At 38.0% G+C, this 60,948-nt stretch overlaps 1 protein-coding gene across 1 annotated transcript; it reads left to right on the top strand.

Moving 5' to 3' along the window:
• The first annotated feature begins 9,902 nt into the window (after positions 1-9,902).
• Positions 9,903-28,306, top strand: Anxa1 (annexin A1). Its single transcript, XM_075973662.1, has 13 exons — positions 9,903-10,066; positions 15,847-15,926; positions 16,229-16,337; positions 16,952-17,046; positions 17,740-17,853; positions 19,014-19,104; positions 20,743-20,822; positions 21,608-21,664; positions 22,852-22,945; positions 23,722-23,817; positions 24,692-24,750; positions 26,985-27,107; positions 27,970-28,306. The coding sequence occupies exons 2-13, from the start codon at positions 15,861-15,863 to the stop codon at positions 28,024-28,026; spliced, it is 1,041 nt and encodes a 346-aa protein (XP_075829777.1). The 5' UTR covers positions 9,903-10,066; positions 15,847-15,860; the 3' UTR covers positions 28,027-28,306.
• The last annotated feature ends 32,642 nt before the right edge of the window (positions 28,307-60,948 follow it).

Here is a 60,948-nt window from a genome sequence, read left to right as displayed (position 1 = left end):
AGGAACTTGTCAAATCGAAGATAGCCATATGCCAGAAAGGCATTCAATAAAAAGCAACTTTTTTTAAGATACCGAAAAGAAGAGAGCAATTAAAAGGTTCCTTCTATTCCTTTGCTCTTTATGAAAACAAGGCAACAACCTCTTTCTTCTAAATGTGTATAAAATCTTCTTTCAGTAGTACACAGCTCCAGGCCTGCACGTTTCTGGGGGTGCACAATATAAATATCCCAAAGCAGTAACTGAGCATTTAGCAACAACTGGACCCAGCCCACAACCTGAAACAACTGGACACAGCCCACAACCTGAAACAAGTGGACACAGTCTACAACCTGAAACAACTGGACACTACAACCTGCAACAACTGGACACTACAACCTGCAACAACTGGACATAGTCTACAACCTGCAACAATTGGACACAGCCCACAACCTGCAACAATTAGACACAGCCCACAACCTGCAACAACTGGACACAGTCTACAACCTGCAACAATTGGACACAGCCCACAACCTGCAACAATTAGACACAGCCCACAACCTGCAACAACTGGACACTACAACCTGCAACAACTGGACACAGTCTACAACCTGCAACAATTGGACACAGCCCACAACCTGCAACAATTAGACACAGCCCACAACCTGCAACAACTGGACCCAGCCCACAACCTGAAACAACTGGACCCAGCCCACAACCTGAAACAACTGGACCCAGCCCACAACCTGAAACAACTGGACACAGCCCACAACCTGCAACAATTGGACACAGCCCACAACCTGCAACAATTAGACACAGCCCACAACCTGCAACAACTGGACACTACAACCTGCAACAACTGGACATAGTCTACAACCTGCAACAATTGGACACAGCCCACAACCTGCAACAATTAGACACAGCCCACAACCTGCAACAACTGGACACAGTCTACAACCTGCAACAATTGGACACAGCCCACAACCTGAAACAATTAGACACAGCCCACAACCTGCAACAACTGGACACTACAACCTGCAACAACTGGACACAGTCTACAACCTGCAACAATTGGACACAGCCCACAACCTGCAACAATTAGACACAGCCCACAACCTGCAACAATTGGACACAGCCCACAACCTGCAACAATTAGACACAGCCCACAACCTGCAACAACTGGACACTACAACCTGCAACAACTGGACACAGTCTACAACCTGCAACAATTGGACACAGCCCACAACCTGCAACAATTAGACACAGCCCACAACCTGCAACAACTGGACCCAGCCCACAACCTGAAACAACTGGACCCAGCCCACAACCTGCAACAACTGGACCCAGCCCACAACCTGCAACAATTAGACACAGCCCACAACCTGCAACAACTGGACACAGCCCACAACCTGCAACAATTAGACACAGCCCACAACCTGCAACAACTGGACCCAGCCCACAACCTGCAACAACTGGACCCAGCCCACAACCTGCAACAACTGGACCCAGCCCACAACCTGCAACAACTGGACACAGCCCACAACCTGCAACAACTGGACACAGTCCACAACTTGCAGGGATCATTCATTCCCAGAGCTGTAAGGAAAGATCTTCTCAGGGCCATAGTTCTTAGCCTGGAGGAAACTCTCTTCTCCCTGGTTCTTCCCATCATCCCCTCTTTGAGCCATCTTTCCAGTGTCCTCTGCTGACTGTTGTCAACTGGACACAACTTAGAATCTGGGGAGGTGAGTATTCACAAGGAACTAATAGATCAGATTGACTTTTAGGTATTTACATGGCAAATTTTGAAGGTTAATTGATGTAGGAAGACCAAAGTCACTGCTTGTGAGTTCCTTTCCTTTGCCAAGTGGTAATAAACAGTATAAGAAATAAGAAAGGTGGCTGAGAGCAAGCTAGCAAGCTAGCATGCTTGCATCACTCAATCTCCTTGACTCCAGATGCACTGTGATTAGCAGTTTTAAGTTGCTCCCAGCTTGACTTCACCACCATCAAGGCCTGCAATCTGGAACTGAAAAATAAAAATGAGCCATTTCTTCCCTAATTTGCTCTTGGTCAGGATATTTTAACAGAACCATGGGAAGAAAATTATAATCAATACTCTATATGTTCAGTTCCTTTGTACTTCTCAAAAACCTTTTCTTCAATGTGTTTTCCAAACTCTTGTTTCTCGGGCCTAGCCTCCACTATCGAAATTCACAGCCCATTTTGTACTCGTTTAAAATATAACCATAATGTTGCCTTTTGTTGATGCAAAACACCCAACTTGCACTTCAAATTGGAGAAGAGACTTTACTCTGAAATAAAGTACCAGTGACCATGGCTTGGAGAACACAGATTTAGCTCACCCCAAATCCATGGTGCAATGTATAAACAGTCTGATGTTTGGTTGGCTGGAAACTACTGCTCTGCCTGTACATTCCAAATGGTTTATCTAATAATCACAAAGTCATTAGGTCAGGCACAGAAATGGGCAAAAAAAGGCTCAAAAGATGGCCTATGATAATTTAGCTCTGGAGTTGCAAGATTCCAAACTGTCTCCAATCATTGATATTCTAACCATTTAATTAACCTTGCGGAAGGCACAGCTGAAGATGGGTTTACACTCTCAAAACACTGTTTGTGTCTTTCTGACACTTGGGTTTCTTTACCAGGATTGTTTTCTTTTGCAGCCCATGCCTCTCAATTACTTTCTTCTGTCTGTTTTATTTTATTGATGTTGCCAAAAGTAAATACACAGGCCATGAATAGGACTCTTTTCTTCAATGCTAGAGAATGAACCCATCTATGGCTTTATGTGTATATATATATTAGACAAGCTCTGCTGTTTCAGATACATCCCTAGTTTTAAGAGAACCCTTAACTAAGTCTTGCCAGTAAAGGTAGAATAGGAGGTCTTGCATTATCACCAGTCTGGTGTGTTTGTTAGTTCTTTTCCTTTTTTATACATATTTATTTTTATGTGTACATTCATGTGCCTGAGTATTTGCATGTACCTTCAGGTACCAGGGGAGGCCAGAGACATGAGATTCCCTGGAGGGACATACTCATGACATGGGTGCTGCAAACTGAACCAGGAACCTCTGCAAGACCAGCAAGGACTCTTCACTCCTGAGCCAGCTCTCCAGACTCCAGGCTGCCACCATTTCTTTGAACAGTCTTTCCTTCACTACTATTAATTTTAATAATTTTGTTTACTTTGGCATTTGAATTTGCATTTCTGAATATTTATATGTTGCTTTTTTTGTTCTTTGATTTGCTATTTTTGTCAGAATCAACGATTCCTAAAAGATTTGAGATATTGTCTCTGTTTTCCTTTTGTAAGTGTGTGAAAAATTGTTGGCAGTTTGGAGAGAATCTATTCATTTTGTTCATTTGCTTATTCTCATAAGAGATTTTTGCTTTTCTATTTTCTATTTTTTCCCACCCAAAAATTATGCTTCTTGATAATATATAATGTCTATATTATATACTTTTATTTTAATCTTAGATCTACTTAGATCCATTGGTCTTGAGTGGAGTTGTAGGTCGACATGTATTTGCAGACTCAATTAAGAAATACAAGCTCACAATTGCTAGGTTTTAGAGTTTGTAAAGAATGCCAGCCTGCTATCCAAAGCAATGTGCCCCTTTGCATCCTTCCCACAATGGATAAGAATTCCTGCCAAGTCAGCAATTGAATGAACAGGAAAGTGGATGGAACTGGAAATTATCCTGTAAAGAGAAGTAAGTCAGACACAGAAAGAGGAGTATCACATATTTTATCTCCCGTGGAGATTATATTTTTAAAATGTATACACAAAGGACCTGAAAGTGGAGGGGAACTGTTTGGAGGAGGAAGTGGAATAGCATGAGTGGAAGTGTGCCTAAGAGGGAGCCAGGGGCAGAAACTAAATGCTGCACAAAGGAGAACCGGTTATAGTGATGCTCATTATTTTGTAACATTAGTATATGCTAGCTGAAATGTTCTTAATTAAAAATCTGTTGATCAAACAAATAACTTTCTGCTTTGAATTCATGCATATGTGAATTTTTAATCAAAGGTTCTGTCACAAGTGCATTGAAATATTGAAGAGAAAAAAATCTAAAGGAAAAAGTTATTAACTGTTACAGAAGAATTTATATGCAGACTTAATGGAACTAAATTACCACGAAGAAAGCTGGAATTCCCAAATTTGGATTTGAATAACAGTTTTGTTCTTATGGAACCAAGAAGCTGACCTTAACACATACCTTATTTTTTTTCGCCCCTAATTTTCTGGGAATTTTTCAGAATAAAATTCATGCTAACACTGTATGTGACAAATCCAAAATGTAGAAGGGGAAAACAGGACAGCACAATCATGAACAAAGATAAAATTAAAGTTACAGAGCCTAACATGGTCCTGCTGTAGGTTCAAAGAAATCATCAAATCATTTACTGACATCGCCTAAGCAACTCCATAGAAGACGCTAACCTGCCACTGGGTTTTTATCTTCTCTGATATTTATATTTTCTTATCTGGAAAAGAAATGCACAGAGATATAGAGACAAGATTTTAGTGCAAATGTATTAGCTATTTTTATTTGGTAGCAATTTGAATTATGCTATTAGGATAAAGTAAATGTAACATTCTTTTAATATATTCATGAAATTAAAATTTACTTTAAATCTCAGAAACTTAGTATAGTAATAATTTCAATAAAAATGAATTCCACATTATTATTGTTAATTATTGTTATTATTTTGTTTTCTGTCACAGCAAATGCTGGGTTCCACAAACAACAATAGCAAAACACTTAGTAAAATAGGGTAAGGAAACAACAACAACAACCAAACCCAAAACTAATCTTGTTTCAAAATTCTCTAAGTTGCTGTTGATAGCTTGTCAGTGACCCTCATGCTCAGGCCTGAGACACTGGGTTGGTGGCAATCATCACACACTGAATGTGGCTTCTGTTCAGACAGCACTGGAGGGAAGACACGTGAGCAGGTTCACGTGTACTCAGGAAACCTGCTTCACCTGTCTGTCCTAAAAGGCTAGAATTGCATCACCCCCATTACATGGGTAAGTAAGCTTTTACAAAATGGATACGCTACTGCTAACAGTATCTACATTCAAACCCATAACCTCATCATAGCCATACAATTACCTTACTGTCAAGAAGAAAAATGGACTATCTTATTTTAATAGGTAAATTTTACGTGTTTGTGAACATTGCACAAATCATCTAGAATATATCAGTAACACACTCTGTAAAAAAAAAGGACTGAAAACTTTTGAACTGTCTGTGTGAGTGTATGTGTTTTGTGTAAAAGAGTGATTGGCTTCTTTATTTAGTTATTACAGAAAGACAAATTATTGCAATGTCTATTTTATGACAGAATACTTAATGTGAAAAAGAAATGGCTAATAAATAGCCAGATTCCTCATTTGTGTTATGTAACTTGTTACAATACCTTTAGAAAACTTTGTAGTAGTGTTTAATAGGGTTTAAAGTATATATGCATAACCTGTTACCTGAAAAAAATACCAAAGATACGCATCAGAATGTTTATAGAAGCATAGTTTATACTAGTTAGAAGTTAAATGCTGCCAGTGTTTGATGAAGGAAAATTTTTGAGTAACTTGGGACTTAATTATTGAACAGGAGCTATAGAGAAATGAAAAATTGAAGACATAACATGCACACAATAATGACAATCACAACAGTCATGCATACACTCTCAGAGTTAATGAATATACTGCTTGGAAAAGTCATATAGGATGTCATACCTCATAAATTTTTGAGTTTTAAAAAATATGGAAAATTACAGAGAAAGCTATAATAACACTTCTATTTGATAGCAAACTACTCCAAATATTTCTTGACTTCAAAATGTTTTTGTTTCTTTTAAAGAAAACAAATACGTAAATGTGTTGAAAATCCATACTCATTCTCTATGCCATTCATTTTATTCTCAAGGTTAAACTGTATCCACAGCTTGGAAGTATCCTTCTCAATCATACTGTTGAGGTGTGTGACTTAAATACTCACAATTTTGAAATCTGTACCATTTTACTTTCAGAATTCTTTGTGTGTGCTAAGCGTGGAACCCAGGGCTTCACAAGTGCTAGGCAAGTGCTTCACTATTGAGCTAGATTGTGGTTGTGATACTTTAAAATTACCTTCAGCAATAACCTACTTATCTTTTGCCATATGATCCTTTCAAATAATTTCATATATTCAGGAATTATTCATATTGCCTTTTCTATATCTAGTTTATTCATACTATGTCAAAGTTATCTACAATTGATAAAATTTACTGAATGGAATTTTGGACAAATAAAAAACTTAATTAATTATGTTCTCTAGATTTTGTATGAAGAAGAACACAGCTGTAGGTGAATCCACTGTACTATTCAATTACAAATCCAGACTGTTCTCAAACTCACTGTGTAGCAGACGATGAACTTGAATTCCTGAAATTGCTGCCTTCATTTCTCAAATGCCAGGATTATAGGTGTGATCTTCGACTACTTTTAAAGTCAAAATTCAGTTGGAATAAATGCATAACACACACTATCGTAAAACAAAATTTCACAGCATTGCACAAAACTGGGTGATTTTTATTTCATTTGTTTCATTCCATTCTCTTCCATTTTGTTTCGCATTTATCATTTCTACAGCCATTGTGCATTTTGATGTAAATGTTGGAATACTTTGCTCATTGTGGATCTCAGCCTTCTAGTCACATTGTCTTCTCATCATCCAGCTCTCATGATAAACTATTTATTTTATTTTATTTGTCTAGTTTTAAAGTGTTCCAAGTCTAGCTCATTTTGCTGGGGTCAGGGCAACTATCACTCATTATCTTTTGTTGAATTCATATCAGGAAAAGAAGAGAATTTATCAAAAGCCCATTTGACAGATTTTTTTCAACAGTATTCTCCCTCTTTCAGATTTCTTTATAAATGAAGTTTTCTTTCTGTAACTCATTTGTACACAGGTAAGTTTGCTTTTATTCTTAAGTGAGATTCAGTAAAGGGAAGCCCCTATCAAGGCTGTAGCTATGTGCATGACCTCTTTATTAGCTTAAAAAATGTTCTCTATTTTCTGTGATAGTGATAAAACTGAAGAATTATGATAGTAATAGCTTCCCTAATTAATTCAGGGGAGGGGAGGAGAGTAGGCAGAGTAAGAAAAGAATAAGATAGAAAATTATTTGTCTTATATTTGAAATATTTAAAAGGCAAGGGGAAATACATTTGGAATGTTAGTTCTCAAAACTGCTTTATCTAGGAATGTTGGAGACTAAAACAACGGTTTGCATTGGCTGTAAACAGTGAGTGAGAGGGGGCTGCAGGGAGTTTGGGATCTGGGTGAACCTGTGTTCTTTGTGGTTCTATCTGTACTCTTCATTCTAGAGAGTCACCAGGCTCAGGAATCTCCTCACTAAAGCCTCCTCCCAAGGCCACACCTTTTTTTTTTCTTCCTTTAACAGCTTCCTTGCCAGGTTTTACATTAGAGGAAATGAAATGAATGTGCTGTGGAAACATAGCACAGGTAGGCTACTCTCAAGTCTTTTTTTTTTTTTTTTTTTTTGCCTTTTCTACCTTCATTTTGCTTTTTAGCTCTTGGTGAGTGTGTGAGGCTGATGAGTCATCTCCTTCAAGAAACAGCAGGAAGGGTGAGTCATAGCTTTGGAACTGTGGTTGTGATTCCCCACATGGATTGTTTAACCCGTGGTTGTCCCTTAGGGGTCGATGAGAACATCCTTCATCTGTTCTTTAATTTTCACAAACCCCTTTGACAACACCAGGGAATGTTGGTGTCCTGGTAAAAACTCCAGTGGTGTGCACACAACAAATGTTTACCCGCTTTATATTTTGGAGTTTCCCTGTCTTCACAGTAAAGCTGGAAACTGTTTGGAGAAGCATGTTTTAAAGCATATTTCCCCCTTCATTTTACTATAATAAGTACTATGTTTAACCTTGCTATTGTGAGTTTCCTACTGCATCACAAACTCAAGTATATAAAGCATTTCAAGTTGGTTTATGCCATAGGACAAGAAAAAAAAACCTAAATAAAATGAGATTACATATCTCTTTTATATTCTTAATTCTACTTTAAATACATGATGTTTTTATTTCCTAAGGCTAGCAATGTGCATGAATACACCAACATTTCTGTTACTGAAGTTATACATATAAGTAAAAATAGATAAAAATGGAGATTAACTAGAGTTTATATAATTATCTTTTCCCTTCTCAGTTGACAACATAAATATGATGCTGAAAAGCTAGTTTACATGTGTCAGAATCAATTTTCCATTATGTCAATCATATTAATTTGTATCCAATTAGTTAACTTTTATTTTTAACACATACATGCAGCATGCATCAAAAATATAGATGACTTTCTGTTAAGTATTTATATTAAATGGTCACATCGGCTTCCTTGAAATTGGCATTACTATTTTGTAATGTGCCATAAGTATTGCCAGTCTCAAAATAGTACCTCAATTGGCTTTTTAAGTTTCGTTCTCTTTCATTTTTGGCAAAGACTTTTCACTGTAGCTCAAGATAGACTTCATTACTGTGAAATGAAGGTGAAAGCTGACCTTGAACTCATGGCAATACTTTTGTTTCAGCCTCCCCAGTGATGAGATTTCATTTCTGGTCCAGTGATTACGTGTGTGTGTTGTGTATACATAATTAATTTATGGAGCTCAGAGATCAACCTCGGCTATGGGTGTCATCTCCATTGGTTTGAAACTCACCAATTAGAATCAACTGGATGATCAATGAGCCTCCAGGATCGCACTGTCCCTGTCTCTCCACTGTTAGGATTATAGTCATGCCATTATCCCAGGTGTTTAGATTTAGCTTCTGGGATCACACTCAGTTCATCAGGATTACGTGACAAACACGTTAGTGACGAGCTACCATCACTGACTTTTATTGAGCACAAAATACATAATCACCCAAGAGGCCTGTGAGGAAAAGAAAAAAGGACAAAATATAAAATCACCATGCAAACAAAACCTTACTGGGCAAAGTTCAGAGGAAAGGGCAGATACTATTTTACGGTTGTGTGAAGAATGAAATGAATCACTATTGAGGAGCCTGGAAAAAATTCCCTCCCGTACATCAGGTAGGGATTTTCCCACACCTGCGGTATGGTAGTTGCTAACCCATTAAGCTTTACAATTCACGGTTCCAGATCATTGCTTATTGCTCAACTCTTCTATGACACCTGGGCTCTACTTGTACTCTAGCTATGTACTTTGAGTCTATGCAGAAATTAAGAAAATAGGCTCTCCTCTAATGCCAACATTTTAATGAAATGTCATTATAATTAAATTTTTAGCTTTGATTATTGAAAATGCCGAAGCAATCTGGAGCTTCAGATTGTTACTATTTCTTATTTATGCTAGTACTAAAAGTCTTGTTTGGAGGCCAGGAGCACTGCTGGTGAAATATAAAAAGTACTTATAACAGCATAATTTTAAAACCTACAAATAACTTGTATCTCAATTGTCTGCAAGTTCTTGCGAGTAAGAATAGCCTTAGTGATAGAACTTCTACATACAAAAATGGCAACAAATTCAAAGAAATAAAGTAAGTTTCCAAGGTCACATAGTAGTAAGTGTTATGGCTGAAATTATCACCAAGTCCTCCCAATTTTCCTCTTCTCTTTTAGTGTTGTAGTTAATAAGCTTTTTATTCTATAATATGCTTAGTTTGAAAGAAGTTCCAGTTCCTTAGGACGGAGCACGGAGTTCAACATAGCTGAAGCACAGTGCATTCTGCCACTCCTTGGAGGAATAAAACCACAGAAGGAAGAGGGGGAGAAAAATCCATCCTTCCTTTTCCGTTCTGTAACTGAGTCGGCTCAGGGAGGAGTCTTGCAAGACTAGTTTCTCCTTGGTTTTGACCAGGGCTGAGACAGTTCTTCAAACAAAAGACAGCCAGTTACTAAATTCTGGTTGCTAGGTGTGGCCTCCGTTCATATCCTATAAAATCACAAGTCCAGCCCTCCACTTTCAGACTGAAACCATCTGAACAGAGCCTCTCTTCAGTTCCTTGGAAGCCAAGAAAATAAAAAGGTAAGGCTAAGTTTTTGTTTTACAGAGTTCTGCTTGGTTTAGAAACTACAAAATTCTGTGAGAACTCCTTGCTTGGTGTTCCTGGGGCTTCACAGAGAAGTGGTGTGACTGCTAAACTTGCCTATAGTTACAGTTAGTGGAATTTAAAACAATTTAATGAATCTTACTGTAAAAATTATACTGTGATTTTATCTTTTAGACATGAAAAATTATAAAGTTTTACTGTTCTCATCTACAAAATGCAGGTTTGAAACTCTGGCAAGTTTACTTTATTGCCTTGTTGCTGAGTTACCAGAGACAGGAAGAAAGTGTGCTCCTGCTCCGGCAATCTTAAAAGAAGCTTTTTCTTTCCTCCTCTGTGGAACATGTTGCCTCGAGAGCTTTGTGTTTTTTTTCTGAGTACAGAGCAGGAGTCAGGATGGAGGTGGGAGCCCAGAGAACCCAGGGGTGGCAAACTGCAAAGGACTTTTTCAAAAGAGAAGATTCTTGTAGCTAAATATTTTTCTTTAATTAAACTAAGTGAATATCAGCGCCAAAGTCGTCCCCATGTCCTCTTTTAATTAACGTTTTGAATGAATGTTATGTTTACTCATGGTTTAAGAAGGTCCGCTTATTACTCGTTTCGTTTAAACAGGGTGTGGCCACACTCCCTCCCTAGTATCTCTGTGTCATAGACAGGCTTTTCTGGTGCACATTTAAAAACTTAAGGGTAAAGCAGATTTTTCCTGGATGATGTCAGATGATAAACATTCCACTGACTGCCAGATGGGCCCACAGAAACTCTCCTTCCTAATGGCATCTTGTAGGTCACATAAGCTAAGGATATAAACTCCCTAGAAAAACAAAAGGCAGATCTAAAGTTACCCATCCTTGCAGAGCCTTGCAAGAGCAAGAGAGGACGATCCCTAACTACACACTTGGCATATTACAAAACCTTTCTTCTGGGACTTTTCTCTTAGCCCTCTTGAAAATACTAATAACATTCCTTTTCTTCCAAATTCTGTGAGGCAATTAAGAAAGTTGTGCTTCTTCTTTCCATAGATGTCTATCTACAAGTGTGTGAATTCTGAGAAATCAATGTCCCCCAGTACTGAGTGAGGAATGCGTTTTGCTAGCTACAGATAAGGCCTGTTTCAGCTGATTAATATGTGGCAAAATGCTGGTTTCCTGATTCAGAAATTCTTTCTTCCGCAGAAATTACATGGTTACCAGAGGCCAAGAAACAAACCCAGACCTCTTAGATACCAAGTATGAGGTTGATGTTGACAAGACCATAGCAACACTCTTAAAGAACCAGCTTAACTAACATGCTTATTAAATACTTTCCCTCCCTCCCTCCCTCCCTTTCTCCCTCCCTCACCTCCCCTTTCACTCTCTTTTGAGACAGAGGTTTTTTGTGTAGCCCTGGCAGTTCTGGAACTGGCTATATAGACCTTGCTGGCCTCGAACTCACAGAGATCTGCCTGCCTCCTCCAGCCAAGTGCTGGGATTAAAGGCGTGTGCCACCACCGCCTAGCAATTTGTTGCATTTTAAAATTCAGAACAAAACAAAAGAATTTTCTGATCTTAAGTGGATGAATCATGAGCAATTCTAAAAGTCAAACTTTTTTCTTTCAAACTTGCACATATTTGTCAGAAAGATCAAATATTCAATCTACTTAATTTCTCCTTCCTTTAGGCTAGTTCTCGTCTATTAGTATTCAAGGTGAAACATAAGGTACATGCATCCGAGCTTCAATGAATGTTAGAAACGTTATTTCAGCATTCTCATTTTATAAATTAAGTTTCATGCTTTTGTAAAGTCAGATTTTGTTAGAGAAACTTCAAATAAGGTCCATGACACCAGGATTCTTCTATTTAAACATACCATTGTTATAGGCCAAATTTGTTGGTTAAATTTGTGTAGCTGTTTCTCAATGTGCTGTTTGTTTATTCAATGATGTTTGTTTATTTACTAATAATTCATAATTCTTATGAATACACAGTATTCCAGGTGCCTCATGAGGTATTGGATATGTACAATGAATGGGCTCTGCCTCCAGGAAAAACTCCTAGAGGTATAGATGACAGAATAATGTATAATCGCATGAGGTTGTTGGATGGGGAGAGACAAGATGCTTTGGAAGGTTCTTTAGTGCAATGCTGAGTACCAGTGAAGGCATCATGAAGATGTGGTGAATACTCAATAATTACTCTTCGTCAAAGAACAGTGAGTCAGGCAAAAGACCTTGTGTGGATGAGGTCACAGTATTCCAGGCAACAGAAATTTCCTCTTCAGAAGCCTGAAGCAAAATATCCAGGAGCTACCTTCTGATAAATGGCTATTTAAAGTGATGTCATTGTATAGCGTAATTATCTTCTCATGTGGCCATTGCACAGTCTAATTATCTTCTCCACGTGGGAAGGACTTACAAGACATATTCAAAGCCCAACTGTACATAAGACAGAAGCATGTGAAAATAAACACCCTCAGGCTGCAGTGAAACCTACTGAGTCTCCATGGATTCTCTATTAATGAATCTGATTCTCAAGAGTATTAAAAGTAGTATTGATCTTGTTCTCATCTCTTTGTTCACTAATTTAAAGGAATGTATAGTATTTTGCAGCCAGGAAGCATATTATATTATGACTACTGATACTATTAGCAGGATTTCTATCTGAAAAGGACGACATGTACAAAAACAATGAAGATGGTAACTAGCTATTTTGTCAAGAAATGGCTAGGGATTGCTAATATCATTAGCAATCTGGTCGTCCTAGCATGTAACCAGGACATAAGCCACATAGCTCTCTTCCCTAGGGACACTGTCTTGTGTTAAGTAAGTTACTCAACGAGCTTTTCTTCATTTTGTGTTTTGAAATGAATACAGCAATAATGCTGAAACCAGGAAGAGTTGGCAAACCAGGAAACTCAGCTGCTTTCCACACAGATTCTGGAAGTCACTTTCTAGAACACTCAGAAAGAAAGAAAACTGAAGATGAATATGTGCATATAAATATACCAAAAGGCTAATCCTTAGAAGTTTCCCACTTAATCTATATATAAGTAGAAATTAATAGGTGGTGCATATTCATAAAAGAGATTTTTGAGTAGAAACAATGTGAAATAGTGTCATGTTCTAAGGGGGTTATCCCTCAAATGAGCTCATTTTAATTCTGGAGATTAGCTTGGATTACAAACTCATTGGTAACTAATTGAAACATATGTTAAGATGAGACAACATTATAGTAAAACAAAATAAAATAGAAGAAACAAACTCTTTTGAACCCATTCAATTAAGTTTGTGTCCATGAGGACTCTAAGTGCTGAGCAGGCAAAGTAAATCAGATCTGCCTGACATTCTTCCTGTGGTATTTGAGACGTGTGCTATATGTAAGTCATCCTGTTAATGAAGGTTATTATCTTGCTACTTAGCAGGCTGTAATAACATTAATTTCCTTTGGAACACATGCATTCTTTTGCAGTCCTTGCATCTTTAAACATTACAAAAAGGTGGGAGCTGACTTTAGAATCCATTTTCTTCAGTTGACATTCATGAAAACCATTCTGTTCTGGATGCTTTGCTTTTCTGGACCATCCTTCTGGGCTATCGGGCACATTTTGGGCTAGAATATAGATGCTCAGAAGACAGAAGTTCAAAGCTGTATTTTCTAGGGACCCTCTTGTCAAGTAAATCATTCAACCTACTGCTTCTTGTTCTATTGCACAATATAAGTAACGGAGTCATCATTATTTCATTAAGCTTTCTCAGTTTTCGAAAAGAATGTTGTGCTCTATGCAGGTCTTTTTAATGGCATAAAAACTGTGAAAGCCCTGTACTTTCATAAAAATCCTAAGATCAGTATTTAGTTTTCATACTCACTTTTGGTATTTTTCTGTTTTGAAGAATTTTTTTTCTGTCTCAACTGAAAACAGTGAAATTACTGATTTGATTTTTTTTTAAACAAGTGATCAGATCACTCATTTTGAGGACTACATTTTACTAGAGGCTTGGGTGTGGAGGCCAAGATAGCAACTCTGAAGGCTGAAACTGTCAGAACGACTGTGAAGCCAAAGGTGTGTCAACTTGGCAGTCACAATGTGAAATACTGTGTGGCAACAGTAATTGCACCGAATTCGACCACAGTGGGAAGTGCAATACCATGCATGATTGCATATCCTGAGTTTACCTGGGGGTGGGGGGCAGCTTTGAATACATTGGTTGTGGGAGAGAATACAGGACATTGCTGAATGTTCTTCATACAGACGACGGAACAGTAACTGAACCAGTCCCTTTGAGCATTATCATTTCCCTGTGGCATGGAATCTTGTTAGTTACTTGGAACTTAGTCATTCTTCTAGCAAATTCAGACTGAAGTACTTTGTCTGGGCATGCTAGCTAGGGACCAGTTTATGAGTTTGACTCTTCATAAGTCTTATGGCTAAATTCCATGAAATAAAAATCCCAGGGATTATCTTTTCAAAAGTATTCACTAAGAAATTTCCAAAGGGCATGAGAAATAGATAGGTGTTGACATTGCACACTGGTTCCCAAAAATGTGAACTCAGGCGAAAGGAATCATGTATGTGGAGAAGGCAGATTAACTGTTAACATACTTAACATTTTAAAAAGATTTTGTTCCATTTAATTCAAACATCAAGCTGCAAGCTTACAGGCACCTTAAGGAGCATCCTCTAAGATACTTGCCAAAAAGTTAGGTGTATTGCCTCATACCCAAGTGATTCTTGTTAGAAAAACCAAAAAAAAAAAATGTATAAAACAATTCTTTTATTTATGTGGGTGGCATACAACAATAATATTTAAACTGTTTAAACATGTAGAACATGAAGATATTTATTCCAATCGTTTTATACTAATCAATGGGAGAATAAAAAAGAAATCTACATTATTGAGAAAGAAATATGTAGAGTTTTGAGTTGATCCAGTCCAGCAGATTGTTCCAGATTAGTTTACTTTATAAAAGTAAGCATGTTTTCTCTAGACCTGCTTTTGGCACAGGCCCTGATGAAACCCACAGGTGCTGGGTTAACTATTGACTGGTCTTGCCCTTCTCTCTTTGCCCGTTACCATGCTTACCAAGATACAGAAATGATACTCCATCTAAATTGAAGATGTTATCACACTGCTTTCAAAATACAAACCTACTAATGTTGCTATTAGCTGTGGACCTACATTTAAATTCTCTGCTCCAACTTCTAGCAACATTTCTCCTCTCAGTGAACTTTACTCTGCTTCTCAAATATGATGAACTTTCCTCCTTTTCCCCCCTGTGAAACTTCCTGTTAGATTTGTTTTAACTCATATCAGTAAAGCCTCTCCTGAAGCAGCACTTTCCGCAGAAGTTTCCTTAGCCTTTTGACTTTCAGTAGGAGAACACAGACCAGCTCTAGACTCCCCCATGGCAAAGGGATGCCATATCAAAGCTTTGCACCCTCTGTGCTTAGCGTCTGCTGGGTGGTCTGGAAATTTAGATCAGAGACGGAATACCCTGCTCTTCTCTTCAGCCCCTGTGCTTACATCCTGCAGTCCTTAGAGGGCAGGGCTGTAAAGACCAAGAAAATGGCCCAATTCCGTTTTTGAACAGAGGCTATGCGTTTCTTTTTAACAGTAACAGCAGTCTTTAAAAAGTATCTACACCTCACAGTTTAGCATTCTCAAAAGAATAATCATAGTAAATAAAGACTAGTTTATTGTCTAGTGCAGTGTCTCCAGTGTATTGGGTAATATTTATGGGTATTGGGTTTGTTGTATTAAAGTATCTACCTATTTTCTTTCCAGATACTTCTTCAAAAATGGCTATGGTATCAGAATTCCTCAAGCAGGCCTGGTTTATCGACAATCAAGAACAGGAATATGTTGTAAGTAGTCAAAATATCATGAAGTAGTTACCATGTTAAAACAGACATCAAAGGCCGGGCGGTGGTGGCTCACGCCTTTAATCCCAGCACTCGGGAGGCAGAGGCAGGTGGATCTCTGTGGGTCCGAGGCCAGCCTGGTCTACAAGAGCTAGTTCCAGGACAGGGCCCAATGCTATAGAAAAACCCTGTCTCAAAACAACAACAACAAAAAAATTAAAAAATAAAAATAAAATAAAAAATAAAAAAAAGACATCAAGACAAATGAACAAATGGAGATTAACTTATATCTCTCATATACATAGCAAGCTGTAAAATCATCCAAAGGAGGTCCTGGGTCAGCAGTGAGCCCCTACCCATCCTTCAATCCATCCTCGGATGTTGCTGCCTTGCACAAAGCAATCATGGTTAAAGGTGAGTGTGTACCCATATAAGAGTTCCCTCTTGAACAGTTCACAGACACTGCTTAATGGTTACTGGGACATGAACCTGAGTGATACAATGTCTTTCTCTAGGGACATAAAAAATTTACATAATAGCCTGTACCTATAATATCAGTACTAGAGTGTCTGAGGCAGGAGAATTGCCATTTGAGGCCTACATGTGCTGTGTACTCAGTCACTGCCTCCAAAAGAGGAAGGACACCTTCCTTTCAGTACTTATGAAATTTTGGTCAGTGATGAAATCCCTGTTGCTATAATAGAGGAGGTCCTTACCTGCCCTGTTTTTAGCAGAAATCAATGTTTAAATCAGAACCTGTGATCACACTTAGGGTTTGCGCATGCGTCTGGAACACTGGCGTCCAGAAACTACTAATTGGCTCCTCATTTTCCATTGACATTAATGAGACGCCACCTTACACTCTTCAGCTTTTTGAGGACCATGACATTCATTTTCTAGGCTAATGTCGTTCTCTTCCCCAATGTTGTTATGCTGTGCCTTGACCACCAGCTTGATAATGAATCATTTTATGGCAATTGTTGGTGATTAAGAAAATTGATGTTAAAGCCTCAGATCTTTATTTCCAGGTGTGGATGAAGCGACCATCATTGACATTCTTACCAAGAGAACCAATGCTCAGCGCCAGCAGATCAAGGCAGCATATTTGCAGGAGACCGGAAAGGTGCGAGAATGGTGAACTCAGACGATCATTTGCTCATGTCTACGTAGAATTGGATTCTGAAGCTCAGTTCCTAGCTCTTTCTGTTTTAAACCTGTTGACCCATTATCAGCGAGACAGGAATCTCAGTATTTGCCTCCTTCCTTGCAACAGGACGACTTTTAGCAAATTCTGTTCACATACTGACCAATTAGCTGCAAAGTTTTCCAGAGGTGATGTTTTGTGTTGGAGGCAAGCCATCAATTTAAGGAAAATAAGCATCAAAATTAGTGTGGGAGAAACAAAGAATTTGTTCTGATTGAAGTGCAGAGTTTTTTTTTTATTTGTTCGTTTGTTTTACTACAACTAAAAACGAGCAAACGAACTTGATAGTTCTCATAGCAAGTGTAGATAGTTTATTTTTAACTGGGTGCAATAAGAATACTGGGTGGTATCACTTTTTAAATTTTAAAATTGTGTTCTGAACTTTGAGACTCCTTTCCCGTAAGAAACACAGAGAACTCAGTCCTTTGGGAAATTTGTTATAGATGCAGCAAATTTCATCTCATTCCTCTAGATGAAAAGATTGAGACTGCATCCTAAACATCCAATATGCTTTCAGTACTTAATGAGGGAGCTCTAGAGAATGACCAAAGTGAGAAATGTCAGGAGGTGCCTGATTGTTGGCAACTCACTCTAATCCTTTTCTTTTTCCAGCCCCTGGATGAAACTTTGAAAAAGGCCCTTACAGGCCACCTGGAGGAGGTTGTTCTGGCTCTGCTGAAAACCCCAGCCCAGTTTGATGCAGATGAACTCCGTGCTGCCATGAAGGTAAATGCTTTTTCCCCACAACAGCTTTTAAGACTTGTTTTTTTTTTTTTTTTTTTTTTTTTGGTTTTTCAAGACAGGGTTTCTCTGTGGTTTTGGAGCCTGTCCTGGAACTAGCTCTTGTAGACCAGGCTGGTCTCGAACTCACAGAGATCCGCCTGCCTCTGCCTCCCGAGTGCTGGGATTAAAGGCGTGCGCCACCACCGCCCAGTTTAAGACTTGTTTTATTTGTATGATTGTTTTGCTTGAATTTATGTCCATATGTCTGTTGGGAGCTTAACCCCAGCCCCTGGCATCCATTCCAGAACACTGGCCTGGGATTTGCATTGGTCTGGACTCCAAATCCCAGCATGCCAGGTCCTGACCCTTGGGCGTCAGGAAAACTCCCACAGGGTATTTAAGTGGGCTCCCAGAGAAGGAACACATGATCCCAGGTTTGCCTGTGCTCTCCGCTTTTCTCTCTCCCCTGCCATGCTCTTGGCCACCCGGGAGCACCACTACTTAGTAAAACATGAACATTTTATTTGGTTTAATGTGTTTTAATTGGATTTTTTTGCACCGGCGGAACGGCTCATGTTAGAAAATATTCCTAAGAATGTCCTCTTTCTGTGTCTGGGACTCTCAGAGGTCTATATAGGATCATATTATTGGAGATATGGATGGTTGTGAGTCACTACATTGATGATAGGAATTGAATCTGGGTCTTCTACCTGAACAAGTGCTTTTAACTACTGAGCCTTCTCACAGCTCTCTAAATGACTCGTTTTAAGAAAAATTCCTTTCCGAAAATAAAATGTGCAGGACAAATCTGTGATTTACTTTAGCTGGGCTTCATCATCTAGTAAGGACTGTCAATCACTTCAAATTCAGTGAATAAGCAAGTTAATATTTTAATGAATAAATTAGCAGATCCATGAAAAATTAAATATTGGAACTAATGTTCTTCATGCAATTTAAATGCATGTATCAAATATCTACATTTTTAAATCTTTACACCAAATACTAAACATAAACTATTTTGTTTTTAGAACAATATTCTATTTTTTTAAAAAAATATGAACACAATTGACTAAATGACAAATTACAGCACACTTTGTGTGGACCAAACAAGTTGATATCTTGAATGAAAGAATGTAAATGTATTTTCTTTTCTTTAAATTCAGGGACTTGGAACAGATGAAGACACTCTCATTGAGATTTTGGCATCAAGAAGTAACAACGAAATCAGAGAAATTAACAGAGTCTACAGAGAAGGTCAGGTCTAGTATCTGAGTTCTTAGTCGGACAGTGTTATGATTTATGGCACAAGTGACCCTGGCAGGTTCCACTATGAGGCAGACAGATATGCCATGTGGAGAGAGCTTGGGTATAGAGTTTATTCAGGGGGTATTGTGAGGGTATAAGGGTAATGGGTATGAGAGGAAGAGATAGAAAAAGACAGAGGGACAGAGTGAGAGGAAAAAATAGGGAAGGAGAGGCAGAGACTGTGATAGAGAGAACAGAGAACAGGCAGAGAGAGTGAGAAAAGAAGAGAGAGGAGACCAGCTTGTCTCCATGGGGAAAGGTGAGAGGGAAGGGAGAGATTGGGAGTGGGCGGAGCTTGTCTCTTAAAGGGACAGAATACCCAGGTCATCTCTTGTGTGATTTAGAAAGTCTACATTTTAAAGTGTTCCCTTCCTGGTTGATACATATCCCTGGAATGCAGGATGAGATGGGAGTGAGAAAACACAAGCCCCCATCCATTTGCAGCTTATACCTTAATAGAAAATGTCTTCTGGGGCTAGTAAACATAAATTGTTACAAAGAGAATTGGATTCAGAGCATTGACTTTACATAGCTTTCTAACCACATTTCTATTGCTCTGAACTACACTGTGCCTTTTATTTTGAAAAGACTAAATAGTAAGAATAAATAGTTTTGATCAGACCACTTTCCATTTAGCTTTCTGATCTCTTGTTGGGAACTTTAACTTTACCATTGAAAACATAAATCATTCAATTCCTCTTTTTCTGTGCTTAAATAGATACTTGGCATGAAAGACTCTCAGTGACTCATTTGTACAGAGGTCTCGAGTCAAATGACTCAGTCCTCACTGCACAGGGGATGGCTGTGCATCTCTGCGGATTTGCTAGTTCCTCTGAACTGTTGGCTTTTTGTTTTGTTGAACTAATATGTGGCATCATGAAGAATCCTTGTGTATGAACCTCTTACCAAGCACTCAGGAGACAACATTGCACACTGTTTTCAGTTTTAGTACATGAGTCAACCACATCATTTCTCAGTAATAATAATTCAAGAGACATTATTAATGTGTTTGATAAAATGCAAAGGAAGACAGCCACATTTTCTTATGATCCTAAAGATATGGTCCAGAAATAGCTTAAGGTGCTACTTTTACCTTGCTACAAATTCAGTTATTTTTCCCATTAAAGCACTATATTTTAAAATAGCCAAATGAATGTCTGTAGACATGAGATTTAAATTAATGCAACACACTTGAAATTGAACATATTGAGTATTTATAAATTTAATGTAAATAAATAGCCAATGTTCAAGCAAGTACTGTTTTTTTAAATACTGCTCCATCTATTCTAATGATTAAATTTTCAGATATTTCAAAATGACTTGGTAAAGCTTATTTAAACAATTCCTTCTTGTTAGCTAGTATTTATGACTAAATTTTCATGCGCGGTATTTCTCAGTTTCCTTCCATCAATCTATAGGAAATTATTTTATAGCCTAACATTTCAGCTGCACAAGTTTAACCATTTTCATAAAAATATTTTGAGATATGTTACACAAGTCAATCAACCATGTCAACTATCAGTGAATGCAGAAATCATGATTTTTTTTCAATAGTTTACTGAAAAAAATTATTTTCTCATCTCATAGAGCTAAAGAGAGATCTGGCCAAAGACATCACTTCAGATACATCTGGAGACTTTCGGAAGGCCTTGCTTTCTCTTGCCAAGGTATAACTTAGATATCCTTGCTACTCTAAATAATAAAAATTTAGATTTGTGAGTGTTTTCAAAGAAGGAGAAACTCTTTCCTTTAAAATTAATACCACCTAATTGATGAATAATACTTGTACGTATTTGAGGAAATAATGTGATATTTTGTATTTTTTAATTAATTAATGTTTAAGCTGCCTTTTCTCATTTTACACACCAATCCCAGTTTCCACTACCTACCCTCCTCCTGTTTCCTCCACCTTCCCCCATTCTACCTACATTCACTCCTCAGAGAGGGTAAGGCTTCCCCTGGGGAGTCAACAAAGCCTAACACATTACTTTGAGGCAAGATGTAGAATTAATGATATAAAAACTTCATAATCCACTCTCTACTACTTTTTCAGGTGAGATACTTGAAGCTTATCTTCTGGTCATTAAAAAAAATACCCACTATGCTTTGATTATGTTCCTCTTACTGTGCAGTAATACCACAATGTACTCCTCGTGTCTATGAGAGCCTGCCCTTTCATTAGCATCCTCAAATCCAGTCCCACCCCGCCATCTCTGGTCATCATCAATGTACAGTCTGTCTCCATGTGTTCAGGTGTTTTAGGAAGCACATCTAAGTGAGGTCATGCCAACTTGCTTTGTTCTGTCTTGCTTATGTTCCTCAGAGCAGAACTGCTGAAATGATAGATACTGTTTTCACTATTTTTCCTCAAAAATTATGTCTGATTTTAAGAGAATTGAGTGTATCATTACATCCTATAGAAAACCTTACAGTATGTTGGGGCATTTTTCAGGGTGACCGTTGTGATGATCTGAGTGTGAATCAGGATTTGGCTGACACAGATGCCAGGGTAAGCAAGGGGGAGACGATATCAAGGAAGCAAACTTCCCTACCTTCTTATTCCGTCTGTCTGGAAGTACATCTCAGGTCTTGTGAGAGGCCAATGGTTTCTTAGTGTTCATTTCATTAGACATAGATTTTTGTAGGCCAGGAATGGAATGTATAGTCTTTACGTTTCTAATTTATTTCATTATTTAGAAAGTCAAAGATGACTAAAGAAAACAGTGAGAATCTGTCTTTCCCAAGAACTGTTAGACTGAGAACATTCCAAATTTTGACTTTAAAATATAAAAACATAACTATATGCATGCCCAACCCTTTGGAGGGTAGTACAAGTTTTTACCTATTTGAAATTCTCTTTCTTCTGTCTCTCAATTTGCTGGGACTAGAGGCATTCACCATCATGCTCAGCTGGGATAGGAATTTATTGCTGAATAAAGTTAAATCAAGAAACACATTGAACATTCTATTTTTATAGAAATTGTGCAAACATATCAAAACAATAATGATATATAATTGTCTGTAATAAAAATTACTCTTATTTTTTGTGAACATGCTTTCCGTTTTCAGACTATTAGGGCTCCCTGATATATATTTATGGAAATTGCATGATTAGTACGGTGAATGATTACATAGAAATTAATAGTTTAAGGTGGGTAATGCTGGTGCAAGCCTTTAATCCTAGCACTTGGGAGGCAGAGGCAAGCAAACACTTTGAGCTTAAGGCTAGCCTAATCTACAGAGAAAGTTCCAGAACAGCCAAGGATATGTATAGAAACCCTATCTAGAAAACAAAATAAGAAAGTAAGGGAGGGATGGAGGGAGGAAAATGTTTTAGAGTCAGTAGAACATATTTGTAACAGAAAGACAGGTTATTATTTTCATTTGCAAAGGAGGAATAATTGTATTTAAATTGTTTTCTAAGATTGTACAGCTTTCAAATTTTACAGTTGAAATTTTTATACAGAATTCATAGCATCAAAATTGCACATCCTTCAGTAGATAATAAATGTGTACAGAGGGGGAAAATGCAAGACCTTATTGTTCTCACTCTCAAGAAGGGACAATCTCATTGATACCTACTCTGATTGTGTTAAGTACAGCATAAATGGTTATATAACCTTTGTTAAATATAACATTTTTGTGTGTTTTTCATTTCAGTACATGGTCACATGTTTACTTATTGATTTTTGACAGGCTTTGTATGAAGCTGGAGAAAGGAGAAAGGGGACAGATACAAATGTGTTCGTCACAATTTTGACTACTAGAAGCTATCCTCATCTTCGCAGAGGTAACAAGAAATTAGTTTTTCTTGAATGTGTTTTTGGGAGATCAAATGTTCCTTTGGGAGGACAAGTGGGAGGAAGGAAAGAAAGAGGTCTTTCCATATCAAATGGATGTAGCGATGCTGACCACTCAACCACTGTATGCCTATTTGTCAGTTTTGAACGTCCACTGTTCACACCACTGAGAACATACTTTGTGATTTTCAAGTGGGTAATGTCCTTTATTTTCACCATTTCTATTATTTTGAAGTTTTAGAGTAGTTATGACAAGAAATATGAATACATAACAAATGCTAGAAAAAAGATACCAAAACCTCTCTAGGGTCTAGATGAAGGAAAGAATATGCAGACGGTCCAGAAATAAGAGAGAGCAAAAGGAAATCCCCAAATTTCTAAAGATTCAGAGCTAAGACTTAGGGTCTGAATCTTTGGGAAGGGAGAGTGTAAAAGGGTAACATAAGGTTCTTTACTGTATACCAACAAGTCAAGTTCCTCTATTAAACAAACTCAGTTTGCTGCACTGAGGTTAGAATGGAAAGAACTATTAATTCTGCTGTGAAAATAGTAAAGTCATTAATCACCTGTCACTTCTGATAATGGTTGGCACTTGCAATATGAAGACGGAGTAGGCATATTATGTGGAGTCATGCAATTAGCCTTTAAAATGTCACCAAAGTTCAGTGTACCCAACTGACTTCTTGAATCAGTTACCCTGATTTTGCTAGAGTTTGTTAGAAGACAGGCTGCTTGGAAGATATCTTAACTTCAATTTCCTTTTCAGTGTTTCAGAATTACAGAAAGTACAGTGACCATGACATGAACAAAGTTCTGGATCTAGAAATGAAGGGTGACATTGAGAAGTGCCTCACGGCCATTGGTATGTATAAGTTGTATAGGTAGAGCTCTGATTTGAACTTGTAAACTTGCATTTCACTGTTGCCTTATACAAAAATAATATATAAGACAAAACCCCTGCAAATATGATACATCTATGCATCTATGTTCAGAATAATGCAGTGTGTGAGACTGATGAAGAAATAGGAAGGCCTTTTTAATGCAGCAGATGTTCAAGATATGCAGATGCAGAATATATTTTTGAGCTCCTGTTTATAAAGCAATGCATCAAGCAGGCCATACTACCTGGGCTAATACAGATGCTTATCAAGAGCAGCACATTCAAGTCTTGGGGTAACCATGTATTCAGTCTTGAGCAAGTCCTGCATGATCTAATCTAGTAGTTCTGGATTAACTTCTGAAATCTGAACCTTTTACATGTCTCTTAGGGACAGTCTGCTTCTTCAGCCTAGGGATCTGAATGTCTAAGGAGCTCTGATGTATATCGGTTCTGCTGTCCACAGATCCCACTTTGAGTAGCAAGATAAAGAGAAGACCCCTACAAATGTGCTACTATTTCATTCATATCAAGCTGTTTTATATTCATTCTGCTGCTTTGCTGCCTTGACAAATGTTTGTGTACAACACAAATCTGGTATTTATGTGCCTGGCCCTTACACTGGTTTCCTCATACCCACAGAGAGGATAATATATTCAGGGTAGAGTCACTACTGAATATGGACAGGGGAAAAATGCTGATAACCACCTTGTAGAAAGTGACTCTGTCTTCTAATAAACTAAACATCCTATATTAGGCAGGAGGGCTAGAACTCTTGTGGCAAAGTTATTTCTTAGTTATTCAGTGTGTATCTTTATTTTGCAATGAATTCTTCAAGCGAAATTTGCATCTCTTACAGTGAAATGTTCCACCAGCGCCCCAGCTTTCTTTGCTGAGAAACTTTATGAAGCCATGAAGGTACTGTTCTACTTAGACACTTTACTTAGAGGACAAATATCTGTAGATAGGACAGCACAGAGCCTAATGTAGCTTGAAAATCACAATATATATCTTTAAAAATATGCTTTATGCAGTTTGAGAAGAAACATGTATTAGAATAAACTTGTTGGATTTGTGCATTCTTTAAAAGGTGAATGTAAAAGTGATTATGAGGTGAGCTAGCAAGACAATTATAGGTGATTTATAATTTGCTTGAAACCTGAATCACCAGGAAAAAAGTGATGCATTCCCCCTTTTAGTGTGCTGCTTTAATAACCTCCTTCAACCAAGGTTGTGAGCTTTATGCTGTTGCCTTCCTAATTAAGCTTCTCTCTTGCCACAGACTAATAGTGATCTTTTAAAATGTCATTCTGTATTTAGAGAAGGAGAAGATGGTATTGGTATGCATTTGAAATTTACTGTTACTTTTTTATTCAGCAAGGAGATTTCTACACAGGAGGTTGCCCCAGCACTTACTTTTTGAGATCTCAAGACAATGGTTATGAAGTGATCCTTCCTTTGTAACCCACACATAATAAAGCTCAAGAGAAGGAGGGGCGGCATGAAAAGAGCTAACAACTGAAATAATATTGAGGAGGTTCTGTGAAATGATAAACATGTTTCCAATGCTTCTCAATCAAGACAGGCACAATAGGCCTAGTTGAATATTAATTAATTTCCTCTCTGTATGGTATGAAAAAAAGAACATATGCCCAAAACTTCAGGAGTCAAGATAGCTTTCTCTGATATAATCTAAAACCCTAAATCTGGGCCAATGAAATGACTCAGCAGATTAAAGTACTTGCTTTCAAGCCTGATGACCTGAATTCAACCCCTGGGACCCACATGGCTGAGGGAGAGAACCAACTTCTGAAAGTTGTTCTCTGATTTCGTCATGAACACTGTACCATGTACAGCCATAAATATACCCTTGAGTGTACATACAGAGATCAATATAATATATAAATAGTAAAATATAATAAAAAACTTAAAAACTTGAGATTTAAGAAAGAGTAGGGTATGAGTAAGTGAGCATGAAGGAAGAAGAGATAGGAAAATAAAGCAGGCCTTACTCAAGAGAGGAAAACAGCATACACTTGGAATTGAGAACAGAACCAGTGTTTTCAAGAGAACAGAACCAGTGTTTTCAAGACAGCAGGTATGATTAGGTTGACAGACAAATGGCTATAGAATTATGAAGTGTAGGCAGAAGCTGCTCGTTCATTCCCGGCTCCTCAGACCCATAATAATTACACAAAACTGTATTAATTAAAACACTGCTTCGTGAATTACTTAAGCGTATTTCTAGCTACCTCTTATATCCTAAACTAACACATCGCCATTAATCTGTGCATCACCACAAGGTCATGGCCTAGCAGCAAAGTTTCAGCAGGCTCTGGTAGAGGCGTGTGTCTCCTGTGGTGGCTGCATGGCTTCTCATTGACTCTGCCTTCTTTCTCTCAGATTTAAGTTTAGTTTTCCCACCTAGATCTGTTCTGCAAGGCCACTGGCCGAAACAGCTTTATTCATTAACCAATAAAAGAAACACCTAGACAAAAGGACTTCCCACACCAATGAAGGGCATTGTTTGCCCTGAGAAGATAGTTGGTTCATTGTAGGAGGCGGGAGAAGACAGGAATTCGGGATTCTCTCTGAGGTTTCTTAGAGATGGCATTCAGTCTAACGACTTGTAGAGACAGGATATTTCATTTGGTCTGAGGATCTTTCAGCTTTCACCCCCTAAAATCTGACTCTGAGTTATTTTCAAGACCAATTACAAACCTCGCTACACTTTACTATTATTGGGTAGTTCAGACACAGCAAAGACTGGATGGTGGAAAGCCAATTAGAAAGCTGTAGAGACCCTTTACATCATTTGCTAATATAAATCCTGGTTTCTTCTTTTGCTAATATAAATCCTGGTTTCTTCTTTCATTGCCACCTCTCTCTCTCTCTCTCTCTCCCTCTCTCTCTCTCTCTCTCTCTCTCTCTCTCTCTCTCTCTCTCTCTCTCTGTGTGTGTGTGTGTGTGTGTGTGTGTGTGTTATAGAGAAAGATATGCACAATGGGAGGAGAGGGAGAAGAGAAGAGCATATAGGGTTGATTTTCTCTATGCAACATGTGTGGAAAGCATAAACAGGACTTCTTTTGAAAATCCAGTCTTCAATGAGAGATTTCCTGAATGTAATGAAATCACATGGTCTGTCTGCACAGGGAGCTGGAACTCGCCATAAGGCATTGATCAGGATTATGGTCTCCCGTTCTGAAATCGACATGAATGATATCAAAGCATTTTACCAGAAGAAGTATGGAATCTCTCTCTGCCAAGCCATCCTGGTATGTCTGACTTTTCGATAATGGCACCTCCATAAAAGAAAGTTCTTTGTGCAATATTTTCCGGAAGGAGAGCTGGTGTGCTGTGCTGCAGATGTGCATTGCGTATTTAAGACTGACTCGGCTTCTTAGGGTGAATGATTCGTAAAGAAATTAAGCTTCACGTAATTAAATCTAGTCTATCAAAGAAACAAATGTATTTTTGAAGCACAGAAAAGTGTTTAGTCTTTGCGCATAAGAAGTCCTGAAATAGTTCAGAGCTCTTAGAAGTATTGATACATATAGTGATTTATTTTATAGTTAAAACTGAAGAATTAAAAACTTAGTATTAAAATTAATTTCTAGTGTTTTACTTATTGCTAAATATTTTTCTACCTAAAATGTCTTAAAATATTTGTTCAAGTCATATTATTAGAATGTTGGAAGATAACACAGAACAAGAAGTCAAGGGGGATGATCCAATTGGATGATAATTATTTAAATTCATATTATGTGCATTTGACAATTAAGATATATGAAGAACAAAAGAGAAAATTATAGACTGTAGTTTTTACTCTTTTTTTGAGTGATTCAGATATTTCTTATGTAGAGTTTTAGATTATAACATGCTTCTATTGATTATATGGTATATAAATTCTTAGAAATAGCTGTCCTAATACACAACAAATATTTCAGAGTAGACTTTATTCTTCAAACTTTTTGATTCTCCTCTGCAGAAAGTTTAATTTAGATTTTCTCGAATGGAGCTCTACCACACACTGCTTTTCAGCTGACTCTACAATTATCACTCTTTCACAATTAAAAGAGCTTTTATTCATCATGATTTTGCATCATGTGAAATATTCTCTCTTTTTTTAACCAACAGGATGAAACCAAAGGAGACTATGAAAAAATCTTGGTGGCTCTGTGTGGCGGAAACTAGATGTCCCTGAAGCTCTGCAGCACTGCAATACAAGCGTCTCTTAGCTCTTGCTTTTCCTCTACCACATATGTATAAGAGTTGCTTTAGCAGATAAAATCTAACTGCCCACTTTGAATAATGTAGCCTAGGAATAAGTTTTATATCATACCTCAGTATAACAGAGAAATGTTTTATTAGTTATTGTTATCCCAAATTATAAATCCCTGTAAGCAAACTACTTTGTTAGCATTCCCGAGAAATAAGTTTATGTAAACTAAAATAAAATAATTTTATAAGACAATTGATGTTATTGGCTCTTATATTTAGATTTTCTTTGTTTGTGTGTGTGTAATCAAGTGATAAGTTTAACAAAGAAGAAACGTCAGTTTTCCCTATTTGAAGATGGTTTTAGGCATGAAATTACAAAGTTCTACAAGACAGCTTCTCCAAATAACCAGCAATTTCCTCAGAGTAGTAGGATACAAAATCAACTTACGAAAAAGCAGTGCTTTTCTGAATACCAATATCAAGCATGCTGAGGACAACATTGTGGAAGCCACCCAATCAACAATAACATCTAGAAACTAGGAATAATTCTAACTAGGTGCTAAAAGATATCCACATGCAAAGTTTTAAATCTTTGGAGAAAGGGATTAAGGAATACCCTAGAAGGAGAAAAGACTTCGTTATGCTCAAGGATTAGTAGAAGTAATATTGTGAAAATGGTCATTCTAGCAAAAGCAAACTCAGTCAAAATCTCCATTCCTTTCTTTGTAGAAATAGAAAAGAAATAGAACACATATGGAAGCTCATAATAACCCAGGATAGACAAAGCACTCCTAAGCAATAAGAAAAAGTCTGGAAGGATTACTATACCAGATTTCAAGCTATGACACAGAGCTGTGGTATTAAAGCAATATTGCATTGACATAAAAACATACTTGTAAATCAATGATACAAAATGTAGCCTCTAATTATGAATCCACACTTGTTTTAGCATAATTATTTAATGCTATTATCATTTGCAGAACTTATTACATTTAATGACTAGAATATAGGCCAAGTCAATGATGCATTTTGGATTTAAATTAGCATTTCTATCTTTAATAGGTGATTTATACTCTTAAGTCCAGAAGGTACATGTCACTATCTCACTTTATATTACTTTTCATTAGATATAATGATAGCTAAATAAAATATAAAATGAATTACAAGCAGTATGAAAATGTTATTTTTATCAAAATGTAAATCTGATCATCATCATCACTACTCTCTCACACTCTCTGTCTTACACACAAACACACGGCAGGGGAGGAGGGAGGAAGAGAGGGAAAGAAAAAGAGAGAGAAAGAGACAGACAAACAGAAAGACAGAATGGTTCATGTCCTATGGACTGAGGTATGTTTGAAGAGACAAAAGATACGAGGAGTGGGCTGAAGCGGGTGACTGGCTTGATTGCCACTGAGGATCATGGTGATGTCTCTGCCTTGGCTGCTGCTGGGACCCATGTCTGGGTTACCACCCTGATGTGCAGCCATGTATTGGTATCCAAGGTTCCTGATACCACCAAAGGCTGAGAGGATAGGGCTATCCAGAGTTAGTCCCTCCCCTGACTGACTGCAACCTTAGGGAGAACTGGTCTTGTCCCTCACTGGCTGAAGCAGTTAGGAGAGAGTATCCTACATCTCTCCTGGGCTCCACAATGGAGCTGACCCTGTGTACAGGGTCATAGGTGAGCCTGAGGGTATGAAATTGGGAGAACAGGTCTCACCTGCCATGTGGTGAGGGAAAGATGCCTCCCCTCCCCCATAACCAATTGCAGTGCTCAGGAGAACAGGCCTTGTGACTTGTCTGGTCACCACAGTAGATTTGACCCTGCAGACAGGGGTACTGGCAAGCCAGTACTGAGGGAGTGAGAGAGGCATAGTTGGTACCAGCCTGCCCCATCTGTGGTGTAGTGGCGGGGTAGGGGTGAATGAAAGACAACCTTCCCTCTCAACCTACCATACTCAGGTGGCAAGGGAGCTGACCAATCCCTTTGCCAGCTGCAACACTTGGAAATGCAGGCCCTGCACCTCAGCTGGGCAGCATAGCAAAGCTGACACTGTTGACTGGGGTGCAGTGAGCCAGCCTGAGAATGTGAGCATGAGAGATCTGGCCTAGCTCCTTATCTGTCATACTCGGGAAAGTGGGCCCTGCACCTCTCCTGAGCAGCACAGCAGAGCTAATCCTACTGGTGGAGGCACCTGTGGACAGAATCTGAGACTGTGAGAATGGGAGATTTGGCCCTTTCTCTTGCCCCATTGGCCTGCACCACCAGGAGAAGGTGGAAGAGCTGTCTGGCCCTGGAGTCTAAAGAGTGGGAGAACTGGCTGTGCCTGCTCCTCACTAGCTGCAGCACCTGGGAGAGAGGCTTGTGCACCATGCACCTCTCCTATCACCACAGTAGTAGCTGGTGTAGGTATCTGAGAGCTGACCCTGAGGGCAAGAAAGCAGAACTGGCCCTGCCCCTTGCTCATTGCTACAAGGGATTAACTAACCAGAGCAAGGCTGGAGAGCTCACCCTGAGAAGAGGGGAGAGCTGTCAGGCTGAGCAAGCCTGCACCTACCCAGGTCCAGAACGAGCTTTATGAATTGGTCCACCATCAACATCCATTCCGTGTATGATCTGCTGTAGTACATGAAGGGGCGTGTTCTGCAGACCCAAAGCTGCAGGTTCCCCACTACACTGTGCAACAACAGGATATAGAAGAAGATCCCCAGTGAGGGTCCAACACTGATAGTGTAACAGACGCTAGAGACCTTGAAGCAGACCAATGACTCTTTGCAATGAACACTTGCAAGGAAAGACATATGGATAAAAGGGTTTACTGCGTGACTTACTGTGTGACACTGTAGTTTCCATGACAAGATTGTTTTTTCCTGTCCCCCCCCCGCTTTTCTCTTAAATTTTATTTTATTTTTTGGGGAGAGTTTGCAAAGGCAGAAGACACATACAAAGGGACAGGAAAGTGAATGGGATAAGATGCATGATATGAAAGCCACAAAACAACAAATAAAAGAAAGTTAAGAAAATGCATAAACCTTACTATAAAATACTTGCAAATAAATAAAACCACTACATACTAAAATTAACTAGACCTAAAGTCGATATACAAGTCAATGAATTGATTTATAGTTACAACTCCTATTTGAAGTGGAAGCTATGGAGCTCCACGTTAAGTCTTACTCTTTCAGTACTAAATATATTGGATGCACTTATCCACCACCAGAACTAGAATATCCATTATAGGATTAGAACTAGAAAGACGATCAGCTTTATACCTCATGTCAGTGTATACCTTGGTCCTATAGTCAATGTCAGTGTTGGGATTTTCTCTTTGATGTGTAGGCATAAGAAACACCTCATAGCTCTGAAAGCTGCTAGGAGATGAATCATCATCTACAACCATCCATGAAGGTGGAGAAGAGACTTTAAACAGTTGTTAGCAGTTTTGTATTGTGGGGTCGGGGTGGGGCACTGAGAATTAGCTTTTTCCTTCCTATGGGAGAGTTGCTGCCCATAGGTAGTTACTCTCTTTTTCTACTTTACAGTGTCCATTAGTAAAACAATACCTTTCTGGTGTTTAGAATTCTGTGAAGTTTACACATAATAGTGTTGAAGTGACTGACACTTGACAAAAAAGTGAAAAAAAACACCTTATAATAAATCAAGTGGGAGAAAAGGAAAAAAAATCTGTTTTGAAATAAATAATTAAATGATTTGTAATAATGGGTCAGCCAGTTTAATTGATCATGTCTTATATATTCATCTTGTTATTGTAGATAGCGCAGACCTCAGGCTGACTAAATTTGGCTTCAAACTGAATTAACTTGAAAATGGTGAATTGTCCATGAAGAAAATGTTATCCTGTCCTGTTACAGGCTGCGCCAGCAAAACAGAACTAGGAATAGTGAGGGAAGCCACAAGAGCAAGCAGTCAAATGGAAATGGTCTTTCCTGATGGACAATAATGCAGGTCTGGGCTGTTGTCTCGGTAGCCGAAGGGACCTCCTTTCCAAATAGACTCTTTGGTCTTGGCTTAAAAATGTTGTGCCTTCTTGCTTTTACTTTCTAGATCTGAAAATCAGCTCTAAGATGAACATTTTCACAAACGTACTCCATTCAGTCTGGATGCTTGATTTGTGCTGTATACTCTTCTCGTTGGCGTGGCCCAAGCCCGGTCTCTCACTGTCCATGTTTTAGTGTATTACAAGAAATATGGTGATTATAAATAAACAAAAAGTGAGAATATCAGCTTCCAGAAACCCCTCTGTAAATATTACAACATACAGCTGCCACTGCCCAGGGCCATGTCACCATCATGAGCAATAGATTGTCCTATAATATGATAATGCATGACACAGCTTATCGTATGAGAAAACTCACACCATTTACTAGAAAGAAAAATGTGATGTGAATTTTCATATTTAGTAAAATGATATGGGTTATATGGCCTGTGTTCTTTCTTTTGCAGATTGTCAAATCCAATAGTACTAGTATTTATAGCAGTGTAATGATTATCCATGAGCTGTCTTTTCTCTCAGAATATGGAATACAAATTAAAATAATGTAGCAGTACAGCAAACATGAAAAATAACAGAAGAAAATGAAAGTATTAAATATGAGAGAAAGAAATAGTAGTGAAATGCTTGAATGTGTCTACATCATAAGAATTACTGAGGTACTGCTGTTGCCAATGCTATTGAATCCAGAACTGTAATCAGATATGGTACTAGAGAAGCAATGGAAGATTCTGGCTATGTTCAGAGATACCAGCAAGAAAGATAGATGATGAGTGTGGTAGTTTGAAAGAAAATGGCCCCTAAAGGGAGTGACACTATTAAGAAGTGTGATTTTGTTGGAGTAGATATCTCTTTATTGGAGGAAGTGTATCACTCTGGAGGCGGGCTTTGATGTCTCAAATATGCTCACGCCACTCTCAGTCTCTCAGATCCCTTCCGGCTGTTTTCAAGGTCAGCATGTAGCTTTTTCTACATTTCTCCACTCCTTCTCCAGCACTATTTCTGCCTGCATGATGGCATTTCCTGATGTGGGATTCCCCTCTGTATGCTGTGATTGCCATTGGTTAGTAAAGAAGTGCTTTGAGCCTATAGCTGAACAGGACAGAACAGAGGTAGGCGGGGAAAACTAAACTGAATGCTGGGAGGAAGAAGGCATGATGAGAGAAAAGCCATGTAGCCCCACCGGAGATAGACGCTGGCACTTTACCAGGTAAACCACTGCCATGTGGCGATATGCAGATTAATGAAGATGGGTTAAATTAAGATGTAAACGTTAGCCAATAAGAAGCTAGAGATAATGGGCTAAGCAGTGATTTAAATAATATAGTTTCTGTGTGACTATTTCAGGGCTGAGCAAATGGGAACCAACAAGTGGGCTCTTAGAACAATTTCCCACCATGAAGATAATCTGAAACTACAAACCACCCATTAAATGTCTTCCTTTATAAGAGTTTCTGTGGTCATGGTGTCTCTTCACAGCAATAGAAACCCTAAATAAGACAATGAGGTACCTAGCAGTGTGAGTAAAGAGAGGAAATTGCAGGTCCTGAGCATCGTTTGGATTACTGAGATTCCATAGAGATTTTTGGTGTCTAGCACGTGAGTGCCTCCTGCATAGCCTAACAGCACTTTAACAGCTGGAATGCATATGTGGATTCCCACTTTCCAGTCTTCTCCACTCACGAACCAGCTTATTTTCTTATTACATCAAGCATAACATTTGTTTCTTATTTGTGTGACAAAAATTCCATATGAATCTCATATATTTTGGCATAAACATGTAGCTTTAATGCAATTAGCAGTGATTCCAGCTTCATTAAGTTGTGTAATTTTTTTCAAAAATACACACACATACACACACACATACAGACACACACATACACAGAGAGAGACAGAAAAAGCATTGCACATATTTGAGGCCCCAAAGAGAAGCCTACACAAACTCAGGCACAGACCCAGGCCTGAGTCATTAACCAAAGTATCCTTCTGGAAAAGGACTGTTCCGGACAGTGTGATGGAAACATAGTTTTAGGCTCTTTTCTCTATCTGGAACCAATGAGCGTGGTAACATTTTTGTGGAGATTGTGACCATTGAAACATTTGTGTTGGCAGCATACAAACCAGCTAATTGATTTCAAATGTTTCAACTCTTGTAAAAAATTTTTTGAGTTGAGCAGGGTTTTGCTCAACTCTAGTATTTTTAAATACCATCACAGCATGGATGTGGTATGTTTAACCTCTACATATGTTTCTTTTGCATGTCTGAATTCTGAGCTCTGTTTTAGTCCTTCCAAATCTGATATTATATAATAAAACTATCAAAGAAATGTGTACAAAACTTACCTATACATTTACAGAAAAGCTGTATTTTATGCATATTTTCAAATGAAAGTAAAGAGAAAAAGAGCATGAAGGAGGGAGGGTGAAGCAAGAGAAAATGAGGCACAGTGCATGGGGGGGAGTAAGGGTGGGGTGGGGGGAAGAGAAGGAGGGAGAAAAGAAAGAAGGGAAGGGAGGACTGAAGGAAATGACTGCCTTATCTGTACCGGGAGGAATAATTTGAAATTACAAAGAAAGCATAGTTTGGCATATGTTCTGGTTGATGGTTGTCAAATTGATACAAAATAGAACCACCTCAGAAGAAGGAACCTTAGCTGAAGTATTGGCCAGATCGGATCAGCCTGTTATCATTGAAGGGTCCAGCTCATTGTAGGCAGTACCATCTCTAGGTTGGTGTGTTGGGATGCATAAGAAAGGTAGTGGACTGTACTAGGCAACTCAAGTGAAACAGAACTGATTTCATATATATATATGTTATAGTTATATGTATATAATTTATAAAGTCCCAGAGAAGCCCTACAGAACTGCTGATGGTTGACTTTTGCTGGCATCAGCGAAGCAAACAGGAACACAGCAGATGAACTCGCCAGTGAGAGTGAGGCAAGAACACAGAAAGCAAGGGTTTCCCTTTTCCATGTCCTCTTCTGTAGGCTGCCTCCAGCAAGTGTGGCTAAGATTAGGGTGGTAGAGCCCACTAGATAATCCATTGTAGAAAATCCCTTAGAGTCACATGCAGTTACTTGATTTTTAGTTGATTCCAGATGTAGTCCAGTTGCTCACTGTTTCTTCTTTCTCCATCGTGATTTGACAGATTCCTTGGAACACAGCGTTTCCCAGACCCAGCTGACCACCTATATTGTACGTCTTTATTGGTTCTTTCCTATCTTCACTTAAAGATTCAAGAACTTTTTCAAAAAATATATAAAATTAGAAATAGTGTTTAGCCTGGTCTGTATGCACAGAATTGGATACCACAGAAAGTTAAGAACATTACTTATTTTCGGTAAAAGGTTAGAGACATGGCTCTGAAATTAAGAACACTTGCTACTCTTGAAGAAGAGTGGGTTTGGTTTCCAGCACCCACATAGAAGCCTACAACCATCTGTAACTCCAGTTCCCGTGATCCTGATCTCCTTTTCTGGCCGGTACATGAACCAAATACATAGGTTGCATAGAACTACATGCAGACAAAAACACTCATACATAAAATAAGAATTAAAACAGTACAATTCAATGTAATAGGTAAATTACTAGTTAATTATACAGCTGAACAAGGCATTACAAAGAGAGTGAGAACTATTTACTTAGCCCACCAAGTTCCACGATTCTTTCCTGTCTGCTCACCCAAGTGCTATGGGATCCCGAAGTCCTGGTCCAGGCATTTGGAGCTGCCTGGAGTGCTGAGAGAGTAGCTAAAGTTTCCTGGGTTACCACACACATTTCAGAGCACCGCTAATCTTCCTAGAATAACATGTTGAAAGAAAGGGAGCAACTGGGACATTATTCACAATTCCTAAAATACACTATCAGGTGCATTTAATTACAGCTATTCTATTAGAATCATCATATAACATCCTAGCATTTTTTTTCACATGTTACAGAAAAATGGACGAATGTGCCAGAAAGAAAATGGTTAAGATGCAGAGTAAAGTAGTTCCACCACTTCTGCTTGTTAATGTTCTTCTGCTGACAGAGAAGCCAGCATCGAGCTGTGGTGTTTTAGGTGTGACTCTTTCAGGGTTCAAAGGGTTCAGAAGTTTTTTAGGGGGCTATGAAAACACAAATGTCACCTAAGCAGGTGGATCGTTGGGTTTTGCACTTTAGCACCTTGGCATCGACATTTCTATTACTTTCTCCAGCTAATCTACTTTTAGACACCAATACTAAGACAGAACATATCTTTAGATATTTTCTAGCTGTGTAAGAAGGTAATGCACTATTTATTATTTATTTGTTGTGGTGGAGGCATTTATAATTCATTTCAAAATGATTACTTCTGTTGGAAGACTTTGACTCCGGCTTCAGCCATTTTTTGATCTTTACCACCATCTAGTGGTGGCACTGTAAAATTTCCCCTTGGTGAGCTTAGTGTAAAGCATCATACTCTATAAAATGTACTACAACTACAAAAGCTAATCTGTATATTTCTATGGTTTACAATCTAGACCAACGCATGTCAGGAAACACTTATGGAAAGAAGACAGACAGACATAGAAAATGATAGAAAAACATAAACAGGGGTGAGAAATGATGTTTTAAAATTTGAAATTGATATTTATTATTATTGTATGTCTGGGCTCCTTGCTCCATGTACAGAATTAATTTAATTGTTTTTAATTTGTATGGCAAAGCCTATTTTTTAGTATTTAACCAGGCTCCAAGGCGCAAAACCAAAGCGGCCCAGGACTGATTGTGCCACCACTGCACTACATGGCTGCAATTGTGACACCTGCTGGACAATAAAGGTTATTACATCTAACACAGTTTACTGAACCTCATAACAAAGGTAACTATTTGATTAATAAATAAGTCAATAAACTTGAAAATTATATAATCGTAGACAATATTACCATGCAAAATTTTAATAACCTTTTTGCTGATACTATGGATTATATTCTGCAAGGTTTATATGATTATTGTGATACATCCATTTATTGGATATTGGGTCTCAGTTTTCTTCTGCATATTATAACCTTAAGAAAACGGTTTGATGCCAGAGCCAAGAATGAGATACTTTTAAATAGGATATGATATTTACAGGTTAATAATGAACAGCTAGCTGACAGAATTAATATCATTGAAAATAATAAGTCACCTGAAAAAATTAATAGTATTGAAAAGGATAACATTAATTTGACAGACAAAATTAAATCCTTATCAAAAGGTACTGAAAGAATTCATACTGTTGAATTTGACAATCAAAATTTGTTAAAAAGTCATGATAGATTAGCAGATAGAGTATCTCTCCAGGAAGGCAATCTGCAAGCTATCCAAATAATGTCCAAGGGTGAGATGTTATGTTTAAAGTAAAAACTTCAAATGTTGGGATCATATTTGCAGTATGAGAACCAGAGGCTATGTGCCTCAATGAAATCACTAGAAATAAATACAGGCCAGGAGATTCAGGCTTTCCAAAAGATAGTAGTAAAAAGATTTGAGATAATTGAGGAAATTATTGGAGCTGATGAACATGGAAAGAAGGTGCAAGGAGAGAAATTAACATTGCCACTACTTGTGGCAATGACTTACCCAGGGTTTTAGCTTCCTACCCTGTAATCTACTCTGATAAAGTATCAAGGGCGACCATGAATATCATTACTCCCTAATTTTGGCATCCAAATTCAAGAGGAGGATGTTCAATTCCTAGGAATTGGAACCCTGTCTCAAGTGAAACGAAGCACAAGATGAGTTGAATGCATAGGACCAGAAGGAGAGAGAGGAAGACTGAGGCCATATGTAGCTAATATTGCAGTGAATTTACAGGATCATGACCTGTCACAGCAAGGAAATACCCAGATTAACAATCCTGCAGCCCCAGAAACTTGTATTTCTGGGAAGTATATTATAAGGTACTCTACAAAGAGGTAACCAGCCATTCAGGCTGTAAAAGAACACAAAGCAACTAGCAAACCTGTGGCAACAACAGCCCTACCTTTAAAATGGTTAATTGAGAAACCAATATGGGTTAAAGAGCAGTCATTAACAGAAGACAAGCTGCAGGCTTTAGAACAGCTGGTATAGAAGCTACTAGATGCTCACCATATTGAAGAATCAACGATCCCTTGGAATCCTCCTGTATTTTTTGTTAAAATGAAATCTGGTAAATGGAGAATGGTGACAAATCTAAGAGCTGTCAACAAGGTATTCTCATTTGTCAATCAGTAGAAGTTTAGATTTTTCAGTGTTGCAGAAATTCCACGTTTATGCGACTGATTGATACTATCTTTTCTTCCTTCTACTTTTTAAGTGGTACTTGTTTGAGTATATTTACTACAATTTTGTAGAAATCAATAGAGGGCTATGAGAAAAATTCCCGTTTTTTTTCTGCACAAAAAAGTTTCTCCTTGTTAATGAAAAGTTGAAAGGAATTTCTTATCTAGTTTACCATACCCATGAAGTTCAGTCCCATTGTTTATTGAAAATTTTAACTCTAAACTTGATATTTATGATAATTTAAACATATTGTTATTTTTATTTATGTGCAAAGATGTTTTGCCTATATGTATGTTTGTGCCTATGGAGACTGGGAAAAGGCATCAGATTCAGTGAAAGTGGAATTTAGAAGGCAGTGAGCCACCATGTGCTGGAATCAAAACCCAGATCCTCTGTGAGTCCAACCCAGTGTTCAGAAATGTTGTAGACTTATAAAGATTTTGCTACGAGGAATTATATTTAGTACAACTTTTCAAACAATATATGTGTAAATTTTTATTTTGAACAGTTTCAGACTTTCAGAAAAGCTGTAAGTCTAGAACATAAAATTTTCAAGTACCTTTATTTCAGATCCCTTAATATAACATTTTCCATTTTTCTTTCATTTTCATTTCCATACAGATAAACTCCCCTCCAGAGACAGAAAGAGAGATATGGAGAGAGAGAGAGAGAGAGAGAGAGAGAGAGAGAGAGAGAGAGAGAGAGAGAAGAGAAGAGGAGAGGAGAGAGAGAGAGAGAGAGAGAGAGAGAGAGAGCTCATTGTTTCCCTCTCTCCTTTCATGTCATACACACATACAAGACTTTTTGTATCTATATAAAAGTTTGGGTCCACAAATGAGAGGAACAGTGTGCCATTTGCCCATCTTAATCTGACCTAATTCACTCAATGTGATAATCTTCAGTTGTATTCATTTTTGCAAGTACACAATTTTATTCTTATTTATGGCTGAATAAAATTTCAAGTATGGATCACATCTTCCCTTTTGCTCTTCTACTTCCTCGTTGTCATCTTCTGAGACAGATTTCACATGGTTGGCACTGGCCTTGAACCTGCTACATAGGCCAAGGAAGGTCTATAGCTCCCTACTTTCCTGCCTCCAATTCCCTAGCAGTAGAATTGCAGGTGTTCACACTGTGCACAGGTTATGTGGTGCTGGGGATTGAAATGCACCAAGCTTTCCTTATTCATTCCTTTGTCAACAAACCCTTCAATTGGGTCCTGCATTTTTCTGTGGTGAGTAGTGCTGCAGTGATTTCTGTCTGTGATATGCTACCTTGGAGTCCTTTGGACAAATTAAGTAGTCATCTTTTTTTTTTTCAGTCATGACAAGTGGGGGTATTTTGTAGTAGCCCTGCAGTACTCTTTTATCCCAATGGACTGGAGGAATCCAGTACTCAAACCTTCAATCCACATGCCAAGAGTGCCTGGTACAACTGTCAACACCATGCCAAGCATAGACTTCTGTGCACATATATCATAACTGCTGGATAGTCTTAGTGTATAAATATTGCAATGTCCAGTTAAAAATTGTTCCATTAACTTTAACATTTGGGAGGTAGAGCATAGAAGAACAAGGACAGCAGAATAGTTATAAAGACGTTGACACAAAATCTTGTCATTTTCTTTTGGTCAAGTGGGTGAAATCTCTGGCCTAGACAGAGACCTAATATTCCTGTTAAGAAGGTCAATGACATGGTTAAGGAACTACCTCTCAGAAAGGCAGAACCATCCTTAGGAAGAAACCATATCCCTTAAGGTATGCTAAAATAGTGGGAAGAATAACTGATCTTTAATGAGATAATGCACTTTACCTTCACAGAATCCTCACCCTATCAGCACAGTCCTTAGAATCCACCATGAGGTTCTGCTGGGTTGGGCTGCATTTTGTAGTAATGCCTCAGATAGGTATAACTTTCTCTATTACTACCTTCTTCTTCTTCTTCTTCTTCTTCTTCTTCTTCTTCTTCTTCTTCTTCTTCTTCTTCTTCTTCTTCTTCTTCTTCTTCTTCTTCCTTCTTTCTCTCCCTCCTACTTTCTCCTTTCTCTTCCTCCTATTCCTATTTCCTCTCCTCCCTCTTCCTCTCTCCACCCCTCTTCTCTCTGTGTGTATGTGTGTGTACACATGCCTCTTCCTTCCTTCCTTCCTTCCTTCCTTCCTTCCTTCCTTCCTTCCTTTCTTTTTTTTTTCTTTCTTCCTTTCTTTCTTCCTTTATTTTTCTGGCCAGAGCTTACAGAAGCTCCTTCTGGTACTTTGGGTTTGCTTACTCTTCCTCTAACACTTGTTTTCTGCCCTGTAGCTGCTTATGCATGACATCTGTTCTGGCTGAACTTAAATGGCATGAATTACTTCTTGTCTTCCCTATCTCTTCTTTCCAACAGCTGCCTAGATTTACAACTTGCCAGACCCGTGATTTTTTTTTCCAGAGAATAAAAATTATCCTTTAGCTTCCATTTGAGTTCTTCCTTAAGTTCTTTAAGAGATCATGAAACCAAAAAAAAAGAACTCTATTTCCATAGTATTTATAAAAATATTTATTTATTTATTATGTATACAATATTCTGTCTGTGTGTATGTCTGCAGGCAAGAAGAGGGCACCAGACCTCATTACAGATGGTTGTGAGCCACCATGTGGTTGCTGGGAATTGAACTCAGGACTTTTGGAAGAGCAGGCAATGCTCTTACCCTCTGAGCCATCTCTCCAGCCCCATCCATAGTATTAAATAATAATAGTTCTGGTTAGATTCCCTCAAATTTTGAGTAATAGTACTCATTATTATTAAAGTTAAGAGTGGAAGGGAAATTATAAGTAAGGATGAAAGCTAGTCTTTGATTATCAAAAAAATAGATAACAATAAAAATTGGAAAGGTCATGTTGGTCATGTTGGATATTATTAGGGTCTGTGGAGTTGAAAGATTATGGAAATCATGAAATGTTAGGTTTCTGTCATAAAAATAAGATGGAGTAGGGAAAAAAGAAAGGGAGGAGATAACATTTGGCAAGTCAGAAAATAGCTTACACATGAAAAGATGTCAGTCTCCTTCTCCACAGTGGAACTGTTGGCCACCACAAGGGCTAAAGAAGCAGAAGCAGCAAGTAGGGTTTGGAAGGCTGTGAGCATGACAGAAAAAGTTCTTATAGTCAGCAAGATAGTTCATTGCTTTGTTCCAGAGATTAGGTATATAAGGGTTCTTAGGGTTATGTGAGGGAAGGGCTGATTGGCCATGACACAGTACCTAATTATCAGAAAGGGGAAGAAAAGAGCGGGATGTAAATGCTGAGTCATACAACATTTGCAGCAAGCTCTGTGTAGGGTCATCCTCCAAGTAAGGTCAGGCATCCCAGTTTAGCGATACTCTCCAAATAACGTTAGTGGAGAAGAGGAAGCTCCACTGAGAAAGGGAGTTCTGCATTTTGCACTGAACTCAGAGGGCTATCGAGACATAGTGGACTGCAGCCTTAATAGCAGGTTTCTGTAACAGATGTGTGTTGGGAGCTGTGAACCCAGAGATCCTGAATTTCTTGTAAACAACTTATTTTCCTCTGCTCTGAGACAGCTTGCAGCTGCTTTGAGCAGGAGACCCTCAGGAGTTCCTAATGGCAGGGGAGTGGTTTCTGGTGTGTTTGGCTGGGGCATGGCTATCAGCTAAGGATCCCTATATAAGCAGCTCTTTTAAACAATAAAGGGGGAATTCTTGGGGCATTCCTGTTTAAAGGATGATCCATGTCTCTGTCTGTGTGTCTTTGTGTGTTTCAGTCTCCAGCCCCTTGCCCAGCTCACAAACTGTATGGTAGTGCATAGAGCACACACAGGCGTTACAGACGAGTAAGAAGTATAGAAAAAAATGGGTACAGAGACATGAAGAATAGTCATAAGACATAACTATCAAATATAAAAGCTAAAGCAAGACCTTTAAGGCATATCACACAGGAGTGGTAATACTTGAAAACAAAAGAAGTAAAAGAAAAAGTGAAAGAAAAGGTAAAAGAAAAAGTGAAAGGTGGGCTGTGGTGGTGCAGGTTAATTTGTTTATACTGATTATAAATTTAATTTTTACACTTGATATCTGTTCTTACTGTATATAGTTTTATATTGGGTTAGGAACTCTCTTATTTAGACAAAAGGGGGAAGTGAGGGGAAACCTCTTTCAGTTAATGACCTTTGAGAGGTTGGGCCACTTTGTACATGGCTTTGGGTACCAAAAAGGTGCAGGTCTGCTTGCTCGCTCTCTCTCTCTCTCTCTCTCTCTCTCTCTCTCTCTCTCTCTCTCTCTCTCTCTCTCTCTTTCTCTCTCTCTCTCTCTCTCTCTCTCTCATTTGGATGGATGCTGGGTTTAGTTTCTATTCCTGGCTTGTACAGAGGCCTGTGATCTGTAACTTTCCCTTAAATAAAAAAGCCCTTTATTATGCTCAATTCTGAGCTAGTGTGGGATTATTTTATTCATGTTCCCCTTCACCAAGGTGTCCCAGAGACTTAATGTTAGCCTCTCAGCCACATGCCAGCTTCTCATCCACTGGCTCTACTGGTCCGGGAGCTCTCTCTTCACACATGTCCAGTAGTCCTTGGTCATGTCTCTGTCAAAGCAAGCATTTGCTTACAAATTCATAGCAACCTCCCTAACATTTGGTATTGACAAAATGTCCTATTTCATCTACAAACTCACTTCAAGAGGAGTCATCACTGTTTAATTCCGATGCAGTGCAAATTAAAGTGAGAGGGTCTTTTGCTCAGCAAACATTACTTTTTCACTTTGAAATTGCATCTTTGCTGAATATCAGAGCTGACTAAACATATTCTAAAAGTTGGATGTGCACCAGATCTGGACTAATATTTATAATCTTGTAAAAAATATTTTAGGCCATTGAAAATTCATTGGTTTCTTGCTACCCTAGCCTAATGGCTCCCGTTAGTAGGTTGCCTCATTACTACAGTCTACCCTTTCCATGGACTTCTTCTTAGAGCTTATGCTAATTTAAATTAAATTGTTAATTTGTATAACTTTTAAAATTAGTATCCCAGAACTCTTTCTCAAGATGAAACCAAAAGAATCCAACGTGATTGCTAGAAGATAGAAAAGGCTCATTAATTATTGTGGAAAAAGATATTGAGCATGAGTATTTCTTGTTCTGGAACAATTATGGCTTTATCCAACTGAGAATTTTTGATTTCTATTAACTAATATGCTGAAGAAATGCTCATTTAAAAGTTTTTAGGCATAGTAAGCTGTTTTCTTTGGGTAAGAAAATTTTAGGTAAACCTCTAGTAATGTTAAAGAAGCCTTCAAGAACATCTTCAAGGTTGTAACTATGATGCAAAAGAAAAAAATGGATTTCTATCATGTAGTGCTAAGGTTATTATTTTCAACCTGTATTCAATCTACCTTTCTTCCTTCATTGCTATATCAAATACACGATCATAAAGTTTACTTTTTTTTATACAACTCAGCAATAGAAGACAGTAGTTTGGAGCCACAAGGTATTAAAAGACAGCTAATAAATAATATCCCAACTATTTTAAATTTATTAAAAGTAACAAATTTTTTATATTTGGGATTGCATATTTTTAAAAACACTTAAAATATGTGTTTAAAATGTGACAAATTTTCTTCTAAAATATAATGTGTTATTTCGCACATGAATATTTGTCAGAAGCCCATAGGACTATACAACAAAAGTACAGCAAACAAAGCACTAGACAAATTCACAAAGTACATAATTTTATGAAGAACCCATTTTGCAGAGTTATGGGAACACTTGTCTCTCGGATAAGTCACTGTCGATTCTGTAGAAAGCATTTCTACATGGCATTTCTCCCTTCTATAGTATCCCAGCAGTGTATAAACCTGACTTTTTTCTGTAAGGCATCCAGATACCACCCCCTACACTGTGAAGCCCTGGTGTGAAGGCATTCACTCAATCGAAACTTTGTTCTTATAGCCAAAAGCTATATAAAACTAGTCCCCCACAAACTTTCTTTATTGACAATACTCACTGATAAGAAGGGAGCCTCATACAGTGGTGTGTGTGTGTGTGTGTGTGTGTGTGTGTGTGTGTGTGTACTGGTCTTCTGCTCTGACTTAACAGGTTACTAATATTCTGTATTTACCCTTCGCCTTGGTTTCAACTAACATAAAAACATAGCTCAGGAAATTAACTGTTTATACAGGAAAAAGGCCTGAGTCACTAAAACTAGCTTCAAAGAAAAAAAAATCTCACTTGGGCTGCTGGCATCAAAAGCAAGATCCCCAGAAGAGATTCCTTTTAATTCAACTAGCTAGATGCTAATGCCAATCAAGTCCACAGGTCAGTATAGCTAGCAACCTGTGTCTCCAGCTACTGCTTAACACTAAAATAAACCTCGATAAGTATTAGGTACATAGGTGTGTAAAAATATCTCTGCAACTGAAAATTAAGAGCAAATTTGTGGGTAATGGATAAAAGTAACCATCTCTACAAATAGGGCATTTGTGAGTATGTGTCTGAAGAACTGGTTGATCTTCATCTGATGGACATAGAGTCCAGGGAAGCAGGATTGAAGAATATTATTATGACGACTAAAGTTTAATATTACAATTTATAAAACAAAACTAAGGAAAGTATAAACAGAAAAACCACAATGAATAAAAAGTCTGTTTAAAGAAGTACATGCAAATTGAACTTGGCAGCAGCTTAGATAGGCAAGACACTAGATGTTTGTGTATGTATCTATTTAGTTTAGGGACACATTTTCAACTCCTTTCCTTTTTCCTTATTATTTATTTTACTGCTTGAGACTTTTACACATGTATAAAATGGAATATGATTATAACAACCCCTACTTTACTCCCCTTCTCCAGTTCTTCCTATGGCCCTTCAATACATCCCCACTCCAACTTCATGTCTTCTTCATTTATAAAATAGATTACTAATCCAATTAGTGCTTCCCATATGTGCTTCCCCTATGTGCACAGGTATAGGGTCTTGAACTGGAGTGTGAGAAACCAACCAGTGTTCCACCTGAGTGGTGGTGGCGCTCTCGGTGAGTTCGAGGCCAGCTTGGTCTATAGTGTGAGTTCCAGGACAGGCTCCAAAGCTGAGAAACAGAGAACGTCAAAAAAAAAATATTTTTCTTGCCATAGCAGCTATCAATTGCCAATAGCTTCTCAGTTAAGGGTGGGGACTGAAGAACACCTCCATCATCTATCCCAGAGTATTGGCTGTGCAGAATTTTGATCTTGTGTAGCTCTTGTGAAAATAGCCACAGTTGCTCTGAATTCATAACTGCATGTCACATTCCATATTCCAGCTATTGCGTTCTTCTCACCTCCTCTTGCTGTGTTCCTTGAACCTTGACAAGGGTATGTGTGTGGCCAGTGAGGTGGTTAAAGATGTCTTACTTAGCCCTGAGCACTGAACTTTTGACCAGTTTATGTGTCAAAAGTTGCATTGACTGACCACTGCAAAAAGAATCCTTTCTGACAAAGGTTCAGAGCAGCCCAAATCTATGAATATAAGCATATTTATTTAGAAAGAAATTTTAAAGCCTTTAGCAAAACAGTAGCAGATTGAATGCTAGGGAATATGACCTTCCCAGCTGTGATCTTTTGACCAGAATTACAGTACCAGATATGAAATGCTCTCCTGTGTAGCATGCTAAATCCAATTAGAGGGTGTTTAGCTACTCCATAACAGTTTTCCACCATTATACCAGTGGCTTAATCTTGCCTGGTAGGATAGTACTGTGGCTTGCAGGGTCCAGAGCAGCAGAAGAAAATCAATTACCACTTTCTGGTGGTGGCAGCCTCCAGCAGCACAGGGCCTTGACAGGAATCCATGGAGTCAGAGAAGCTAATCTTTTCTGTCTGAGAAGGGTTAGGGGGAAAAGGCACTCACAAACTCTTTTGGTGTTTGTTTTCCTTCTTCATTCTTTCTCTGCTTTATTTTTTCTCTTCTATCTCATGTTGTTTTACAGATTTTATTCCCTAATGGAATCTTCCAGGCATCACAAGAGTAAAAACGGTTACATTCCATTTCTCAAGTGAATGATTATAGGTGAAAACATGTTTTTCATCTCCCTCATATGATTAAACGTTTATGTATTACAGGTGAAAAAATTTATTCCAAGAACCTACATACGTTCATACCCAAGCAACTTGTCATAGATGAACAATATGGCAAGTAAGGTGTTCTTGTCAGGTCTTTTACTGGCAGGCAGCATTTTGCAATTATAAAGAAAGGGCCAATTGCTTTATTACTTATCTTAAAAGATAATCTTATAAGGAATCTTAAAGAAATCACAAACCTAAACTTTTATTTATGAAAAAGAATCAGTTATCTCTACTTTAAATCTTTAGGGTACATATCTACTCATTAATAGTTTTTTTATTATCAGGAGATTGAGGACAGAGATGGGTATAAGGAATTAATCATCTTTGGTCATCAATCCAACCTAGCAAAGAGAATATTTCAGCCAGTGATAATTGGTCTGCTTTGTTCTTGTTCCATGACCTTAAAGAGTTTCACATTCAACTATATGCCTTTCTAAAACTTTAGATTGTCTTCTGGGGTTTTCACCTCAAAGTTATTTAACAAAAACATCTTAGTCTAATTTTGTTATTTCCAAAGTTTTGTTTCATCTGTGATGCACTCCAAGACCTGTGAACACATCTCCCAACATTAAGGTTAAAATAATTTAAACAAGCTGGGCTATAGAGACTCAATTGTTAGTTGCTAACTTGAGCGACAATCTATGCAGCTCCTTGGGTAAGACTCACAGATCTTGCTATGAAACATATTCTTGAATTTATTTTTATTCATCAAAACTATGTATAAGTTATCACTATTATTATCAAATTAGACAGTGCAGATTATGGAGGGATCATCTTCTTTACAATTCACAGGTAAAAATGCCCAGTAGAACAGGATGTTTCCAAGAGATAAACACACTGTATTATGGGCAGTGGAGATCTTCCCACCTCTGCTCACACCATGCTGGATAACAGAGAAAGAGAGCCAAGGCAAACAGGTAAAGGCACAGCAGAAGCAAAGGGCATTATGGGGTATGCTATCCCGTGGCCTTGTTTAAACAAGATTGGCCCATCAGAGGATTCTCTTCTGGTGGGATGACATCTGGAATTCAATTGCAATCTGCTGCTCCTCTGGTATGGTCCATGGTAATCAATATCTGTTCCATCCATCAGTCTTTACAGTTTTATGACAACTAGCAATCATGGTGAAACTACCCATATCAGTTTGAGATTTATTTTTCTATGTCTTACGGAAGATGCCAGATCTTGAGTATACAGCTTCTTCATTACCTAAATGTGTAAAGAATAGAAGTTGAGAACCTGCCCCTAAACTAAATAAATACAATGAAGAACCACACAGGCACATATCAGTCAATAGAAACCACATAAATATTAATACAACTGAGTCATCTAACAGCACTTTTAAAAAATGTCTCCTGATGAGGTTGGAAGGTAAAATATTCCTGCATAGGCTCCTCTGTTTTTCTACTTGGTTTCCAGCAGGAGGTACTGTTTAGGGAGGCTGGAACTTTAAGGAGGTAGAGCCTTGAAGGAGGAAGTGAGTCACTTACAGAGGTCTTTGGGTTATGGAGTGTGCTATACTTCTAGTTTGATCTCCACTGCATGCTCTACTAAGTTTTGAGAAGATGGTGGGTATCAGATACATGCTTGTGCCACTAGGTAGGCATCCCACTCCATGATAGACTTTATCCCTTGAAATCATAAGCCAAAACAAGATGTTCATATTTTTCCTTTATTTTTGGAATATAAACATGTGAGCCTATGCTTCTGATTTTATTTCAGTTTCATCCTGAATATGGTATGTGTTCAAAATTCACTGTAAATCAATGCCTTGAAAGGTTCACTTGAAAATACAAGTTCCCAGTTTACTCATCTGCAAACTTAGGTAATGAGAGAGACATGAAAAATAGCTAAGTGAGATAATCTCACCAAGAGGCTGTGGATGAAAGCTGAAAAGAAGCCTGTGTCTACAGGGGTTGACAGACTGATTAGAATTTCAGTACTATGATGAGACTGGAATGTTATGGGTCCAGAGACTAATTTACCTTTTCTTGGGCTAGTTGTAGATCTTGGAAATACCGCCGTTCAAGAACTAATATCTTGTGACTAATAAATCAAAACCTTTGGAATCTATTGGCTTAGCAGTCCCGCTGACTTCCTTGAACCCAAACGCTAATACTGCCAGCAGATAGCATTTTAGGCCTGTAGACTTAGCTTACCCATCTTGCTGTAACCACCTGTCTCGTGTTTTAATTTTAATTATTTTAATATTTTAAATATTAAAATTTAATATTTTAAACTTGCCCTGATATGACTTTCTTTGCTCCATAAAACTATCAGACTTCATGAGACTGCCTTCACCTTCAAACGTGGACTTTGAGGTGACCTAAATCTGTGCTCCTAGGCCACTGTCATTCAGAGTGGTTCCAGAATGAGTCATCTCTTACTCACTTTAAGATGCAATCCTGGTTTTGAGTTGACAACACATGCAAGTAAATCTTATCATATCCATTCTTTTTTTTTTATTTTCGAGACAGGGTTTCTCTGTAGTTTTTGGTGCCTGTCCTGGAACTAGCTCTTGTAGACCAGGCTGGTCTCGAACTCACAGAGATCCACCTGCCTCTGCCTCTGCCTCCCGAGTGCTGGGATTAAAGGCGTGTGCCACCAACGCCCGGCTCATATTCATTCATTTTTATTATTGCTGATGTTGCTTTTTAATATTATTATCAATGTTGTTGTTTTTGAGGGAAGGAAACCAAAGATACACACCAGGAGAGAAGATATGAGGAAGAAATAAAATAGAGAAAAGAAGGAAAGCCAGCAAAATTAGGGGAAAATAAAGAAATGCAGGTTACAGAACTTTGGGTCATGGTCTGTGCCCCTAAAAGAACACTAAAAAAAAAAAAAAGAGCCCAAATGACAGTTAAAAGCACAAAAAGAGAATTAGTCCACGTGTCCACATTAGGGAAAGGGTTCCAGGGATCCAATGACTCGCTCTGGTCTGTCTTTGGGGTTCTGAAGTAGAGTGTGAATGGTGTGCCCAGGGATATGCACATCTAATCACCACGTTGGCTAAGGAGTGGTCCCAACTACTATTGAACTATCATTGTTTCTGTAGTGTAGCAAATCTCTTTTCTGTTTTGGAGAGCCATAATTTTATTCTTAATGGCCCAGAGTTTTCTCTTTCCCACAGAGATGCTTGGGGAAATTGCTGTGTCTTGGGTTCATTGTTCTGTATGTCTGGTAGCTAATGTGTCTCTTTAGAATGAATTCATTTCTGTCAGGCCAGTTACAAAAGGAACCAAACCCAAACAGGAAATGAAAAAAAGAAGAAAGTGGGGGGGGGCAACAAAAAAGTTATTGGACTTTGCCATTAGAAAAAGAAAAGGGTTGCTAAGCTATAAACACATTTAAATTTTTAGGTATTTTGTTTATTTATTTATTTATGAGGAGCACATGGGGAGGTGGTAATGTGTAGACATTTTAGTGTTATGGTCTTAGAAAAGACTTTATGCATACTTCAGTTTTACATTGATCAGTCAGCATTCTGGACTTCTCTGAGGGACCAAATCTCCAATCTTACCGACAAAGCAAAGTTGATGTGCTCAAAGCCTTGGAGAAGGAGCTCAAACGTGCTGAGCCGGTCCAGTGCTGCCCCCTGGTGGTTCTGCTCTGCACAAAATGGTTCAGAGGGACTCGTTTCCTGATGATAGTCCCTCTGTTCGTGAAAGGACATTTGGCACAACAAGATGTTTAACTGGAGCAATAGAAAACAATCTTGATTTTCATTACAAATAACAATAATGTAATCAAGAATATTTGTAAAAGAGCTTTAAATTACTGCCCTCATGCCACAACAGCTTGGAGACTACTGACGTGATAAACTATGAAAGAAAAACAACTTTTCTCAGCAGTCTGCTTTAGTCCTTACTTCTCCCAGGAAAATGTGATTTATCTGCTTATGTGAGCATAATATCTATTAGTTTATGTGAATGCAGTAGCTGGGAAGTGATGAAAGATCATTTAATAAGAGATGTGAGATTTGTTGAGTACTTCTTCTGGAAACAATTCAAGACTGGTAAATAAATTCAGTTTGCTTGGGTTTTTTGCTTGTTTGTTTATTGCATTCGCTAGCTTTTTGCCTTACAATGCATGTGAATATTTTCCAAGATCAACTTTGTGCATGTGGCATCGGGTAGGATAACTCCCCTCTAATACAATTGTCGGGCTTTTTCTTCGTTTTTTTTTCATTTTTTTTCTGACAAAATTACGGATGGGATTCAATGTCACTTGGTAAACTACCATTCTTCTTCGGAAAATATTTCATTGTAAAGATGAAACACAAAGTTGCTTCGGAGATAAATTAGCACGCTGCTTTCCTCATCTGATGGTAAATGCGAATGTGCCCGTGTGACCACTAGATGGAGATATTGTCATTTATAGAAGGCTGTCGTGGCTGAAGGGCTGGGAGATTTATTTTTCTGTCCTGTGAATAAGAAAAATTATATACGTCCTCTGTGACCCACAGCATACATTTACTGCCACCTACCATCCCCCAACACACACACACACACGAGAGAGAGAGAGAGAGAGAGAGAGAGAGAGAGAGAGAGAGAGAGAGAGAGAGAGAGAGAGAGAGAGAGAGAGAGAAGCTCATTTGAGTGGCCCAGAGCAAAGTTAAAAGACAAACGCCATCTCAGGAGTTAATAATGGATTGGCCACAACAGAGCTACAAAATAAATACAGAGCGAAACATCCCGCTCAGAGTCTGACATTGTAATTACAGGAGTGGAACAGGTTTCTCTGGAAGCATCAATGCATTCTGCATGGGTAGGATGGAGCCCTAATCCGATCAGCTGCAACTGCCACAGCAACAGACGGACACTAAAAATAGGCCCCCTCTGGTAATCTGTCTGGATTACTAAATTCAGTGATGGCTTGGCAACAAATCAGGGAAATGTTTGCGGAAAAGGATTTAAATATATCATGAAGTTCTATCTGCTTTACAGAGAAACGCACGAGGCCCCGATTCAGAGTGACTGCTTCGGAGCTGCTTCCAAACAACCAAGCTCATTCTGTCAAAACATCACCTTGCAGTCCTGCCTTTTGCAATTTAATCATCTTAAATCCATTAGTGGGGGCAGGAAAAAAAAAACAAAAACCAGAGATTTCTAAGGGTTCTTCCCATATTGGCGCCTACATTATACATTACAATCTTAGGGAGAGCATTTTAGCATTATTAATGATGTTAGTGTTAGTAACCAGGAGATTATATGGATTTCACTTGAAATAGTTGAAGGTAAGATTTGTTCTTCGCCGTACCAAGATGTCTGTGACACAGTCACGGGTGTATAAACAGAAAGTAGCCTAATACTTGGCGTATATGCTAAGTAGTACTGACTGGAGAGAAAGACACTTAGGTTGACAGTGACTGCAGATTCAGAATGTAAAATGAAGCAGTGGTAAGTATTCTTGGCGGACAAAGTCCTAAGCATTTAGGGTTAATTATTCTATGGGCTGTCATGACAGTTTTTTAGCGCGTCAATACAGACCTTTCGTCAACATAGGCTCACATTCTTTTTCCAGTCCAGGAAAGTACTTCGGGTGTGTAGCATTCAGACTGTTCTGTCATTTTCTTCTGTTGGGTACTGATAGTCTGTCCTCTCTCTACTAAATGCTGCAGTTGCTCACTTTAAAAACAATGCTACCCCCTCCACCCTAAGCTGTTCACAGCAAAGTCGACCATGATGCTTCAGAGGATGTCGGTAAGGGTTCTGTTCACCATCTAGAAACGAACAATAAGTGGGTTTAAGAAATAACAGCTATTCTACAATGCATTTACTAAATACATCACACAGAAATATTTTTCTGGTCCAAATTTATGATAACATGATACATTTAATGAAAGCCAGAATAATAACTTCTAAGGTTTCCAGTGAATCAGTCACGTTAGTTCAGACATACTTGCCAAGTCCCCTTGCAATTCTCTTACCCTGTTTCTACTACTGATCAGGCAGCCTGGGAAGTTTTGTTAGCTATGTGGGTGTTTTATTTTTAAAATATTGCATGAAACATATCTTTTGATATCTGTACTGCTTTTTATCTACCTATGTGACCCATGCCAATAATTTTAAAATATCCTCAGAAATTTATAAAGTTTATAAAACGCAGGGAACTCTTAAGCATTGACTCTCTTTAGCACTTAAAATCTGTGGACATATTTTGCAGTCTTTATTCTGAGAGGTTGAGAGGTTCCTTTTGTTAATCAGGAATCATGTCCTGTGATTAACACTGCCTTTGGTGTAATAAGCTCACCTAGTTTTAGAATCTTATCACTGGAAATTTTGATAGCAGCCAATGAAAGTGCACTCATCATTGATAGGAAATTACACACATGAGAGACAGAATAATGAATAACTAGCAAGCAGTACAAAGTATAACCAGGCTATAGAAAATTTTCTTAAACCCTTAATTTTTATTTATTATTTTAAATGTTTTTTTAAAGAAATTTGAGGTAACTATATCTGTGATGTATATGTTTAATAACATTTAAAGAATAAGAGACCTTTGATTTTTAGCATAGCACAATATTCACGACTTTTGATAAGGCTTGAAGTAATGATATGAACACTGGTCAGTTTGTATTACGTAAAAATCTGATGAGGAGCCGCAGTAAAACACTGGAACAGTGTGATGCTGTAAACAGTTGCCTGTACGACTAGTAAGGCTTAGTCTTCTCTGAATGTACAGAGGGAAACAGCCCTATACATAAAATATCAAATGCTAAATCGTTCGTAGCAATAGCTTTTTTTTTCTGCTGTTTGTTTCTTCAGCTCTTATGACTTCTGTCCAATCCAGAAGGATTGCTTTCTGATGACTCCTCAAAAGATGCACATTACTTTTAATATTGTTATTACAAATGCTGCTTAACACCAAAACATAAATCGCTTAGGAATGATGACTGCTCACTTGTTCTTCTTTCGTTTGGTCTCAACGATAAAGGCAGGTTGTCCATTGAAAATACAGAAATCAGTGAAAATTAAATCAAGGAATATTAGCTTTGTAAATATACAATCAAGTTTTAAAGGAATTGATAAAAATAAAGTTGAAAGTCATCAGCTTAATGATAATTGCACAGCCTTTATAAGGAAAGCACACTGGGCGTGTGTTAACTAATGTATATAAGCACTGCGGTTTCTCCTGTGCCCCAGGACCCTTCTGCTGTTTTGTACGGTGTTGCCGGGATATCAGTTTTCAAGACATTATATCCAGTTGTAAATTCCATTCTATTTTCTTCGTCACTTCCAACACTTCTTGGTCCACTGTCCTTCTTGTAGCTGAGGTTCTGTAATTTACAGAAGCACCATCTAGACTCCATGTGATGACAGTATCCTGAGCACAGACATTTTTCCAAGTCTGTGCCCACAGCGCATAGTCTTCAGAGCATTTTAGTCAAATTAAATTCACTTAAACCTACAGACATATGGCCATGCTGAAGTAAGGTGACCGTAATGACTGAAGATCTAAGATTGAATTTCAAAGTTTAAAGCTACTGAATATCTATTCAGATCATTTTTATGAACAGTGCATGGGAAAGAATCAAAACAATAACGAATAATTTTTGCCCTCATCACACTTAAGTTGCATGACAATGACTATACTACAGCAAAGAAGAATACTCTAAAAGTTGTGTATAGAGGAGGAAATGCAGTACGTAGGCACATGTCCAGGGGGTGTTGAAGGTGCTTCTGGAAGCCAAGTGAGCTGCTGCAGACCCCTGCTGATTCAGTTTGTGCATATGTCCATAGGGAACTCAGTTTTGTCTTCGCATCATTGTATACAGAATCAGCAGGACATCCAGGCAAAAGTTTGGTTACAGATGTGTGTAATCTTTAGAATTGAGACTATGTATATTTGTGTGTTTGTGTATGCATGTATGTATATATATATATATGTGTGTGTGTGTGTGTATGTGTGTGTATAGAAGAATTATTTTCACAATAGTAAAATTTAAAGTTATGCTAGTATTTATGGACATGCTAATTTAAATCCATTATTCCAGAATTCTGGGGGGGAGGTCTAAGGATCATAAATTTGAGGTCAGGCTGGGTTCTACAGCAATATCCTGTTTAAAAATGATCATATAAATACAATTTTTGTCCTCTCTCCTCCCCCCCCCTCTCTCTCTCTCTTCCTCTGTGTCTATGTGTGTGTGTGTGTCTGTGTGTGTGTGTGTCTATGTGTGTGTGTGTGTCTATGTGTGTGTGTGTGTCTATGACATGTGTGAGGTGAGATACTCTTATCCACGGCTTATGTGTGCAGGTCAGAGGACAACTTTGTGAGTCTTAACCTGGGTTTCTGGGGTTGAACTCCAGTTATCAGTCTTTACTTTCTATGCCATCTTGCTGTGCTTCCGAATTTTAAAACTCTTTTAAACTTTTAATAAGCTATTTTAAATCTTTGTGTATATAGTTACTTCATTGCTCTAAGCAAGCAACTGACAAGAAGCAATTTAAGAAGGCAAAGGCAAAGGTTTTTCTGCTCACGATTGAAGGGGTAAAATCAAGAAATGTATGACTGCAGGTGATCAGGGAACAGAGAATGGAAAACTATGATGCTCATTTGACTTTCTCTCTCACTTTCTTTTTTTTTTAAATACTAGGCCCTAGCCTATGGAATTGTCACCCACATTAAGTTTTATTTTTCCCCTGTAAACACCTTTAGTGCTACACAGGAAGGTATGCCATACTAATGCCCTAGGCATTCATTAATCTAATCAATGGAAATTAAAATCATTATAATGTGGAAGGCACTAGGAAACTCCAAGACAAAATATGAAAAAGTAAAGAAAATAGGGTGAAGTTTTAATATGTTGACAAAACAAATTGTCCTCAATTTGTGTGTACCTTAACGACATATCCTTGAGGCAATTTAACTATATACCTTATGTAGCATATACTCAAGTGGTGTGGGAGGTCCTTCTACCTATGTGTTGTTTTCATTGGTTAATAAAGGAACTGCTTTGGGCCTATAGCAGAGCTGTAGGGGAACAGAGTTAGGTAGGGAAAACTAAATGGAATGCTGGAAGGAAGAACACAGAGTCAGAGGGACGCCATGAAGCAGCTGCCGGAGATAGATGTGCTGAAACTTTGCTGGTAGGCCACAACCTTGTGTTGATATCCAGATCAATAGAAATGGGTTAAACTAATATATAAGAGTTAGGCAATAAGAAGGTAGAGCTAATTGGCCAAGCAATGATTTAATTAATAAAGTTTCTGTGTGATTTTTTCAGGTCTAAGCTAGCTGACCAGCCAGGAACAACCAAGCAGCCTCCCTCTTCCAACACTCAAGAAAGCTTATGTTTACTCACAAATTGATTATAATACAGACACGTCAAAAAAGTTCTTAAATGATATGATACCCTCATAGTGATGTTTCTCATTAGAAATCAAATTATCTGGCTCATATTTTCCCTACCCCTATCCTAAATATTCTCCTTGAGTTCTTGACTTAACCACTCTTATACCCCCTCCAATCTCCTCCTTTATATTTTCTTCTGTTTTGGATTTTTCTTCTTCTTGGATGCTTTCATGTTTTCATTGTTATGAACCATGTTGTTACTTGTTTAGATGGCCTTGTTAAGAGACATTTAAAAATTTAAAGTTTTACTAAACAGAGCTATCCATCATGTTTGTGATTGGTAGGGTATCATTTCAAAGATGTCACCTTCTCCAGATTAATTCCTCAAGAGACCATCTCATTTCTTTCCAGAAGTCCTTATATAACACTGCCAGATTCATGCACCTTAAAGTCAGTTTGCATCCTGTTTTTCTCTTCTAAAGCTCTAGAGATTTCTCTCTCATCAGTAACCTCATGTGGCCACTTAACTTTAAAATTTAATTAATTAGAAATAAATAAAATTTATAGTCCTTTTCTTGGTTGCATTAGCCACATTTCAAGTGCCCCATAGCAATATGCGTATCTATAACATGGGACAGGACAGATGTAAAGCTTTGCCTTGTCCTAGCAAGTTTCTTTAGGAGCATCATATTCTAACAATGGATATTATCTCAATCCATTTATTTCAAGCCTAAGACACACCAGTCAGATGCACTCCTTTCCTGAGTCCTGCAGGTCAGTCATGGCTTTGCATCTCTTCTTTAGTGGTAAGCTAATATTCATAAATCATGATGATCATCTTCAGCACATTTTATTGATTTATTTTTGTTTGTAGACTGTGTCTGTGTGTGCTGGTAAGATTTGCATTCTTATGATAAAGCCAGTAAGAATTCAGGAGAGTATATACTCAAATGTTTTCCAAATAGGAGAGGAAGAAAAGGTTGCTTCCGGATCTGCATTATTATGAACTAAGCTATTTTAAGTTTGCAAACTTGAGCAAGAGATATTTCAGCTGTGAGGAGTCTCATTAAACAGCACAATCCTCTGCATTCATGAAAGAAGAGTACTATCAGAGAGATGCTACTTCCTCCAGATTCATTTCCAAACTCAGTATAGTCTCAACAACTTAAAGGAAGAAACATTCATTTCTTGCCTCATGGTGTGAGAAGTTGCACTTGGTTTTGTTGCTTTGGGCCAATGAAGAACAGAATACCCTGATGGTGGGAATATTATAGAAGAGGATGGCAAGGGAAGAAAGAAAGATTGCATGGGCAGAGGAAGAGGGAAGGAGAGACAGAGTGGGGGAGGAAGAGGAAGGGAGGAAAAGGAGGGGAGGAAGAGGGAAAGAGAGCAGGGGTGGGGAAACAAAAGAGTACATGAGAGCTATCACTCAAGATTAGGGTTCTAACATCTTCAAGGACACTTTCGCCAGTAGGCCCCACCTATTAAAGATTCCATTTCCTTCCACAAGTGGCACTCAAACTTATAACATACTGCCTTTGGGGGTTTTTGAGTTTCAAGTCTCATGTACATTGCTGTAGATTCTTGTTCTATTTTTATTTTGTTTGAGGATATTTAAAGTAGGATGGTTTTTGTCTTGAATAAAGAAATTGCAATTTGTGTGCTATTTGTATACTACCCTGTCTGAGCAAAACAGTTCTAGCCCATGACTAACAATGTTATCTAGCCATTGGTGACTTGCTTTTCCAATGAAAATCATTCACTTTAGCAGGAATGCTTTACTTTTCCCTGCTGCTATGGTCTTTGCTTTCTGTGACTCTGATCTATCTATCTATCTATCTATCTATCTATCTATCTATCTATCTATCTATCTATCTATATATCTATCTATATATATATATAGAGAGAGAGAGAGAGAGAAAGGGAGAGCCCTGGAAGACTTGTGACAATACTCCCCTCCATAATTCCAGCAAGCACAGAAAACCCTACTTCTCTGCATCGAACTCCCACATTAAATCCCTGCTGGTGGCAATGGTGGCAATCTCTTCACCGACTGTGTCACACTCTATTACTTGTGTATTGCCACTAATGTTAAATAAAAAAATTGTTAATGGGTTAGTATGCCCTTCATATCTGATTTTCCAAGTTGAATTTATATCCGTCATTATTGGCCAAATGTCAGAAGTTGATACATGCCATATGTAATATATTCAGAAAGCTTTGCTAAATGTTGGTTTAAAAAAATATGGGTAGACTCCTTCCATTTCTCAACAACTCAAGTGTCCATGTCACTGACAATTTCACTGGACTTGATAGTAATACAACCCGACTGTCTCCTTTGTCATTCTGGAAAGGCAGCCAGAAAAAAAAATACATTTAAAGCCTCAAAATGCATTCTCTGTAGACTGTGTCCAGTTTATTATTTTCTTCATTTTTCCCCTCTTCTTTTTCCCTTTTATAGCACAAGATCTCACATTTTCTAGGCTAGCCTGAAACGCAAATAGAGGATGACCTTGAAATCATAATACTAGTCCCTCTTCACCTCTCACATGCTGTGATTACAGACATGGATCACCAGGCTTGATATTTTTACCATAAGGACATCAAATGCAGGGCCATATATGCTAGGCAGTCACATCACCAACTGATCTACATCTTCAGTATTTAATCACTAAGGATAAATGGTACAAGAATGAATGATCATGTGCTTGTCAATATTGTTCTGTCTCTGTATCAGAGAAAGAGCCACTAGACCAAGTTCTAGACAAAATATCAGCACAGCCTGTTTTAGTTGAAGTTTCCTGTCCCATGTCAATGCTATCCAGAGAATCATGTTTCCTCCTCCCTCTGTATTGGCCTGGATGCTGTGTAGGTTCCTCTGAAACCCAAATTAAAGTAGAAAAGGAATCAAAATGGTGGAAACTTCAGTGGTTGTAGAAAATATTCATTTTTAGGAATGCATAAATTTTTCAAGCTTAAAAGTGGATGATTAGAAGCATCCGGAGTCTAAAGCAGATAAGTTGAAAGTGTCTTTTAGACGGATAGCGGCATGTGATTCGTATCAGTCCACTGGCAGGTTCTTGCCAAGGGAAGTCCTTCACTACATGATGTGTGCATTGAAATTACCTTGTCCTTTAACAAGAACATTACAGAAAGGGCAAACATCAGACAGACCTCATTTCCTGCTGTTGCCGGCTGCCCAACTACCTAGTTTGAGTCGTAGAATCATGTTTTAAAAGATATTGTCTTAATTCTTACCTCATCTCTATCTAATCTCTCTTGAATGAAACCACACACATTTGAATAACTACATCATGACAGGCTCAAAGTTTTATATTTGGTATTAGTTTTATATCCCCAGACAAAATATATTTAATATTATTCTTTAATAGTTATTAGCCCTAGTATTGGTTTTGTTTCCTTTTTTTTTTTTGGATTTTTTTCTCCTTGAGGAGAGCATTTGTGTTCAAAGTTCTGTTTATTTTTTGAGTGGTTTTGATTTACAACATTTAAAATATTTTTTTAAATAAACATTCCTGTAAAAATAGCCTTGGAAATAAAAAACAAATCACATTGGACTATTTCCTATTCGACAGTCTTACAGGATCTAAATAATAGGAACAAATAATGTATATTTATTTCTTCTTTGATAAGTATTAACAAATATTTCATACACACATATGTATATTTCTGTAATTTGGACATAACCTAGAATGGATATGTATCAGAACTATGGAGCAGAATCCTTATTGTTGTGAAGTGTTTGTGGTAGACTTGCTGTGGAACATCCACAAACTTTTGCAGTATTGTTCTGTGATAGGAGCCCATGGCTTGGTGTTATCAGTGGAAGCAAGTTCGTTAGGTTTGTCCTTAATTAGTTTATGTAAATGTTACTTTGAAATAATCCCTTAAAACAATCAATACACTGCCAATTGTGACTCCTTCTTATTTACATTCTTATTTAGTAAAGCAGTTTCTCTAATGAGGGCTTCCAGGCAACGTTTTATTAGCCTAGTGTGAGGTCCTGAACACACTCTAGAGGGGAAAAAAGATGGTATTGACTTCGACTTCACCATTAATTCAAACTACTTCCTTTTATTTAGTACAAATTCGAGAACTTTGTTACATCCGTTATGCATTTCCCCGACCTCAAAACACACAATTAAGTCCCCTGAATTATACTTCCACAGAAAACTTCAAATGCCTTCCCTTTTTGAAATACTAACAGAAAATACTGCAGAGTGTATTGTATCTGTGAGTTTGATTACATTGAGTCTAACAAATAGACAAAAATGAGTTTGTTTCTGCTTTCAAATACATACATATAATAGAAAAACTTTAAATGCACATACTTTTCTAATATAATTCTATCCATTTGTTAGCAATAATGCAAAGACAGAATTCCTTGTGCTGTGATCCTCATCTTGTGTGTCACAGGTTTGTATTGTATTGAGCTGTGGCTGCACTTGGATATTAGTTATTATGACTGCCATTGCATAGGGACTTAAAACGTTCCTGCCTGGTTTTGTGGCGGTATATTTACTGGTGTATGTGTGTGTATGTGTGTGTCTGTTTGTCTGTCTGTGTGTGTGTGTGTGTGTATAAAGGAAGATACATTCATTTTCTTGTTGTCTAAAGCAAATTATATGGGACAAGAAAGATTAGTTTCATGTTATCTGTTTCACAATTTACAAAGCATTTTCATGGCAACACGATCATCTTAATACATCCACCTCAATACCTAACTGGATGCAATTGCTAGTTGAGTGTCAAATGTCCTCCTTTTTACAGGAGTACTAACTCGGGCTGTAGCTGGCCGTCAGTTTGGGATAACTGATCAATGGAAATAAGACGTTCCTTTCATTATAATAGGGTAGTGGTCTTTTTTCTTCTCTTTCTAGTTTCCAGTATTTCATATCTTTAAATGGTTTTCTTTAGCTATGACCATGGTTGTCCTGGTTAGTCTTTAATGTCAATCTGATACAATTCCAAGTAATCTGGGAAGAAGTAACCTCAGCTGAAGAATTGCTTCTTTTGGATTAACGTTTGACCATGTTTGTGAGGAATTTTCTCAGCTGAAAATGGATGTGGGAAGGCTCTGCCCACTGTAGGTGGCAACATCTCTAGCAAGTGAGTGTGGGATGTATAAGAAAGCCTAACATAACGGGAGACTGCTTAGTACCTACCATACAAATACCACTCATAATTATACCTTTGAT

This window comes from Microtus pennsylvanicus, chromosome 5 (genome assembly GCF_037038515.1).
Source record: "Microtus pennsylvanicus isolate mMicPen1 chromosome 5, mMicPen1.hap1, whole genome shotgun sequence".
NCBI lineage: Eukaryota > Metazoa > Chordata > Mammalia > Rodentia > Cricetidae > Microtus > Microtus pennsylvanicus.
The sequence above is the reverse complement of the archived record's forward strand: the minus strand, read 5'-3'. Positions and strand labels throughout refer to the sequence as shown.

Excerpts from the sequence above, each read along its gene's own strand:
- Anxa1 (XM_075973662.1), top strand. The coding sequence starts at position 15,861 with ATGGCTATGGTATCAGAATTCCTCAAGCAGGCCTGGTTTATCGACAAT. Across the intron at positions 22,946-23,721 it reads CTATCCTCATCTTCGCAGAG|TGTTTCAGAATTACAGAAAG; the intron begins GTAACAAGAAAT and ends TTTCCTTTTCAG. Across the intron at positions 24,751-26,984 it reads AACTTTATGAAGCCATGAAG|GGAGCTGGAACTCGCCATAA; the intron begins GTACTGTTCTAC and ends CTGTCTGCACAG.